We start from the raw sequence: 71516 nt of genomic DNA, 5'->3' as shown, positions 1-71516 counted from the left end.
AAAATTTTTTTTTTTAAATATAGATCTTATTAGCGAAGTTTTTATTGTCACTAGAGATATTTGTAATTTTAAACTTTGGTTATATAAGCGACGTTCTTATCGTCACTAGAGATCTAAAATATTTGAATTTTATATGTTTTTAGTGATGTTTCTATCGTCGAGAAAGGTTAAACGAATAAAAAAAATCGGTTAGTTGTGATCATGTTCCCACACTACATGAGTCGCAAGAGATTACTTTTTTCACTAATATCGATGCCGATTGTGCACTATTTGTATAATTATTCCCCCCCCCTGAAGTTAGTTCATGGAACTTCACTTTTTTTTTTTTGGTAGATTATACTCTTCGAAACAAAGTTTTTTTTTTTTTTTTTTGTAACCTTTGAATAAAAGATTTTTTTTTTTTTGTTTATTTCCACAGCATATAGAAGAAATATGATTTCTACATTGAAAGATAATCCTATGTGAACAACTTAGCCAAAAAAAGAAGACAAAGTACTTAACTAAAACTTATAGTAAAGCTTGTTTCCAAATTTCCAATTCAACGGGGATCGAACGAAAGTCTTCGTCTCTTCTTCGATCTCTGTTTAACTTAGTGCAACAATATCAATTACTTCGGATGTCCATTCTTCACTCACCACAGACTGCAATATCCTCGTTCAAACATTGTCATCAACCCTCTCAAGATAACAACAAAGCTATACACGTGGCACCTTTAACAGAATTCGCTTGAGTTATAGTTACTTCAAGAGTCTTTTTGTTGTCTTCAGTGGTGATATTATCAGAAAAGCTGATGTACAACAACTTCAGAGATGTTGGCATTGCCGTCTTGATTAATTATTTCTCTTCAAGAAATAAGGTTATCTGAGAGAGGTTATGCAATATAACAATGTCGGAAAAGTTGAACTTTTGGCAAAGTTTTTAAAATCGTCGGTAATAAAGCATTACTAGAACGTTTTTAGCGTCCATAAAGGTCTGAAAATTTTAGTTTTATTAGTGACGTTTTAATCATCGCAATAAGTCCAAAAAAAATTTTTTTAAAATATAGATCTTACTAGCGAAATTTTTATTGTCACTAGAGATATTTGTAATTTTAATCTTTGGTTATATAAGCGACGTTGTTATCATCGCTAAAGATCTAAAATCGTCGGTAATAAAGCATTACTAGAACGTTTTTAGTGTCGATAAAGGTCCGAAAATTTTAAAATTTTAGTGTTATTAGCGACGTTTTAATCATCGCAATAAATCCAAAAAGATTTTAAAATAAAATATAGATCTTATTACCGACGTTTTTATTGTCACTAGAGATATTAGTAATTTTAAACTTTGGTTATATAACGGACGTTGTTATTGTCGCTACAGATCTAAAATATTAGAATTTTATATGTTTTTAGTGATATTTCTATCGTTGAGAAAGGTAAAACGAATTTAAAAAATTAGTGTTATAAATGACGTTTTGATCGTAGCATGAATAAAAAAAATAAGTTAGTTGTGATTATATTCCCACACTATAAGTCGCAAAAGGCTATTTTTATCACTAATATCGTTGTCGATTATGCACTATTTATATAATTATTTCCCCACCTACGAGTTAATTCAAAGAACCTCATTTTTTTTTTTTTTTTTTTTGGTAGATTATACTCTTCGAAACAAAGTTTTTTTTTTTTTTTTTTTTTTTTTTTTTTTTTTGTAATCTTTGAATAAAAGATTTTTTTTTTTTTTTTATTTCTAGAGCATATAAAAGAAATATGATTTCTACATTTAAAGATAATCCTGTGTAAATAACTTAGCCAAATAAATAAGACAAAGTACTTAAATAAAACTTATAATATAGCTTGTTTCCAAATTTCCAATTCAACGGGCATCGAATGAAAGTCCTCGTCTCTTCTTCGATCTCTATTTAACCTAGTATTACAATATCAATTACTTCAGATGTTCATTCTTCACACACCGCAAACTGCATTATCCTCGTTCAAACATTGTCATCAGCCCTCTCAAGAAAACAACAAAGTGATACATGTGGCACTTTTGAGAAAATTCTCTTTAGTTATAGTTACTTCTAGTGTCTTTTTGTTGTCTTCAGTGGTGATATTAAAAGAAAAGCTGAAGTTTAAAAACTTCAGAGATGCTGGCATTGCCGTCTTGATTAATTAAGTCACTTCAAGAAATAAGGTTATCTGAGAGAGGTTAGGCAATGTAGTAATCTCGAAAAAGTTGAACTTTTGGAAAAGTTTTTAAAATCGCCTGTAATAAAGTATTACTAAAACGTTTTTAACGTCAATAAAGGTCTGAAAAGTTATAGTTACTTCGAGTGACTTTTTGTTGTCTTCAGTGGTGATATTATCAGAAAAGCTTATGTACAACAACTTCAGAGATGTTGGCATTGCTGTCTTGATTAATTATTTCACTTCAAGAAATAAGGTTCTCTGCGAGAGGTTAGGCAATGTAGTAATGTCGGAAAAGATGAACATCTGGTGAAGTTTTTAAAATCATCGGTAATAAAGCATTACTAGAACGTTTTTAACGCCGATAAAGGTCTGAAAATTTTAGTGTTATTAGCGAAATTTTAATTATCGCAATAAGTCCAAAAAAAAATTTTAAAACTTATATATCTTATTTGCGAAGATTTTATTGTCACTAGAGATATTAGTAATTTTAAACTTTAGTTATATAAGTGACGTTGTTATCGTCGCTAGGAGATCTAAAATATTTGAATTTTATATGTTTATAGTGATGTTTCTATCGTTGAGAAAGGTAAAACGAATTTAAAAAATTAGTGTTGAAAATGACATTTTGATCGTAGCATGAATAAAAAAAATCGGTTAGTTGTGATCATGTTCCCAAACTACATTAGTCGCAAAAGGTTATTTTTATCACTAATATCGATGCCGATTGTGCACTATTTGTATAATTATTCCCCCCCCCCCCCCCTGAGTTAATTCATGGAACTTCACTTTTTTTTCTTTTTTGGTTGATTATACTCTTCAAAAAAAGTTTTTTTTTTTTTTTTTTTTTTTAATCTTTGAATAAAAGATTTTTTTTTTAATTTCCAGTGAATATAAAAGAAATATTGAAAGATAATCATGTGTGAACAACTTAGCCAAATATATAAGTCAAAGTACTTAAATAAAACTTGTAGTAAAGCTTGTTTCCAAATTTCCAATTCAATGGGCATCGAATGAAAGTCCTAGTCTCTTCTTCGATTTCTGTTTAACTTAGTACTACAATATCAATTACTTCGGATGTCCATTCTTCACACACCGCAGACGGCAATATCCTCGTTCAAACATTGTCATCAGCCCTCTCAAGATAACAACAAAGTGATACACGTGGTACTTTTAAGAGAATTCTCTAGAGTTATAGTTACTTCGAGAGTCTTTTTGTTGTCTTTAGTGGTGATATTATCAGAAAAGCTGGTGTACAACAACTTCAGAGATGTTGGCATTGCCATCCTGATTAATTATTTCACTTCAAGAAATAAAGTTATCTGAGAGAGGTTATGCAATATAGTATTGTCGGAAAAGTTGAACTTTTGGCGAAGTTTTTAAAATCGTCGGTAATAAAGCATTACTAGAACGTTTTTACCGTCTATATAGGTCTGAAAATTTTGAAAATTTTAGTGTTATTAGCGACGTTTTAATCATCGCAATAATTCCAAAAAAAAATTAAAATAAAATATAGATCTTATTAGCGACGTTTTTATTGTCACTAGAGATATTAGTAATTTTGAAACTTTGGTTATATAACGGACGTTGTTATTATCGCTATAGATCTAAAATATTTGAATTTTATATGTTTTTAGTGATGTTTTTATCATTGAGAAAAGTAAAACGAATTTAAAAAATTAGTGTTATAAATAACGTTTTAGATCGTAGCATGAATAAAAAAAATCGGTTAGTTGTGATCATGTTCCCACACTACATAAGTCGCAAAAGGCTATTGTAATCACTTATTTCGTTGCCGATTGTGCACTATTTATATAATTATCCCCCCCCCCCTGAGTTAGTTCATGGAACTTCATTTTTATTTTTTTTTTTTTTTTTTTTGTAGATTATACTCTTCGAAACAAAGTTTTTTTTTTCTTTTTTTTTTCTAATCTTTGAATAATAAAAAAAATTATTTTATTTCCAGAGCATATAAAAGAAACATGATTTCTACATTGAAAGATAATCCTGTGTGAATAACTTAGCCAAATAAAGAAGACAAAGTACTTAAATAAAACTTATAGTAAAGCTTGTTTCCAAATTTCCAATTCAACGGGCATCGAATGAAAGTCCTCGTCTCTTCTTCTATATCTGTTTAACTTAGTACTATAATATCAATTACTTCATATGTCCATTCTTCACTCACCGCAGACTGCAATATCCTCGTTCAAACATTGTCATCAGCCCTCTCAAGATAACAACAAAGTGATACACGTGGCACTTTTGAGAAAATTCTCTTTAGTTATAGTTACTTCGAGAGTCTTTTGGTTGTCTTCAGTGGTGATATTATAAGAAAAACTTAAGTTTAACAACTTCAGAGATGCTGGCATTGCCGTCTTGATTAATTATGTCACTTCAAGAAATAAGGTTATCTGAGAGATGTTTGGCAATGTAGTAATGTCTAAAAAGATGAACTTTTGGAAAAGTTTTTAAAATCGTCTGTAATAAAGCATTACTAAAACGTTTTTAACGACGATAAAGGTCTAAAATTTTTGAAAATTATCGTGTTATTAGCAACGTTTTAATCTTCGCAATAAGTCCAAAAAAAATTTAAATAAAAATATAGATCTTATTTGCGACGTTTTTATTCTCAATAGAGATATTAGTAATTTTAAACTTTGGTTATATAAGCAACGTTGTTATCGTCGCTACAGATCTAAAATATTTGAATTTTATATGTTTTTTGTGATGTTTCTATCGTCGAGAAAGTTAAAACAAATTTAAAATATTAGTGTTATAAATGAAGTTTTAATCGTCAACGTTTTGATCGTAGTATGATTAAAAAAAAAATCGGTTACTTGTGATCATGTTCCCACACTACATGAGTCGCAAAAGGCTATTTTTATCACTAATATTGTTGTCGATTGTGCACTATTTGAAAAATTAATTCCTCCCCCAAAGTTAGTTCATGGAACTTCACTTTTTTTTTTTTTTTTTTTTTTTTTTTTTTTTTTGGAAGATTATACTCTTCGAAACAAAGTTTTTTTTTTTTTTTTTGTAATCTTTGAATAAAAGATTTTTATTTTTATTTTATTTTCATAGCATATGAAAGAAATATAATTTCTACATTGAAATATAATCCTGTGTGAACAACTTAGCTAAATAAATAAGACAAATTTCTTAAATAAAACTTATAGTAAAGCTTGTTTCCAAATTTCCAATTCAACGGGCATCGAATGAAAGTCCTCATCTCTTCTTCGATCTCTGTTTAATTTAGTACTACAATATCAATTACTTCGGATGTCCATTCTTCACACACCGCAGACTGCAATATCCTCGTTCAAACATTGTCATCAGCCCTCTCAAGATAACAACAAAGTGATACACGTGGCACTTTTGAGAGAATTCTCCTGAGTTATAGTTACTTCGAGAGTCTTTTTGTTGTCTTCAGTGGTGATATTATAAGAAAAGCTGAAGTACAACAACTTCAGAGATTATGGCATTGCCGTCTTGATTAATTATATCACTTCAAAAAATAAGGTTATCTGAGAGAGGTTAGGCAATGTAGTAATGTCGAAAAAGATGAACTTTTGGAAAAGTTTTTAAAATCGCCTGTAATAAAGCATTACTAAAACGTTTTTAACGTCGATAAAGGTCTGAAAATTTTAGTGTTATTTGCGACGTTTTAATCATCGCAATAAGTCCAAAAAATTTTGAAAAAAATATATAGATCTTATTAGCGACATTTTTATTGTCACTAGAGATATTAGTAATTTTAAACTTTGGTTATATAAGCGACGTTGTTATCGTCGCTATAGATCTAAATTATTTGAATTTTATATATTTTTAGTGATGTTTCTATCATAGAGAAAAGTAAAACGAATTTAAAAAATTAGTGTTATAAATAACGTTTTGATTGTCGACGTTTTGATCGTGGCATGAATAAATAAATCGGTTAGTTGTGATCATGTTCCCACACTACTTGAGTCTCAAAAGGCTATTTTTATCACTAATATCTATTCGATTGTGCACTATTTGCAAAATTATTGCCCCCCTCCCCCTAGTTAGTTGATGGAACTTCACTTTTTTTTTTTTTTTTTTTTTTTTTTTTTTTGGTATCATACTCTTGAAACAAAGTTTTTTTTTTTTTTTTTTTTTTTTTTGTAAACTTTGAATAAAATATATATTTTTTTATTTCCAGAGCATGTAAAATAAATATGATTTCTACATTGAAAGATAATCCTATGTGAACAACTTAGCCAAATAAAGAAGACAAGGTACTTAAATTAAATTTATAGTAAAGCTTGTTTCCAAATTTCCAATTCAACTGGGATCAAATGAAAGTCCTCATCTGTTCTTCGATCTCTGTTTAACTTTGTACTACAATATCAATTACTTCGGATGTCCATTCTTCCAACACCACAGACTGCAATATCCTCGTTCAAATATTGTCATCAGCCCTCTCAAGATAGCAACAAAGTATACACGTGGCACCTTTGAGAGAATTTCCTTGAGTTATAGTTACTTTGAGAGACTTTTTGTTGACTTTAATGGTGATATTAGAAGAAAAGTTTATGTACAAAAACATCAGAGATGCTGCCATTGCCGTCTTGATTAATTATTTCACTTCAAAAAATAAGGTTATCTGAGAGAGGTTAGGCAATGTAGTAATGTCGGAAAAGATGAACTTTTGGCGAAGTTTTTAAAATCGTCGGTAATAAAGCATTACTAGAACGTTTTTAACGTCGATAAAGGTCTGAAAATATAAATGTTATTAGCAACGTTTTAATCATCGCAATAAGTCAAAAAAAATTAAAATATATATCTTATTAGCGAAGTTTTTATTGTCACTAGAGATATTAGTAATTTTAAACTTTTGTTATATAAGCGACGTTGTTATCGTCGCTACAGATCTAAAATATTTGAATTTTATATGTTTTTAGTGATGTTTCTATCGTCGAGAAAGGTAAAACGAATTTAAAAAATTAGTGTTATAAATGACGTTTTGATTGTCGATGTTTTGATCGTAGCATGAATAAAAAAAATTAGTTAGTTGTGATCGTGTTCTCACACTACATGAGTCACAAAAGGCTATTTTTATCACTAATATCGCCCGATTATGTGCACACTATTTGTATAATTATTGCCCCCACGAAAGTTAGTTCATGGAGCTTCACTTTTTTTTTTTTTTTTGGTAGATTATACTCTTCAAACAAAGTTTTTTTAAGTGGAAATTTTATTGATAATCGATAAGGATTTTTACAAATAATTAGGACAAGCGTGCAACAAGCTGCGCCGCAAGTCCTTTCTGAATAGCAAATCCTATTCTTCTAAAAACAAACTCGTTAGAACCAAATTGTCATAACGTTATTGTCCATGACTTTCTCAAGTCTCTTGAGAAGCTCAAATGATCATTGTTCCAAGAAACCGAAAAGTGTCGAAACTAAACGGAATGAAACAATGCCGGGTTAGCCGTCGGCAAGCTTCCTCATGCTTCTCCATCTTCCCTCGCCGCTTCTTTTGTCGCTTCTCCCACCTCAAAGACTCCATTCCCCAGCCCTACCAACGGATAGGCTCCAGCTTATCAACACATGCATGTCTCCCCTCGCACTAATCAGATATATCGACATCCATGCAGCGAAGGCGTAGATCTTCCCTCATTCGGATCGGAGAAAATTCACGAGGAGCCTCCTTCTTTACTTGTACCCCAGCCCTCCAAAATGCATCACATAAAATATCTCCGACATGATCATGTCGGTATTTGAAACCTCGAAAATGCCTACAATGTGTCGCATGGTCCCCGGCGCGCCTAGTCTACTCTTCTTGCAAACAGGCATAGACCACCATCGTGAGTACAAAGGAATCATGAGACGGTACCGAGAATAGAACGATACTCCATCGACGACATATCTGTCCCAAATCCCTCCATTGGAATGGCAAGTAAAAATCCTTAGCGTGTTCTCGACCGCAAGCATCCAATGATTGCTTTCTCGACGAAAGCGATAACACAAACTCCCTCTCAAGACCAAAGAACAATCTTACTATAGAATGCTTCCGCCAAAACTTTTGTGGTTTTGAGGGGACGGTAGCATTCCCAAAATTTATAGAACCGAGGTCAAAATCGGGTGACAAAGACTCAATGCACTCTTAGCAACATCAAGAATCTCATCCAAAGGCACCGCCCACAACTCCTAAGAATGTGGTTTTGAAGCTCGAAGTCCGACAACGGAGGCCACAAAAGCAAAAGTAGAGACATCGGTGGCAATAATAAATACCTAACCCACCAAGACGTAATGGGAGTGTCGATAAACGCCACCGCAAATCACCGGGTTAGGACCATCGAAACCCACAATACCCTCGGAGAACATTGCATGGAGATGCCGATCAAAAGTCTTAGCCTCTCTAAAAGGGATGGTGGACAAGTACGAATCACAAATACCAACTTAGAGAGCCCAAAGACAAGCACGTAAGAGAGCTAACTCACACCGGGATCATCTAATATAGCTAAACGGTCCATCAAAGTCGCAACCTTTTCAACACGCCAGTGAGCAAGGCCCATGACAAAAGATGGATCGGCTTTGACCGCACCTCCAAGCAACCCGACTCCCGAGGGACGGGACAAATCTGAAGAAAGAGACCAGAGTGGAGCGGCGTGGATCCAATGATGGCCAAAATATCTCGGTTTAGCCACATTAAGAACCAGCCCGTAAGAAGGTCCTTCTTCCCCGAATCATACCCAAAAGTCGCCGCCACTGCTCAGATCTCCAATCGAGTCCCATCATCTAGATACCAAGCATGTAGCAACAATCGACAACCGGATTGATCCGCAGAATCGGGGATGCAACACCAAAGAATAGAAGGGGACCCAAAGGGTCGCCTTTGACGAACCCAAGATGCTTGCCACCATATGTAGCCATCCCCCATATATAACCTCGCAGGTTGACAATACAAGTACTCAACCCAAGGGGCAATAGTCAAGCAACGGATACGAACCTCTCTCAACATGGTAGTCCGATCAACCATGTTAAAAGCATTCCGAAATCTACAAGCAAAGATCGAAAGAGAGGTAATCACAACGTTAGCATACACTATGCGGTTGACAAATGATGCAAAAAGCACCGCACCACCGTAAACACCAACCCCATAATCGAAAATCCCGCAGGTATCCTACCACATCTTGGGAAACTCCTTTCATTGCAATCTTGAGACTAGACGACGCCAAACCATCCCTACAACTATAGGGCCGAATACCATTATCCGGCGAGAAGTGGAGTAAAGCGGAGCACTCGCGATGAATTCCGCTTAACGGTACCGGACATCGTCCCCTCAGAACCAAAGATTCACCACGTGGGTCAATGATCTAGCAAATCGACGATATAGTCGCCGCAGGCCCACTCATGGCATCCAACAAATGCCGAGCTCGAAGACCATCACGACCACAAGAAGTGCCTTTCGAAATGACCGAATACATGCTAATAGGGCTTACTCTCTCTACCACTAAAGGGGGCTCAAAGAAAAGGAAATGGTCTCATTGGTGGTTGTCGATCGGTGCTTCTCCTCTAATGCACATATAGTCTCTACAAAGATTGAGGCTACTCCCGATGATGATAACACTTTAACCGCCGCAAAAATGTCCATCGAACTTTCTCAGAAGCATCGACGCACATCTCCGAAAGTGGAAGCAGATTTCTGCTTGGTCGGATTGAAGGAGGCTCTATTACACACTCTAAGAGGCTTAAACATCCCACTGTGCTCATTCCATGTCATCAAGGCATGGAGAATCTGTTTCTTGAAGGTTTTTTCTAGTACCGTAACGACGCGTTCCCGACGATTCGTGGTTGAAAAACTTGCGAGTACAAATGCGTAAGGAGATCGAACCAAGGCATAACTCGATTCGTGATCGGTCGTAATATCCCAAAGAGCAAATTTCAATGCACCAAAAGCCAAACGACAAGCATCGGGTATACTTTTCACAAGATGCGAAAGGTATACCGGAATGCACTATCAAATAACGCCTCATCAAGTCACAAACATTACCAACCCGATTAGGGTATAACCGCCACCCCGTATTGTCGTGGAGTGTAAGATCCGTAGTGTTGGGCTTAGAGGGCGGCTGTGGTATGCCCACAATAACACATGCGGGTTCTCCACTCTCCATCAAAGCAGGCGGTTCTATGGTATCATCTGGATGACGACACGGTATCCCAAGAGCATGGATGCAAAGACAAATGCCGCAAACCCATTTGTCTAATGACCTTAAGGAGTTCTCCAGTGACAAATACAATTCACGATCATCCTTAATTTCATCTCGTACCCTATCGATACTCAACTGGCAATCCAAATGTTGTTTATCGAAATGCGTGAAAATATAGGGAACAGTAAACCCATTACCGTTTACTCCATTGGTGCATCCATGACGATCCCGGAAAGGACAATGGACACGCTTAGGGGCATGCACCGAAGAAAGTCAATGGCAAGACCTTTCTTCCTCTCATAGTCAAAACCCGCGACGGTCAACAAACCCCAAACCAAACAAATCCCAAACTATACATATCCCATACCCCAAACCCGTCCAAACAACACCACAAAAACCCAAAATGCACAAATCCACGGACAAAATCCCAAAACCGGTCCAACAACCAAATCCAAAACCAAATCTTGACAAAGAAATTCAACCATCGTCGAGGAATCGGGTATGAAGTCTTTGGTTGCAAAAACAGACAAGAACGAAACAAGATACCTACAATCGTTCTAGCAAACAAAAATTCTGAAAAACAAGAACCGGTGAGTGCACCTTTGTAATCGCTGTTCGACGGTGGTGAGTGAATGATGGTGGTCTTTGTCTTCAATGTAAGGTGGGAGGAGGAATCGTGGATTGGAGGTCGCCAGTGGGGGGTACGGTTGTAAGTGGAAATGCCGATGGTGGGAATGGTGAGCAAATCTGTTGGTGGTGGATGGGGATGGATGGTGAGGGCGATAATGGGGAGGTGCGATGGCGGTGATGGGGAGGTCGCGGCAGTGATGGGGTTTCTTCTTTCGGGGAAGAAGAAGCCGTTTTTTTTTTTTTTGGTGGTCGGCGACGATGGTGGTAGGGGCTGGGATATTATATGATGGAGGTGGTAATTGGTGTTGGTGACGGCAGATGGAAGAGGCGCATCACGAGTTGTGCAGCAAGGGCGTGGAAGAAGGTGGTGGTGGTGGTGCAACTAGGTTGGGTGTTTAGTGGAAGAAGGTCATGGCGGTGGATGGTGAAGGGGTGGCGGTGATGGGGGTGGATGGTGAAGGGGTGGTGGCGTGATGGTGGTGGGGGCTGGGCGTGTGTTGCACGAGAAGCAAAATTTTGGGAAGAAACCGGGGAAGTTTTTGGTAATCTTTGAATATACAGTTCAAACATTCGGAATAATTCATGATTATTTGCTTTGAAACGAATAATTCGGTTTTTGGCGTTAAAAAAATGAAAATTCAGTTGCACTTTTGTTATTTTTTTATGTATTTTATATCATCACTCTTACTTTAAGTGCCCCGCCCTTACATTCTTAGTAATACATTTATTCAAAAGTTTTGTTTTTATACTTTTAGGACAATATTTAAATTGTCATGTCATGGTGTGTATTTTGAAGTTTGAAATGTAATTTCAATCCAAAAACAAATAAATGAATGTACCTATGTAGACCGTTCAATTGGTTTCAATGTTTTCGTAACTAAATTGTTTGGATATGTTTGTTATATTGTAAAAAATGACAACTATTATTAATATTTACTAACATAATATCACAAATTTTTTACTTCCGAATTTTTGCAACAAAACGTTTAAAATGCGTATTAATTAAAACACCGCATAATTGCTGTATTGCAAAAAAATTACCGTGCCATTTTTTTGAGTCACTGAATAATTCTTATATTATTCCCGTACCGAATTTTTGTCGTATCCCAAATTGCTAACAAGGGTTATAACACTGTCAAATGGGGTTAGTATCTAACACTCTCAGTCTCTCTCACACACACTGACCTATTATAGTGTTCAATGTGGCAACTGAAGGGGATACTAGGCTAATAGTGCAGGTTTTGAGTTTAATCTCCCTACTCAAAAAACCGGTCTATTAAAACTCCCCGTATGCGAACAAACTCATGTAACCTCCCTCCTTTTCAAAACCCCAAATTATTAGCAGAAACATACGAAAATGCCTCAGATACCACTACCCTCTTTCTTTTTCATTTCTTACATTCTCTCCTTTTGTTATTTTCAAATATGAAATTATTATTTTCTTTCTCTCAATCAATTTATCCTGAAATTTGTTGTTCTCCAACCAAGCAAATCAAATTTGAGAAGCAATATCAAGATCTGATTTTTTTTTTCTTCCACTCAAAACCAGATCTGAGATTTGAAAATTCTTATGTAAATTTAAATTTGCATAGTGACATTGATATGTAAAAATCAATTTACATATGTAAAGTTAAATTTGCATAGTGACATTTGTATGTAAAAATCAATTTACATATGTAAAGTTAAATTTGCATAGTCATATTTATATAGAGTTACGGAATCTGCTAAGAAAAATCAATATGTAAAAATAAATTTGCATATTTAAATTTCTATGCAAAAACAAATTTACAGTCACAGGAACCCAATTTATTTAAATTAGAAAGAATAAAGAAAAATAAATAAAACAAACACAAAGATTTACAACAATCAATCGAAATGAGAAAGAGAGTGATTCTTCATTGTTTCTTCTTTATGAATCCATGTTTCTTCATTGTTGAAAAAGATTTCTTTTTTTCCAAACCTAATCTAACGATATCAAACTTGATTGAAGGAGAATCTAAAGAAATCGAAACAAGTTGAAAGAGAAAAGCAAAAAATGCAAATGGGGTTTTTCTTCAAAAGGTAAAAGAGAAAGAGAAAAATATCATAAAATGATAAACACACGTAATTTCTTTCCCAATCTCAAAAAACAGGGAGATTATGTTATAACGCATGGATAATACTATAGTCTGGAGGTTTTATTATATGGCGAAGAGAGGGATTTATATGAACCCGGATCTAAACTTGGGGATGAGGCCATTTCTTAATAGTGGGTAAGAATGAATAGGCAGTGCAGTGGTGACAAAGTTGGGCGTGTTTCCCTGCAACAGTGATCACATGCAGGCCACGCGAGTCAGTGGCAGAGATGCAATTGCAAAAGTGGTGCTGACTTTGGGTGGACCTAATAACTGTCGTTTTGTGAAAAACTGAAAACTCATAACTCATACATTAACTGGCTGGCTTAGGGTAGACCGCAGGTGTACAATACAACAGTTATGGTCTAAAACTTCACGTTGACTGACTGACTGACTGTTCAATTTCCACTTCGTATTTGTTGGATTCAATGTGCCACAGCTACATTTTCAGGGAGGTCAAAAACTCGAACAAAATATAGTAACAACTAAGAACATCATCAAATCTTGACTTGATTTGCAACAAGTTTAATCGGATAATTGGTTTCAAGTTTCAGCTTTCAAAATGGTGAGAGTGCGTGGGCTGGATCGGATATATTGACTCTCTGACGGGCCGAGAGACCACATTGGAGTGTGAGTGAGTTGGGTTTTGTACTTGTTGTCTTTGGGCTGTCAATCTGGCAGGGGGATAGAAGAAGAGAAAGTAGAAGTGGTCTGCTGTAGAGACGAGAAATCGGCTCATTTCTATTTCACGTTTCACAAACAGAGTAAAACACAAAACGCAGTAGGGGTGCATGTGCTATCTCTGACTCTGCCTGCCTGGGCCTGTAGCCTTCATGTGGATGGTACGACGCAATCCTAATTTTCTCCTGTCTCTTTTCTTGGACATTCCCTCTCAACCTCGATCGGCTTCTCAACCCCAAGCCAGGTTAAGCTTAGCCAACCATATATACTTATATAAGATTAGTAAAAATGAGGACGTGACTAACTAGGTACACACATTAATTTAGGGGTTGATTTCCATCATTTCATGGATATGATCTCCCATGATAATTTTCTAAAAACAGACACAGTAATTATAATCTGACCAACTCGCAGCTAATTGATCATTGTTATGTTGATTTGTTGTTTTGGTTAACTATAATTCGATATATACAAATGCATGTATTCCAAATTTCCAATGCAATTGAGTGTTATCCAATTTGGTAGTCAGGTGTTTGATCATTCTCCATTGCTGCCAAAGTTTTTCATTGTTCATTTTTTTTTTTTTTTAGTGTTTGACATTTCTTTTTCCATATACATAATAACAAACTTAATATCATAGTATAAAATATCGTGATATATTGTGATATGTATCGAGTTTTTAGAAAAATATATAATAATATCTAGGATATCAGTTTAATACATTTAAATTATTCAAAGTGCAATTATCGTTGAAATATTCTTAAATATCACAATATAATTATGATATTTTAATATTTTTAAAACATCACAATATTTCCAAAACTTTATTCCCAAAAGTTACTTGAAAACTCATCAAATTCTCTTCTTCATCAACATTTTCACCTCAAATGTTCAAAACTATAGACTTCATTTAGCTATCTTTCTCAAATCAAAATTTCATCATCTTTTATAGTTGGAGTTCGTGTTCAGTTTAATAAAAATAGGATTTAAGATTTGTAGATAATGATATAATATTTCATTTAACCCCATCTTTCTATTCTCATATTTCACCCCTCCCACCCCACACACACACACACACACACACCATTCTCTTTATATCTAGATCTAAGATTATTAGATTCAATATAATTTTTTCCTTTTTTCCTTTCTTTCAAAAAATTTGGATCAATCAGTTCACATAAACATTCAAAACTTTCTTTTTTTCTTCATTTTAGTTTTAGTTTTTCTTAATTTGAATTCCTTTGAATCAATCACTTACTTAAAAGTTAAAACGTATCTTTTTGTTTTTTAAATAAGTCCTGCTAAAGAAATTTTGAGATTCGTTGGATCTAATTGGTTTTTTGCATGCTGATATTTTAATGTGTAGCGACGATATATATGATATCATCGATACTTTGCAGTATATCGTGATATATTGTAGATTAATACAGATGCCGATATGTAAAATGATTTATAGACGATATATGGCGGATATTAACATATTTATGCTTCCCATAGGCCAAGTTCCCATCAACTAGCCACGACATGGAAGTTAAAGAGAAGCTCCTGGTGGTAGGGAAGACAGACAGAGAGATGAGAAAGCACGAGAAAATGCGACATGAAAAAGGCTTAAAAGATGACAAAGATGTTTGACCGATCTCCAAAAAGTCCAACCAAGCCGTTGTGCGAGTATGGTGGTAGCGACAGTGGTGATTTAGGATTTCATATTTTAAGAAAAGGAATCTGATTGATTTTGTAAATCCCTCCCCTCATAGCGCAATATATAGCTTAATTGGAGCCCCAGAGACGCCGCTCGATATGCCCCGTTTTATTTCTTTTCATCATTGTATTTTAGCATCATCAAGAACAGATTAGACATCCAAAAAGTAACAGACATTTCGGATTATCACTTATGTCTCCTAATTTATAATTGTTCACTCAAGCTAATTTTCCATTTTTAATTTCACTCCTCCTTTTATGTCTAAATTTCAGCCAATTTACGAATTTGAAAATTAAGAAGAAAGCCAAATGCCAAATTGTACACAGTATTTTTTTTTTAATCTACATTTAGGGGGTCAGTATTAGGGAGTCAGAGTAGAAGCGGTCCTTACTAAATTGATCACTAGAATAATCAAATATGACTTTTGGTGTAGAGTGCTGAATTTGCCAGTCAATCATGTGAAGATTTTGTTCATGGAAATGCGATTGGAGCATGGGAGAAGGAGAACCTAATGAAATGAATAAAATCCTTTAAAGGAGGTGAATCAAAATATTGGAAGTGGGAAGTAGGGGGCGTGTGCAGAAATTTAACCAAAATTATTTACTAGTGATAAATGAGTTGTAGGAGAATTTGGAAGTTTTGACAGAAAAAGAAAGAGAGCAGCTGGCTTTGGCCCACGAAACAGAGTGGATATCGCCCTACAGGTTTTCCAATTAGGAGAGTAATAAGATACACACACATGATGAGTACTTGTTGTAGTTGAGTTGAAAAAGGAGGGAAGAAGTAGAAGAAGAAAGAATAGAGACGGTCAAGTCAAAAGGTATCTTCCCAATTTCTCAAACTGTGAAGACAACAACAAGTGTCATAACATTCGCACAACACCACTAATATAGTAATGCAAAAATAAATAAATACAGCAAAGAGAGAGAGAGAAGGTTGAATACAGCGAAGCACAGAGGAGGAAGTGGTGAGATGGCCGATTAAAATCTGTCTCAATATTATTTTTTCATTGGACCATCTCTGTCTACAATTTAACGTGGGCACCCACTGCAGCTTTTGTCCTCAGTTTTTTTTTTTTTTCTCTCTCTCTTCCCTAGTTGTTATTTTTTTTTAAGAGGTCTTGATTATTTAAAGCTGTAGGGTGTTGTTTTGTATTCTCTTCCTTCCTCTTCTTCTGTGTTTTTTATTCAGTTATTCTTACACCCTCAGAGGGTCCTCACCTAGTAATGATTTTCTCGTTAAGGAGGGTATCATCGTTATTGAGGAATCTGAGGAGGGGAGGTGGTGGGTGTGCCAAAGTAGTAGTAATAATACAAGAAGAAGATAAACAACGTGTTTTGATCATGAGTGATCCTGCTGTTGGGGTTGACTGATTTTGATTCATCTATCTATCTCTTTCTTTCTTTCATTAATTATTAAACCTCGTTCCCAATCAACCGGCCTTCTTCTTCTACGCCCATCTCTTTCCTCAATATTGAAACGATCGTCAGTTTCTCATATATAGGATAATATAATAATAATAATAAATAATAATAATTAACTAGATGTCTCATCATCAGAGCAGGCAGTTTGGGATGGCGGGAGGAGGAAACAATGCTGGTGGACAGTTTGGTGACACGACGTATACCAAGATCTTTGTGGGCGGCTTGGCTTGGGAGACTCAGAGAGAAACCATGAGGCGTTATTTTGAGCAGTTTGGAGACATCCAGGAAGCAGTTGTGATTACGGACAAGAATACAGGAAGATCCAAGGGTTATGGCTTTGTAAGCAATCCCTCTTCCTAACGTACATGATTTCTCATGTGTGTGTTTTTGGTGATACCAATGTGTTGCTTTTGTGATTTTATCGTCTTCAGGTAACATTTAAGGATCCAGACGCAGCAACGAGAGCCTGTTATGATCCATCACCTGTGATCGATGGAAGAAGAGCAAACTGCAATCTTGCTTCTTTCGGTGCACAGAGGACCCGCCCATCCACTCCTCAGCAACATGGTTTGGTTCTGCCTGCCTTCCAACTTTTTTACATAGTATCAGCTTTCAAATGCCCTTGTATATTCCTTTTCTAATCTCCATTTTAGTATATCAACACCAATTTCGCATTATTTAACCTATTCAACCCCCCCAAAACACTTTTCCTTGGTTTTGTCATTGTTTTTGGCAAATTTGTGTGACCCCATACCTCAATCTACGTCTCTATTTCGTTTCTGAAAATTTTATTTCATTGAACCTTCACTGTCTCATATATTGATCACAACATCAGGATTAAGTGTCTTTGGACTCCTTTGGCTTGCAGGCATGGGGAGGCACAGAGCAGCTGCATCAGGGTTCGTGACCCCGCCGTCCTACCAGGGATCAACCTCCTCCGCATACTTCCATCAACCGGCTCAATACGCATATCCTTATTCAGCTTACGGGTAAAGACGATGGAAGAATAAATAAGACCTTTGGTCTGCTGTAATTCTAATTGTTTCTATTACATTCTTTTATATCATTGTCTTTTCCTCCTATGATTTCAGGTACTCTGGATACTCTCAAGACAACATGTACCCCATGGTTGGTTGCCTCCATCTTTCTTCCTCATTTACCTCTAAATTATAATGATTTAGGAAGTCCATTTGTATCCATTGTATCACAACCCTGAACTGAATGTATAGCAATTGATGCAGAATTATTACAATGTATATGGAGGCCAACAATTCTCTCCCTACTTCGCAGCAGCTTCAGCATCAGCACCACATGGTGTCTACCCTAGTGCTTATCCATTTTATGCTCAGTATGGACAAAGTAGCCAAACACAAGGTTATGGAATCCAATATCCACAAATGGTACAATACCCGTATCTCCCACCGCATTATAGCACAACAGGGATTCTATCACTTCCCAATTCAGGTGCCCCTGCATCCTCCAACACCGGTTCGAATTATGACAAACTTATGCTCTCATTCTCATTCAATTTGGAGGAAAAATTTCATGTTTATTTCCTTATAATGAAAGGTAGCATTTTAAAATGCAACAGGTGTTACGGCATCCGCTGGTGTTACGGCAGGTACAGGGTCCAGGAGTAATTCACAAACTGCTGCAGGAACTACTACAGAACATAGTCCATCACCAGCTTGATTCAAATCAAAGGAAAAATGTCGATTCCATTTAATACTAACACAATGGATATAAAGAAAAAAAAGTTGGGAAAAAATTAGAAGACAAAAATGAGTTAAGAACAAAACTGGCACTATATTACCAAGCAGAGAATGGTATTATTTTTCTCTTGGAATGGAGCATGACTGACCAGGTTGCAGTGTTCATTCACGTGGGGACGAGAGTTGAGTTGCGGTTCCACTGACTATCATCATTTGTCCTGTCCTAAAAGCTCATTGGCAACGTTGGACAATGTTGCGAACACGGTCATCATCGTTTGTCATCAGCATATGTTGTTGATTTGGTAGAATAGAGTTTTAGTTGATACAGATTCATAGATTCATGTCTCAGAATGTGTGGGCCTTCTGATGACACTCATTTGAGTATTTAACGCTTGGTAATCAGCTCCGTTGATTAGTTTTATATTACCGGATCAAATTGCCAGCATTGGTTAGTTAAGAAGAAAGATTGAGCTCGGATAGCTCAGTTACTAACTTGTAATTTTCTTTGGTTCATAGTCACTTTTCATTATCATATTCATAATATAATCATCTTCGTCCATGTCAATTTTTTAAAATAGAATTAGTTAAGGGAGATGGTGGCTATGGTGTCAATTAATTTCTCTCTTTTTGCAGCAGTCTTCTTTTCTCTAATCCATCCTTTTCAGTTAGCATTTTCAGTTCTCCTTTCTATATTATCAACTTTTTGGGGTCTGGATTGTGTCTGGAATCCAAGGGACGCCTAGAGAGTAGTGATGGGTATTGGGCTATTGGTTCACTTTTTCCATCTAAAGTGGGAGCATGCGGGTCTGCATCATTTGCCTGAACAATATTGGAATTTCATTAGAAGTTGGCATCCAAGGTTGCGACTTCAGAATGGTGGTAAAGGGGTTCCCACCATTACTCCATTAGAAGTTCCGCATCCAAGGGACATAGAGATCAGGCATCACATTATTATAATCTCGGTGGCAAGGAAAAGGGTGATCATATATCAATCTTTGTACTGTATTAGCAATTCAAAATCCAAAAAATACTACAATCTAATAATTACGAACCATTCATATATTATATAAGACATAGAATAGAATTAAGACAATTATAACAACAGTAATGATGATACTCATAAAAAATTCAATTGTACGGATGAGTTAGATGAAAAACACACACACACGTCATAGACTGTGGCCAAGTCTCAACTCTAAAAGCGTTAGTTTCCTTCTTTCGGAGTTGTGGGCTTGTGGCACTGTTGTACAGGTTTCATAAACGCACTTCAAAGATGCTTACCTAGCAAACACACTTTCGTTTTTGTTTATACATAAGCGTATGGGAATAGGGTGTCGAAATTTGTTTATACACTTAGATCCCTTGTCCAAATTATCACAATGACATTCAGTTGGTGTGGAAAAGTTTTGCTCACAAAATCAAACTCAAAGACAAATTCTCGCTCATGGGCCAACAAGAATCGAATTCCTCTCCTGTAAAAAGCCAATGTACATGTGCTCTGCCCCAAGTCACTGAACCTATTGGTTATCCCAAAAACACATAAAAGTCACTGAACCTAACTTGGCGCAGCTCTTCATATGGACAAAGATCGCAGCAAACTCATTTATGCTTCAACTATGAAGACTCTCTTGGGGTCATGTTTAAATGTGCTATTAAAAGAAATCTACAGCAGTAGTCGATTCTGAGTTGATGGAACTTGGTTTGGTTTTCATACCCATCCCACCCACTCCAGGGCCCGGTGCTACTTGCCTACTTCTTGATCTTTTCTATGCTACCCTACCAGAACTGACGGAGATGGAATCCATTTATCAGCCTTCAAAAGTATCATCTCTACACTTGTATGATGATAGCCGGGTTTTCAGGAAGCTCCACTATGGACTTATGGAGTAGTCAATTTGTGATTTCTCTATTTGCTCAATTTAAAAACACCTCCATTGCAAAAATTAGAACAAGCCCCCATTTATTAATAATTTATAAAAACCTCCCTAATGTCACTTCAATTTATATAACTATTTCCTATTTCCCTCGCTCAAATTAGAACAAGCCCTTTGTTATTAAAAAATTAGAAAAACCTCCCTAATGTCACTTAAATAACATACTTACCCCTATCTTTTTTATAAAAAATTTAGATAAATCTCCCCTATATAATTACATGAAACCATGCTAACTATCGATCTCAAAAAACAGATTTCAAGACTTTAGAAAATAAATCAATGTGTAGCACGGTTTGCATAATTGTGAATACAATTAAAAGGATTATCTACACCACCACCCGATCATGTTCTCATCTAAAGAGCTTATAACATTAAATATGTGAGTTTAAGTAGGTCAAAGAACATCTAAATTATCTATAAAAATGGTATACAGTGCAATAGCACCTTTCTATAATTTCTATTGATTACATAATCTAGCAAAGCGAAATTCAAGATACTGTAGTGAGATCTATGCCCTCGTTCTTTTTCACCTCTACCTACTTCCATGCATAATAGCCAAGCATGGAGATCATTCTTGATTAGCTGATTATAATACTAGGGGATAAGAAGATAGTAGTTCCCTATTGATTCAATATAAAAAGCATGCATACCCAATCAATTCCAGATTTAAAACCAAAAAGGGACATAAAGCCAGCTAAAAGCACAGATTGCAAGGCACCGTTCCCAAAGTAACGTAACTATGTTACTTCAGGAATGAGGTAAGCTACAACTTCTCTGGAATGCTATTGAGAAATCTTAAAGAGTTCAAAGCTTCCTCACAACCTGTGTTTTTGAAACATCCCTACATTGGATGTTCAATATGCTGCACAATAAATAACTTTTCAACGCCTCAAAGTTCCATCCAACTCTACTAGACTGAACAAAATACAATCCCTAATACTGAAGAACCCAGACTGATGCAACAAAAAGAAATAACTATCACTTAAATAGCCGGACAGGGAGTACCTTTAAAGATCTTTATATGTATGAACTATGAACATATATAGCCTATAACATAATAAGTTTGGGGGCCTATAAGTCTGTCACTCAGTGCATATGGGGGCGAGGAGCACGTGGCCGAACTGGTGTCTTTGACGGGCTGACCCTGTAGATACATTAAAGGTGATGGACATGTCAGCTAGGCCAAGTACCCTAAGCAACATATCTACATCAGGCTCAAGTATTAAACCAAAGTCTGAAAATCAATGAAATAAAATGTAAAACTTTTCATATTGACCTTATCGGCAATGATCCCAGTATCACGCCACTACAATTTAGCGCAGCTATTGCACTTTCAGCCTGCAATAGGAAAGTTTACAATGATAAAGCCATTTCTGCAGATTACAACAGCTAATTTGACAGTCAGATAGAATATTACAGATATGGTTCACAGTTTCCCTATCTTAAGAGAATATATTGGCAAATTTATACATTTAAAACCAAGTCACATTGACACGGATATGGAGTGTCTGACATGGCAACCTACATGAAGTGGGACATAGGGACACAACTAATTAAAAAGAAAACTAATACCATTCTTTAGTTACATAATTAATTATTGGGTTTATGACCTTTCAAAGCGCCCCCTTACAAAAATAACCTTGAAAGTGGGCATATCATGGCATTGTAACTATGTTTATAAATTTTTTTCTTAGTCTTTTAGCGTATAGAAGAAACCCTAGTTTGAAATTGTATGCACAACGTGTCCATGTGACCAACATAGATTTTATTTTTAAGAATATGAAGTGTCCAAATTCAAGAGTTTTTTTATTGGTTATATTTTCTACAGAATTCAATTACTTCACTGACGCAACCTAATGACTTTTTTTTGGTTATATTTTCTACAGAGAATTCAATTACTTCAGATCATTATTCCTGAAACCGACTTGACACGCTTGCACACAGGACATGCTGTACGCTTGGGCTTGGAGATCCCAAGCAAGCCTATTATTAGGGCAAGCAGTGCTAACTAGCAATCATTGAGTGAGCAATAATCAATTCACAATTACGTAGTAAGTGGAAGCAATAAGTAAGATGGCAACAATTCATAAGAAGGCATCAAAGTCATTTTCATTCATATAGACAACAGTACAATTATGTCAAGCGAAGGCAACTAGCTTTGGTTGTAAAAGATGCTTGGGTGAGAACTACATAATAAAAATGTACTTTGTCTATGCAATCCTTAACAATTTAATAACGGAAAGAAGACTGGTAATCTTTATGGTTCGCAAGCACAAAGCCACAAGGAACTAGGACAATTCTAATGCCAAATGCTGAAATGCTGCTACCCCACCTAAAAACAGTTCCTAGATCTAACTGCTCACAACCATCTCTTAGGGCCTAACCCAAATCATTGTTTTTATAAGTTGAAGCAAATTGATACTCAGACAGGTTCATATCTCTATAAAAAGGTTTGGTTTCTCTCAAGCAGGAGACTCCAACACAAAATGTGTCAAAGAAGCTTCCAGCCTATATTCCCAAATTGAGATAAGTTTACGTGCTTCTATTAGATTAGCAAGTCTTGAAAATCACCACGTCAAAGATAGGCATCCCCGAGATTATAACGTATTTCCATCATCAGTGGGAAAAGCTGGAGTTTTGATCTGAATTCAGCCTCAAGAGCACACCAGTGTCAAATGATTCCATTTTTATGTGGAGAAACAAATTTGACAAAGATTCCATTTTAACTTAACAAATCTTCCTAAGCGGGAAACTTCACCAAGCCCCCTTTTCTCCTGCATTTTAGGGAGTAATAGAGAGAGAACTGTGAAAGAGAATTACTTCCAAAACTATTTAACCTATTGTACATCGTAAAATTAGAATGGAAACTGTAAACATAACCAAAAATATTTACACCTAATTACACATTGTACATTTGTTAAAGAATAGGTTTTTGACATTTTTACTTGTGAATCGTAATTAAACGCAAACATAGGCACCAATGACTCCATGGGCAAAAGATAAGCCTATGGACAGTTTAGTAATTTGTGGCCCTTAGATGAAGTCCTTAAAAATTGTTAAAGGAATGGGAGGGCACTCTAGCAGTGATTACGAAGTCAACTTAAATGCAAATACGTTAGTGAAGTTAGAGTCAGTTACCAACCTAATTTAGAGTTGTAAATTTGTAATACAGTGCTTATAGTTTTGCGCTATATCACAATTTTCCCCTTTTCGCTCTTTCTGAAACCAACTCAGCATAACTATAATGTGATAATCAGCAGTAACAACTTTCAATTTCTTGGTTTCATATACAACGGATAGAAAGATTGAGGAGGACGTAACCTATAGTCATACAGACGAACAATTATGCGGTGATCTCATTGCATTCGAATTGAAATATATCATAGAACAATAATAAGGCCGAATATATTAGATGGGGCTTGTCGGTCAATTAAGAAAATAACACACTAACAATTTAGGACACTTATTGTAACAAATATAATGTTTAGATGGTAAGACGAAGAAGGTTATCATAAAAAGAATGATTTAAAAATTTATGGGAGTAGTTCGAATATCAAAGCCATTTTAGCTTCAAATAAATTTCAGCCATTTAGATGCTACCAACATAGTACAAAATATCGCAATATATAGTGATATTTGTCGATATATATCGAGATTTCAAAAAAAAAGATACATAAATATCACGATATGTTCATAGATAGATACGACAGCAAATATCGGCGATATTTTGACAATATTTGTGATATTTGGAGATATTTTGTGTATGTAACAATTTTATTTAATCTTTACCATTATATTTCCAATAAATATAAATAATGTATCATGATATATCAGGAAATATCCACAATATTTATCGATATTTTAGATATATCCACGATATTTGCATGTGAAACAATATCAAATATCCCCAAAGAGGAGAATATATCCACGATACGTATCGAGAAATTAAGTATCGATAAATACTCATATCCTGATATTTTGTACTATGGCTACCAAAGCCTCCAAGAGAATAGAAATTATACAAATATCTATCCCTAGAGATGTTGTAGTAGGGGTAGTAAACTGCACTTCCACATCACAAAATATAAAATTTTCCACAATTATGCCCCTCAACTACATACAAAGCATTTTAGACCACAAGCTCATTAAGGGGAAAAACACTAATGGCATCAAGGAGACACCATTAATAATCATGCAAACCATCATTGATCTTCAAAACAGTATGGTTAGTGGTAAGGGTGTTCATTTGGAACCGAAACCCGTAACCCGACATGAAAAACCAACCCACACCCGATAAAATCCGAACCCGAAACCTACCTGACATATAATAGGTTAGGGTTCGGTGGGGATTTGGTAACCGAGGGTACCCGAAACCGACCCTTACATTTAACCCGAAGCCCGACAAATTCCTTTCAAACTCATTAATGGCATAGACAGTAACATCTTCACCACAAAGACTCAAAAATCTCATCATTCTCTTGAACAACCATAAACAATATTCTAAAAGCTTTTGTAGGGAAGGTAGAATGGGAGAGGCTTCAAGACTACATAGAGAAACCAAGGATGCGGCTCCTAACCTGGTTGCATATACCCCTAATTGATGGATACTATAGAGTGAATGACCTCAAAAGCTTTGAGATTGTGTCAAGAAATGAAACTGAAGGGCTTGCTTCCAAGCATTGTTACATATAATTCCCTTCTTCGTAAATTATGAGAAGGAGGCTGAAGGACGCAAATAATATGTTGAATGAAATGAGTGATGAGAAGATTGAGCCGGATAATGTCACCTACAATACCTTTATAAATGCGTATTGTAAGATAGGACATATGGAAATTTGTTTCTCACTTCAGATCCAATTTCTACTCTATAAGCAAGCGAACATTATTTGGGCTCACAAGTTACAATCTCACTCCTAATTCTATCTAAGTTCCGCTCGAAATTGAGAACCTCATTTTCCACATATGTTAAGGTGCGAGTTCGAGCCACCATCTTCCCCCTCCTACTGTTACCAGAACTGGGTTTTGAAAAATCGAGTTACCCAAACCGAAAACCGAAACCGACATAATACCCAAAGTAGTCGGATATGGGGGTAGGTTTCGGTGGTTGTTTCCTCTTTCTATCGAACCCGAGCCCGAGCCCGAACCCGAAACCGAACCGAAATTGTCGGTTAGGTTTTCAGATTACCCGAACCTGAATGAACACCCCTAGTTAGTGGTAACTGTGTGGGAGGGGGAACTTTTCGTTTTTCTGAATAAGGTGGCCAAACATTTTTTTAATAGCTAAAAGAACGCTACACTTTAAAATAAGATATTCTAGAATCTTTCTTAGAAATAATGTTTGCTCAAATAAGCGGGCTCACATTCTAGATTCCCCGTATTTTATGAACATATCTATTTTTCATCATGATGGTTCAAATTGTCATACGGTATACTTCCAGTTAGAAAGACTACAGACCACTGTCACCACATAACAACATAGTATTTCACGTTCACGATGGGAAAAGAAAAGATGAAAAGAAAAGAAAAATAAAGAGAATGAGTGTGTGTGGGGTGGGGTGGGGTTGGGTTGGTTGTTGAAGTATTAAAAAAACATGTGACAAAAAAAGTTACTATGGGTATTTACCATTATGAACTCAACAAATGCAATACGGGTAGAATGATGATAGTCACCAAGCAGTCTCAAGCGATAAACCTGCAAAATACAAAATGACCCGAATGAAATTTCCTTCCTGAGATCAAAATCAATAGTTCAAGAAGAGAAACTGTCTTAGAATAGCAGCTACAAACCGCTCCACAGATTGACTCGAAAAAGAGTTTGACATCGGCTTGAGAAACCTACACCAGATGAACACAAGATTGAGATAAACACAACCGGCTCAAACTCTGGACCACTATACGAATCACAAAGAAACACCAACCCACCTTTTTGTCAATATTTGTACAATAAATAGTTCTTGCACACATTTCACGTTCATCTTCAGACTGAAAAGCATAATAACAATTACACATCAAAATCAATCATACTTTACCACACAAGTGAATGTTATTATCTGTTTTAATTTAAACTGTGAGAATTACAGTTCGTGTTTAAAATATTTGCAAGCATGAGTCATGGAGTTCAGTATTGTTGTATTGTGATTATACTCAAAAATGAAAACAAAGGTAATATGAGAATATTGGCAAACAAGACAAAGGTAGTGAAGAATTATTCAGAGGTTTCAACTATGCGGAAAAGTATTAATTGTCATCAAATAGGAAACAAGAGTTTCTCACCCTTGGCAAAAATGTTGGGTTAACCGGTGCAATCGCAGTTTTAGAGGGAAGCACCCTTACTGGATAGTATCCAAGCATTGTACCAGCCAAACTTAAGGAAGCCCTCGCACCTTCTGCATTTCGAAAACCCAAGAAGGCACACAAAGTCAAAGTCAAAGATAAGACCAGCTGCAATCACTGAAAGGTAAACCAGTTGACAAAATTATGTGAAATAGAAATTTACCCTCATCAGTAAACTCGATAAAGGCAAAACGCAGAACAGAGTTAGGGTCACCGCATATTCTACAATCAACAACCTTGAGCAAAAGATATTCGTTCAGAACACAATGACATCATAAATCTACAAAATTATGGGGGGATAAAGAAAATGAATTACTTGTCCACAGTTGACAAAGAGAGCTGCAAGCTGTTCTTCAGTAACCTAAATGGAAAACAGCAAACGTGTTTTAGCCACAGTAAAGCGGGTTGGTAGAAACAAACAGTAAGCAAGACCAAAATATTTAGTACCTGATGATCAATATCAGAGACATAGACAGTCCTCCTAATAACATCTTCTCGCTGAGCAATACTAGTGCGACTGTTGATTCTACGCTTCCCCTGATTATAGTTATTCTTCTTCTGCAAACAAAAATGTTTTTATAAATAAGATGAAAGGAAGTTTATATAATAGAAAACAAGAGTGAGTGTTACCCGTCTAGGAGGGCCGTGTCCGTTAGGGATGTCGAGGACGGCACCTGTTTCATGTATGTTATGGTGGTTAAACATGAGAAAATTGTTAGCATAAAAGGCTCCAGCAGATATATGATTGTTGTTGGTGAGGGAAGGAGGAACAAATTCTTCAGCCATTGGGTTCAATTTGGAGAGGAGCTCTTCCAGTTCCCTCATATCTCGTTTGAAACCATTGTTGTTGACGACCATCTCTCCTCCGCTTCTCTGTTGCTGCACATCGTGACTGTTGGATCGGTGGTGAAACCCAGAATTGGGATTCATGGTCATCTGAAAACCGTTGGGACTGTTGACATGAGGCATCATCATCATCATCATCTGCTGTTGCTGCATAATCTGAAAGTTTTGATCTGAGTGAGGCCTTAAGATTGGGTTCATGTTGTTCTGCTGCTGTAACTTAGGAGGAGGAGGAGGAGGAGGATTCAGCTGCTGTTTGGATTGATGATCGAGATCCTTATTGGAATCTGCTGACGTCTCTAAATTCCGATTTGATGACAATTCCGGAGCACCATTCTCAACTACAGCCATGATGACTGTTTCTACTCAAATGCAAATGCAAAATGCTTCCACAACTACTTGATCAAAACCTCTCTTTCTTTCTATCTATCTATCTATAATATATATATCTATACAAAATAAAAAAAAAAAAAATAAAAAAAACTATGACTGTGTGAGTGTTAGTGTGAGAGATCGATCAGATTGGGGTGTTTCGTAGGTCACCTATTCAATTCACGACCGATCGATTGGTTTTACCAGATATGGAAAAGTACAAGTTTTGATTTCCAAGTAAACACAAATACAGAACCTGGCACACTCTGACCAGACTCTGTGAAAAAGCAAATTAAATACCTACTTTTTTTTTTTTTCTTAAAGTAATCTCTACAACCTAACCTAATAATAAGAAAATCAATACTTAATTTTTGAAACGCAAGATCGCTCCCTTCCAAGGAAAATTCTCAAGATCTTCTGTTCTGAGCAGAGAGAAGATTTGATCAATTCCTTTTATTTATTTATTAACCCCTGGTCCGAAGAGAAGAAAATGCGCTTTATTTATTTATATATCGTCGGTTTTTCCTTTTCTGTGCAAACTTTGGACCTTCTTTCCAAGGAGATGAGGACTTGTTCTTTCTCTCTCTTCAATTCCACGCCCAACTTGTACGTGAACTCTTTTACTTTCACCACTGTAAAAAATCATTCTAACAGTAACACAGTAACACATAACATACATACGTGGCATCCAGCGCATAAAACAAAACATTTTGTGCACGTGGCCGGATCAACGGGGACTGCTCATGAGGGGGCGGATAAAAAAGCAAAAGTTGTTGGACACGTGTACATGACTGACAGAGCCAGCAGGAGTTCAGTTTCAGTCTCTCTCTCAGTTGAGCAATTTTATGTTATCCAGCCTTTACGTGTCTTGTCTTATTATATCCTTTTCAACTTTGCCAAAGATTTGCTTGCCATCTATCATATCTCGTGTTTTTCTAAATTGAGCACCCCTCTAATTTCATTGTTTCTAGATCCCTGGTCATTTGCTATCTGATAATGCACTTTAAGAATTGCAGCATCTGCTCACTAAACTAAGCACTCTTGTGGACTGGTCCTGAGATCTTAAATTTAATAATTATTTTGGTTCACTGGATATGGTATTTTGCTTATCATGTGTTGCCAAAGTCCAAATTACTGTGTGCCTAATGTTGCCAAAAATAAAACTTATATATGCATATATAAATTAAATATATTTCTTGTCCGAGGCTCTTAATAGTCTAAGCACTGCCCAAAGTCATGTCCATGTTTTGGTAATTTGGTATATAACAATCTTAAACAAGAAGAAGGGAAAGAATAAGAAGCTTTCATGTGACCCAATCTGGTTCCCTCATTATTATCACCGTGATCACTTAACTACTACTTAAAGTAGTGTTTATCCTCCCTTGAAAATTTGTCAAAAACTCCAAATACTGCATCTCCGTTAGAAATCAATCAATCATCAATCATGTGGTGGACCATTTCCTAGTAATTAGCAAACAAAAATATTGTTGTACAGGTGTTCTCTATGTGCTATTGGATTGGTGAGTTGCCGGGGTCAATGAATGCCAGGGTTGGTGACTGACCTAAAATCATGGTACACAGGGAATTATTATGGTCCTAACAGTAGGTAGTTATGTACATGGATCCTCTTGCTATTTTTTATGGGGAAAATGGTTAGGGATGAATATCCAACACTTGAAGGAGTTACTTGAGAGTTTAGTGACATTATTATCTTGGATAACGGTTTTTGATCCCAAGGTCTATCGTTGGAGTAAGTTTTGGAGGCATTTCTTTCTTATGAACTTGTTTAAGATGAGAGTTGTATGTTTTTTTTGTAATGTGCTGTAAAAAAAAGAGGAAAGGGGAGGGGAGGGGATTTGGGTTATCTCGACATACAACACGATTATTTGGGTAATTTTCCTATTTGCCTACCCAAACACAATTAATGAAACAAGTGGGTCTGAAAGTTATTTCTTTCGAAAGATATGGCCTGCAGTCAATAGTAATAGAATAGTGGCATTCCTAGTAGACAATTAACTATTAGAGCATAAACAATTGACTTCCCGATCAATTAAAAGCAAGAGGCCAGCAAGTAACACCGAGATATTTATATATCCTAATATGTTATGGTACAAGTTCTTTCTAAGCATGAAAATCCGTTAGAAAAATTGTTGAATGGTGTACTGTATTTTTCAGACGAATGGCGGAAGGAAGAAACGCAAGCCTAACTTTGAGTCACCTCTAGTTGAAACAGAGGAGATTGAATATGCCAAGGGGAGAACCACAAAGGAGCTAGAAAGTAAAATTGTTGGGTCACACAGAGAAGACTTCCCCAAAGGCAAGAGGAAAGCGCAAAAGCAATCGATTGGCACTGCAAGGAAGAGGAGTAAGAGAGGCCAGGAAGGGGCGAAAAGCAAATGCTGTTACGGATGATGATCTGGGCCTCTGGGGTCACTTTCCCATTCAAGTGACAATGATATCTTCAGTGAGGATAGTCGGGGTGCTAGTACACATCCGCGTGGCAGCGAAGCTTCTAGTAGTTCAGATGAAGCAGGATCCATGTAGGTTATGGAATTTTTTTGTTTTCTGTATGTTGTGAGCAGGTCTTCTTTAAGTAGCAGCTCATGCTAAAAATCAAGGCAACAGACTTTGAGTTAGATGCCAGTCCCATCCACTAGGATAAATATTTTGTAAAAAGGTCCATTCTTGAAGCTGTATCTGTTGTGCAGTTTCGTGATACATAGATGAACCTCAACCATCCGGTTGGCCCTTTGGATAGTTTGATCTTGAGTGGAGAAAACTTGGGGAGGACTGTAACAGTACAAGACAGGAGTTGTTGGTCCATAACTCTTGGTAGGATGAGACTCGGGAGGTGTAGCATTAGTGTAAATGTAAATTCTTTCCAGACCATATTTTGTTTGTGAAGCAGAACTAATGTAATCATGGCAGATCATAGAGAAATGATAATCATATCAGTCAATGTGTTAAATTCTCTTCTTCTGAGTAACTAGCAAAATGCAGCTATAAATCGAAGTGTCATTGCTGGAAAACTATTCAACGCAGCATTCAATCCAGCACATATTCATTAACCTATTCAGTGTTAACAAGATCTCATTTATATCATAATGTGATTGAACAGTTGCAAGGAAGACATGTAAACCACTTTTCAACTCAATCCAGCTGCAACCAGGCTCTTTTTTAATATGGTTGCTCTTCATCAAGTCCCTGATCTTCATCGTTTCATTCCAGTTGCACTCTGAAGCATATATATTTGATAACGAGACAAATTGGCTCAGGTTCTTTGAATCTAGTTCAAGAAGCTGGTCAGCAGCAATCTGGGCAAGCTCAATATTTCCATGCATCCTGCAGAAACCAAGGTAGGTACTCCAAACCCTGATACCAGGCTTCAAGGGCATTTGTTTGATGAAGCCAAAGGCCTCCAGCAAGTAGCCACTTCGACATAGAAGATCAACCATGCAGGAGTAATGCTCTTGCGAGACAGTAATCGAGCTATCTTCAGCCATCAACCGGAAATATTGACAACCATGGCCAACGAGGCTTCCATGACTGCAAGCTGACAGCACCACCAGGTAGGTGACCTCATCAGGCTTGATGTTCAATGTTCGCATTTGCTCAAACAATGCAAGAACCTCCTTCACCTTGCCATTTGTGCTCAAAGCAGAGATCATGGTTGTCCAAAGAAGCCTGTCCTTTGAAGGGCTTACATCAAAAACAAGCTTTGCAGAATCAATACAACCACATTTGCCGTACATATTTACCAGAGCATTCACAATGACCAAATCCGACTGAAACCCGTTCTTTAGAATGCAAGCATGGATCTGACTTCCCTGCTGCATTGAAGGCAAGCTGGCACATGCATCGGTGCAGATAGCATAGGAGAAATCATCTGGTTTTACCGCTTGAGAAGCCATCAATGCAAATAGTCTGAGAGTTTCATCTCCTTGGCCACACTGCAAATGGCCCGACATCATGTCATTCCACGCAATTATATTCCTCTTGTCCATTGCGGAGTCGAACAAATTCCGAGCATGTTCAATACAATGACACCTCAAATACATGTGAAGCAAACTATTTTGCACGACAGTATCAACGGGCAATGCACCTGAGGTTAGCACAAAGGCATGTATCTGTTGACCTTGTGAAAGAGCTTGAAGGCGAGAGCACGCAGTAAGAGCCCCAGAAAAAGAATAGCCGTTTGGGACGACAGAAGCAGCAATCATGGAACGTAATGCATCGAGGGAGTGTTTGTAGCGGTGGTGCTGCGTGTAACCCACAATCATAGAAGTCCATGAAACCACATCTCTGTCCGGCATATCGTCGAACACTTTTGTAGCTCCGTCCAAGTTGCCGCATTTGAGATTGAAATTCATCAACGCAGTCATCAAGATGGTGAATCGACAAAAGCCTAACTTAACGACGACAGCATGAATCTTTCGTCCATGTATGGATACGAGTGGCGCTGCCTTGAGTGCATTAGCAAGAGCATACTCATCTGGCCTGTCAAGTTTTCCTCCTCCAATAATACTAATAATTGAATTGGATATCAAAGAAGACATTTTTCTGAAATTAGACTTCTTTCAAATTTATTTATATATAATAAATAATAGACCTGGCCTCGTCTGGCAGTGCCCAGTAGTATGAAGTGGCCAAAGTTGGTGTCTCAGATCATCCGAGTCCAGAAGAACCCACTCCGTCTCTTCAATGAGGCCACTTCCAGGTACCCGAAATATGCCGCCTCTGGTCGATGAAAGACTTAATTCATCAGATGAAACGAGACTCTTGCCAGCTTAGAGACTCCATCTTCGTCACAACTATTACAACCTATGCCAAGTTTGGCTTGCTGGACGACACCGTTTCGCTCTTCAGAAATCAATTGGACTCACTCTTTCAACACCCTTTTTCAGATTATGGTCAGGGAGTCCGAGAATATACATGTGCTGTATTCAATGTTTTGGAGAATATCTCTGTAGTTTATAGGACCCTTTTAGAAGCTTTGTGTGATAATGGCCATCTGGAGGAGGCTGTACAACTTCTGGGTAAGGTTTTGAGGAAAGGAATGAAGACTCCCAAGCAGCGTCTTCAAGGTTTCACTCTAACCAGATTTCTAGAAATTGCAAACGTGGAAGGGATTAAAGGTTTGATCAGTGAAGCTCTCATAAAAGGCGCAGTTCCTAGTTTGATTAGTTATATAGTGCTATGGCTATTGATTTGTATTAATTCTCAAGGTAGAATTGACGATGTGAACCGAGTTTTTGATGAAATGCGGGACGAGGGTTCAGCCCGTCCGTTTCTATGTATGAAGCCAAGCTAGAGGCACTCTGTAGGGAAAGGAGAACGGATGCAGCTGTACAAGTGATTGGAGAGGAGATGCTGGACGATAATTGTGTTCCTACTGCTACCACTTATAAAATAATGGTGAAGGGCCTCTGTGATGAAGGGAAGTCTATGGCTGGGATTAGATACCTGGACAATAATGGTGAAAGTCGATTTGTTGAAGTTTGTAAAGTTTTTGAAAATATGTTGGGGCATAGATATTGGCCATCTGCTGCTGCCCTTTCAATAGGCTCATTGGAGGGTTGTGTTCCGAGGGTGGGAGTTATGAACCTGGTTGTGGTTGGAAGAGATGGCAAGCTAAGGTAACTGCCCATAGGTTTCTGTATGGAATTCATTGGTGCAAGTTGTGTGTTCTGAGTCAATTGAGTTCTATGCTTCTGCTGAGATGCTTCGACATCTTACTACTATTCATGAAGTTTGAGAGAATAGATGTATTATGTTCTAGTACATATTCAGGGGAAGCGGGACTAGAAGCCTGAGATAGGTTTGATGCGCCAAAAGTTGAAGATAAGGGAAGATAAAATAGGTTATGAAAATGGAGCAAGCCATTTCAGATGCAGTTCAAATTCCTACGATACAAATTCATTTATCAACAAAAACAATGTATAATTAGAAATCTTTATTAAAGGAGAAGCACTTCTAACTTTTGAAGGAGTTGAAGGCTTCAGTTTGTTCCAAAGGCCTGCAATGAGGCATTGAGATTTTTTTTTCCTGAAGGAGTTTAGTTGAGCCAATCAGGGCTTGTTCCTTGCAACAGTGATGAAGTCTCCAAAACTGCTGCTATAGTGCCCCATTGACTCTTTAGCTATGTTTCACTGTGCATAAAATGCATGATGCTTTTTTCTTTGTGTTTGTAGCTGCTAGCACAACTATCACCTTCTTAATTCTTAGTTAAAATATGCCTTAGTTTGCAGGTCGTGTAGGTTAAAAGAAATGCATGGACTGTGAAGTAGGATTTGGTACCTATATCGAATTTAGTTAATATTAGGGTACTTTGAAACACTCAATTTGTTAGTATATATGTCCAGCTAGCCATTGTCCTATTTTTAGTGTGTTAACAGGTTGGCGGAATTTTATTTTATTTTGTTTATATTGAGAAGTAGCATAGTTTGTGTGGTCAATTGGGATTGAACATGTCTGATGCAAGAGGAACGAAACCAAAAATTTAAAATAGAAAACAAATATAACCATTAATTTCTCAGTTTTATTTCCCACATTGGTGATCTCCATGTAGTCCAGGATCTCCTTGTGTTCTTTGCAGTTACCCATGTAGCCTTGACCAAGTTTATTTGTCTAGAATACAGTTTGCAGTAAGCTGTGCCAGCAAAGTACATGTAGTATATCCGATATATCGCCCGATATATCGTAACATGGTATTTTCGACCAAAATATAGAACCCTTTTTTATATATCCGATATATATCAAGTTTATTTTGTTTTGGTACAATATTATCGATATTTTCGACATATATCCACCAATATAGAACCCTTTTTTTTCGATATATATCGAATTTCCGATATAAACTTTATATATCCGATATTTCGATATAATCGATATATCGGTTGACTTTTTGACTATTTTAAAATATAAATCCGATATTTCCAATATATTTCCGATATATATCCGATATTTCCGATATTATATTTCGATATATCCGATATTTTCCGATATTTTAAATAGTTTGGACCGTTACCAAAAAATAGATATATCCGAATATCCGATATATCCGATATATATCGGTTTTTGGGTACACCGATATATTCATCGATATCGATATTTTGGGCCTTGGTCCGTAATGCCAGCGTCAAGTACCCGCAAAATTAGTTTTCTTGTGCAAAAGGGATAAATTTATACTGGAATGCTTGGTAAGAGCAATTGTGAGGTATGCATAACGAGGATATTGAAGTTTATAACGACTAATCGGAGTAGCAGAAATTGCATAAGGTAGATGATCGTATTATTTGACGGATTTGGAAGGCATGACCCGTGTATTAACTCATTATTATTAAAAAAAAAAAAAGAAAAAAAAAAGAAAAGAAAAATAGAAATAAAATTTTGTATATTTTAGAAAAGAAAAACTTGAATGGCGGGTAGGAATTGTATTTGGTTGAGTCAGAAGTTGTGCTCTCGGTAGGTGAAAAGACGGTATAGTACTTTTGGTATATCATTATAAATATATATAAAATAATAAAAATATCCTCTTCCTCCTCCGTCTCTCCGTTCGGGAGATCTATTGTTGTTGTTATTATTAATTAATTAATTAATTAATTAATATTGGATCGGGTGAATAATAATAATAATGACGATTGGGTGTGGGTCTGGTCTTTTGATGGAGAGCGAGTCGAGTTGCTTGCCCTGCACTCCCGACGAGGAAAACCAGATTATCTCCCAACTTAATAATGCCGACGCATCCACTAGTATCAAAGAAGGAGACTTGTTCTACGTTCTTTCCAACAGGTAACTCGATTATTTATATGTCTTTCCAATTAGGGCTCTATATCATCTTTTCTAGTTTTACAAATTTATTTTTGGGCAGGTGGTTTATCAAGTGGCAGAAATACACTGGCCAATACCTTGATGATCTCTCCATGGATGACCACATTACCGTTTCTCAACTTCTTCCTTCACCCCCCAGACCTGGCCAGATTGATAACCACCATCTACTTGTCAATACTCAAGGAGATGATTTCGAGCTCATAAGGACACTCGATGAAGGAACTGATTATGTTCTACTTTCTCAACAAGTTTGGAAAAAACTCCACGATTGGTACTACTATCTATCTTTATTGCTATTACTCACCGTGCTACATCAACTTCTTTATCATTATATTTTACCCATTTTGTTTGCAGGTATAAAGGTGGACCTGCACTACCTAGAAAAGTCATTTCCCAAGGTGATCTTAAAAACACTTTCGCTGTTGAAGTATATCCCCTTCGCCTTCAACTAATTGATGCTAGAGATGCCAGACAGTATCTTATCCGGATAAGTAAAAGGGTATTTCCTGCACTTAACTTTCTTTTTCTACATCGTTCAAACGTATTTTCTTTTATTAAATTACTTTACATCTGCAGCAGCTTAAAATTAAGCTTTCTAAAGAGTTGCCCTGCATTTACCAATTGATTCGAACCTTATTAAATGTTTCTAGCAAGATTTTAAAAGTTTGTCTTGCAGGCTTCTGTAGGCGAGCTCTACGACCAGGTCAAACTGCTTCTTGGGCTAGGAGAGGAAAGGGTATGCTTTGTTGGGTTACATTCTATCTTTCAGTACTACTGCAAACTTGTATGTGGTGTTTTTGACTGATTATGTAAACAAGGAAAAATTTAAATTTAAAAATGTTGTGTTTTCTTTGGTATTTTCTGCAGGTTTGTATTTGGGACTACTTTAATAAAAAGAAACATTTAGTTTTGGATGTTGAACACAAGGCCCTTGACGAAGCTCAGTTGCAGATGGACCAGGATGTAAGTTGTTGATGATAAAGAAAATAAATTCTTTTGTTTATATCTGTTCAAATGCTCCAGAGTTCGCGGATGAGTCAACTTCCATTAAAATTTTCCCCTGCTGAAGGAATTGTTCTACCTAAATAATCAAGCTCCCATTTCACCCCCACAATGTCGTGGCAAGCAAGTTGTTAAAAAGTATTTTTGGAATGCTTTGACCACTGAGCATTTCGAAAGAACGGCCATCTTTACTTCTTAGCTTGGCACATCTGGTGGAATTGCTCTTGCCCGTGTTTTCGAGTTTGTTTATGTCAGGGACATAATCTAACGCATAAAAACAAAATGTCAATGAAAAAGAGGTTTATCTTTGAAGGAATGTGTCTCAACTATCAACGCTTATGCTATGTCAGAAGATTTGAATTAAGTGTTTGATGACGTAATTTTGTCTCTTTCATCTCGCTTTTAATCTGCGTATTTATCTCGACCAGGATCGGTTCACAATTAGATGTTGGTTCTCTTGGTTTCCTGGTTGACGTAATTAAGGTTTAGAAATAGTTTAATAAGTTATTTGGCTAATAAACTCTTTTGTGTGGGCAGATACTTTTGGAGGTGCAAGGTTCGGTATTTTGGTCGTCTGGTTTAGGAATGGACTCAACTGGAAATGGTTTGGCTTTGGTACCAGTGGAACCTTCGAGGTCATCTGTTACAATTGCAGGAGGCCCTTCCATGTCAAATTATTCAACAGGATATCTCTCCAATTTCTATGAGGAAAATAGTTTATTTCCACAATTGAAAGATGTTGAGGGTGGATATAATTTGAGAAAAATGACCAAGGAAGATAAGGGAGGCTTGGCTGGACTGCAGAATCTAGGCAATACTTGCTTTATGAACAGTGCTATTCAATGTTTAGTTCATACACCCCCCCTGGTTGAGTATTTCTTGGACGACTATAGTGAAGAAATCAACAAGCAAAATCCTATAGGAATGCAGGTTTGTCTTTTTTTGTTCTCTTGGCCGACATCACTAGTTGAATATTTCTAAACATATTTTGATGCTCCATGGCCGTTTGTGGGTTTCTATTAAGCATTTGCTATGCAAAACTTTTAGTTTATTACCTTTTGATTGCTTTCAGGGTCAGCTTGCCATTTCATTTGGAGACTTGCTGAGGAACTTATGGTCCCCCGGACGAGCACCGATTGCACCACGTGGATTCAAGGCAAAGCTTGCTCGGTTTGCTCCCCAGTTCAGTGGTTATAACCAGCATGATTCTCATGTTAGTATTACAAACCTTTTATCCAATTAAATCCCATCTTCTATTCAGGCAATCTTGTATTTCAGCCATTTTAGGTTTTTGAGGAGAGTTGTAAGTAGGGGTGTGCACAGGTCGGTTTGGGTCGGGTTTGGGACTAAACTGACGACCGAACCGACCCTATTGGTTTATGTTTTTCTGGAACCAAACATAACTGGCTGGGTTATACTAACTAAACCAAACCGAACCAAAATAAATTTCAATTGAACCAATATCCGAACCGAACCGATTGGGTTATGGTTTAACTGATATTAACCGACCCAAACTGACCGGTTTTCATATATTTTAAATTAAATCAATTAAATATATATATTTTAGTATATATTATATATGGCGGGTCGGTTTGGGTCGGATTTGGGACTAAACCAACGACCGAACCGACCCTATCGGTTTTCATATATACTGACCCGAAATGAACCAAATAATAAACATAACCGACCTGAAACCGACTGGTTTGGTCGGTGTTGTCGGTTTGACCGGTTTTATGCACACCCTTAGTTGTAAGCCCTGAGCCCCATAGATAACAAGTCTAATTATTTATTTGTCTATTTTATTTATTTATTATTATTAAAATGTAATATTTAAAGAAGATATAAAACCATATAAATATCTACATGTCTACAACATGTCTGTATGTCTGACACAGGTGTTTGTGTGTCTAAAACGGATCTTTTTGAGAATATGAAGTGTCCATGTTACTTAGGTTGTTCCTATAGGCAAGATCTTTTTTTGATCAAGAGACGTTAGGTTTTAGAATGTTTACAGAAGGTTAAAATTGCAATAGAAACCACCCCTCCTTGCCTCACCGCCATTAAAAAACAAAAATAAAATAAAAATAAAACTTGCCTCACCTCTTTAAGGCAAAAGCCTTTCAACTTTTATGCCTCTAGGGAACTCCTTTTTGCAGCTTTTCGGTTTCAGGTACTGACTATCTAATATAAATTGCCTCTCCTGGAGTTTCTTTGATGCTTGAGAATCCGTTCTATGATGTTTGGATTTCAATGTGGTATTGGGTTGTTAAATATAGCTTGTCGTATTCTTTAAATTCGGAATTATAGCTTGCCATATCTTTTAAGGAATTATAATTTTGGTACCCTTATAAATTTATATTGTTTAGGAACTTCTCGCCTTTTTATTGGATGGACTGCATGAAGATTTGAATCGTGTCAAGTCAAAGCCCTACATTGAAATGAAGGATGCAAATGAACGCCCCGACGAGGAAGTTGCAAATGAATGCTGGGAAATTCACCAGGCTCGAAATGATTCTGTTATTGTGGATGTGTGCCAAGTAAGTCAGAGTATTATTTTAGTGCCCGGTTGCATCTATTATATTATGTCATATTTGACAGTATGGCTGAGTGGCCGTGTGGGTGTATTTTCTAACCACGTGGCATTAGCTGCCAATGACACTTATTTTGAATCATTGTTCTTTGTCACATACTTAAACACAGGGATGGGATTCATACACAACAGGGTTTTGTATAAAGATTTATACTAAGGGCACTTACAAGATGAATCAAGAGCTGGTTTTCGGCACAGATGAAATCTCCACCATAGAGATTATCAACCCCAAGAAATGAGCTCATTTGGACGTTTAACCGTAACTCTTAAAATGACTTGACTGTCCAAAATTGTTAAGTTTCAGATCCTCTTTTGACAAGGTTAGAAATGTCCAAATGAGTAATGAGTTTGAACATTTGTGAGGATGATCTCTATGGTGGGTACACCATATCCTCAAAAAAACCAGCATTTAAGCCATCTTTTACATAGAACCCATCACATATATATAATTTAGGATTTCGGGTTGGGCCTTCGGTCCTTTAGCCACCCTTGGGAAATGCCTCTGCGTCAGAAAAGAACTTTAACGATGACACTTGCACAGAGTCACCTTGTGCAAAAATTACTTTCCTTACGTTGGCATGTGTTTCACGTGCCCCAATTGCAAAACAACATTTTCTAATTTATTGGACGTGCTGGATAACTCATGTGCTGTTTCATTACAAAAATTTGATCATTGGTTGTTGTTTTAAAGGCCTTAGCAGATGCTTCTCACGGATACCAATTTGATTAAAAACTGGTTTCTGTTTCCAAAGTCATGTCATTTGATAAGAAGGGATGTATTTATTTGTGCATAGAAATTCTGACAATGCGATTTGTGCATTGTCTTATGTCTTATGGTGTATTTTGGAAACATAAGATGAACACCAATTGACCAAAATAAGTTGAGATAGTGCCCTTACTATTCTGTAATATAAAATGGCCAAATTTGAGGGCTTACACGTGCACTTTCATTGGCATTCTACCACATGCAATCCGTGTACCTTTTTATACAAGATGTGAATCTTGATCCACTTTTTTCTTTTTCTGATATTATATATGTCCAAATTTGTTGGGTGCTTTGGACATTCCTTGTAGATATAGATGTTAAACTTTAAAAGCTAAATCAACATCATAACGATGTGTATGTTTTCATTGCATATTCTAGTATTTGATTTCTAACAGAGTGGTATGATTGAGATATTATCAGGGTCAATACAAGTCAACACTGGTTTGCCCAGTTTGCAGCAAAGTTTCGGTAACTTTTGATCCTTTCATGTACTTGTCATTACCATTACCTTCCACAGCAACACGGTCCATGACGATCACTGTTTTTTATGGTGATGGAAGTGGTCTTCCCATGCCATACACAGTGACAATACTGAAACATGGCTGCAATAAAGATCTTCTCCAGGCCTTAGGTACTGCATGCTGCTTGAATACCGATGAAACTTTGTTGCTTGCAGAGGTGAGTGTATGGATTACAGCCTTTAATTCATCTTAGGCTTTCTTTGTTGTTCACATTCAGTATTGCTTCCCAGGTTTATGAACATAAGATATATCAATACTTGGAGAACCCTTTAGAACCACTGTCTTCGATCAAGGATTATGAGCATATTGTAGCTTATAGACTTCATAAAGAACAGGAGGGATCTATAAAGCTTGTTATTATTCATCGAAGCAAGGAAAAGTAAGTTTCTTTTACTTTTACCCATAGTTAAACGTTCATGAGGCTATGGAAGTAAGAACTTTCTAGTGTTTATTTTGTGCTTACTGTGAACATGTGGCTCTATTTTTAATGATTAATAGGTGAAAATTGAAGTTTCACAGTGATGGCATAATACTTAAATTTACGTGATGTATTTCCATTTGTGTACATATTCATGTCAATGTAACTTAGTTTAGAATGTAACTTAACAATAGTTTGAGCCTGGCACTTTCTTGGGGATATCTCAACCTTAACATCTTGGGGATATCTCAACCTTAACAACCAAGGCTACAAGAAAAATAGCTGATTTCAATCTTTAGCCGACGGACTACAAGTTGACTATCTGTCACTTAGTTTTGGGGCTGTCTTAAGCGATTGTTTTAAATGCTAAAGCACGTCCTTAGCCTCAGGTGCATGACATCTTTTTTAATTCGAAAAAAAAATTATTATGAATATAAAGCTCTAAGTTGTACAAATCAAAAGTAACTCAAAAAATATCAAGAAAGTGAAGTAAACAATGTGATTCGACATTATACACAACAATTTATTCATAAAGTTAAGATTTTTAATAGTTTCATACTTTCATGCAGTCAAGAGTTACACTCCATTTTGTACGACAATAAATTATACATTGATTATAATTAAGGAAGTTGAAAAGTTGAAGCACACAAAATGTAAAGAGATATATGGGTTAGTTTGGTACATCAGTACTACAGCTACCTAAAGTTTATGTCTACTCCAAACAAACAAAATATGGTGTAAGATTTTTGCGGTGGAGGCTTATGCTTCCCTACTGGAGCGTACCCTTCAATGACGCCTCACACACTGAAGTGTACGCTTCCAGTGCAAAAATGCGTCGCTCAATGCTTTTACAGTCTTTTAGCTACTAGGCGCCTTGGGGTGCGCCCCTCTAGGCGTACGTCTCAAACGCCTTTTAAAACATTAGTTTTAATGATGCATGGGCATGGAATAATTAGTACTTAGTTTATTTCATTAGTTCTATTTAGTTAGGTTCTACTTTTATTTATTAGGTTAATAGGAGTTTCCTATTAGGACTAGGAGTATGGTTTATTATAGAAAGGTTTAGAAGCCTCATTGTTATTCGATTGTTTTTGGATTATTGATTGATTGTTAAATTGAAGGAATTTCGTTTTCCCTTTAAAACCCTAGTTTTTTTGTGTTTATCAATTTTATTCATTAGTGTTATTGATTCGAAGTTGCTTCCCTTCGTAATACATCACTTAAGTGATAATTGATTCTTTTGCAACCTGACTTTCCAGGTTTCACACAGCGAATATGAGATAAAAATAAAAAATAAACAATTGATTCAAGTTTTATTTTGAAATGGTTTATACAACTGCTACTTGTGTTGTCGTTTCTTGTTGTCGAATGAAAATGAGTGTTTGTATGTTTTATTGTGATCATATTCAAACATGTCTATACTGTAAGGACGTTATGTGCCGTCAAATTTTAAATGTTGAAATTCATAACAGTTGTTTCAGGAAGCTTTTGGGAACACCACTGGTTACTTGTCTAGCAGAAGGACCACAAACTACTGCGGATGTTCAAAATGCGGTGCATAAGGTTCTCAATCCACTGTTGAAAACAAAAGCATGCCATCCTTCAAATTGGGCTCATACAAGCATGGAAGATGGGTCTGCATCTAGAACTAATGCTGATGGAGCAGTTGACAACGGCATTTCTGAGTTTGGACTAGGAACCGACTCTGTGGACAAGATGGAACTTGACCAATTGTTTAATGGTGTGGCTTCTTTTAATCTCTCTTTAACTGATGAGAAGGGCCTGAGTTGCAGTTTAATGGAAGATGATTTCCTCTTTCAACCAATGGACCGCTTGACGGTTTTACTGGATTGGTCCGACCGGGAACATGACGTGTATGATCTAAGCTACCTCGAGGATCTTCCTGATGTTCACAAGACAGGAAGCACAGCGAAGAAAACGCGGCAGGAAGCAATCTCATTGTTTTCATGCTTGGAGGCGTTTTTGAAGGAGGAGCCTTTAGGCCCTGATGACATGTGGTAGGGTATTCACATTTTTCATTGATGTGCTCGATTATGTCCGATAAAAGTTTGCTATCTAACCAAATCCATATATTATATTCGTATTTAATCTGGCTATGCAGGTATTGTCCTACCTGCAAGGAACACAGGCAAGCTATCAAGAAGCTAGACTTATGGAGGCTACCTGAGATTCTTGTTGTTCACTTGAAGCGATTCTCTTACAGCCGATACTTGAAGAACAAACTAGATACCTTTGTTAATTTCCCAACTTGCGACCTCAATTTGGAGAAATATGTAAAAAGCAAGGCTGCTGCTGCTGGGTCTCATGTATATAAACTATATGCTATCAGCAACCATTATGGTGGTCTTGGGGGTGGCCACTACTCAGCATACGCGAAGGTGAGATGAGTCAGAATTTTTATTTCTCTTGTATGAAGTATGAGAAGTGGTAGTAAATATTCTCTCTATTAGGTCGAATTGCATGCTTTGATTCCCTTTAGTGGTATAAGAGCCATAATGTGGCTTCTGAGGACTGAGGCAAATCCTTGGTTGTTAATCTCAGATTGACTAGTTTTTGGACTTTTTGCAGCACCTTGCTATACTTGAGACCTTGGTCGTATTTATGAAATTTTGTCCTTTTCTTTTTTGCCAACGCAGCTTATTGAGGAGAACAGATGGTATCATTTTGATGACAGCTATGTTTCCCCTATCAGTGAAGAGGAGATCAAGACCTCGGCAGCTTATGTGTTGTTTTATCAAAGGGTTCAAGAGAAGGGAGATGAATCATCTTGAGGAATCTTCTAGTATTTGAGCGCCTGCGGCTTCCTATTGAATTTAAGATTGCGGCCATACCAATGCAGAACATTTACACCAATGATTAGGTGCACGTTTTTTTGGTAATATATTTTGTAATGAATTAGATCTAGGTTGTATGAAAGTGCAAGATTAGTCAATTTTTTCTCTCTTTATTTCACTTTCATTTTTTCTAGGTGTTACCTGTACTTATATAGTTATATGATGACATTGGGGAGTGCAGCCAATTTTGTACTGATTTTACCTGATATTTACTTCGAAAGGCTTAGCAATTCAACGCTATATAGAAGTCATGCAAAACTATGATGGTCGACAACTACTTTTTAAATTTTATCATATATATATATATATACTATATATACGTGTCCTAAAAACAAACAAAACTTCATAACCCAAAAACAAGCAAAAATATTTTTTTTGCTTTACACAGTAAAAAAAAAATGAGTAAATCAGTGTGGCTCTAACCCTTGCTAATATCCTGACACATGTACGCATTGTTTTCTGTTTTTTGTGTTTTATTGTTTTTTGTTTGATCCTCGTGGTAGCCCAGATCTCTTTTTGAGTTTGTTTTCTTTTAATATGAGAAAAGAGAGAAAGACCGTACTTACGTGGGAACCACGTCGGTAGTATTATTTTATTATTCTTTTTAAACGGTGTGGGCGAGCTAGCCAAATTGGCTGTCGGTTCTAATAACCTATCAAATGGTTTTACTCCTATTCTAGTTCTTAAATTACATAGGAGAATCTGCTAAATATATCGTTGTAATAGTTATTATCGTTGTAAATAAAGATAAAATTTATTTTATTAATGTGTGGGCAAATTTATTGATTGAGTTGTTTCTTATATTTTAGGGCTAAAAAGTATTACACATTTTTTGTGCAAACTAATTGTGGGTCTGTGGCACAGACACGTAGATGTTGCTAGTTATATTAAAGTATGTTGTTCCGCCAATATTCCATCTTGTAACTTTTGAATTTCTTAAATCAAAACGACAATATTTATAAATGCACTGGACGACATTCCTTCTTTATAAATTCTGGTTGGCAAGCTTTTCTTTTGTCTGTAGCAGGATATGATCATGTGCGGTTTTAGATTTAGCACACTGTGTACACAATACACACTACACAGCATTGCCCTAGTTACTTAAGATAAATGGTTAGAACATCTTTAGAAATGATATCAATCAAATATCAAATTTTCAATAATTTGGTGTTTTTTTAACTTTAGGAGAGTCACATGTTGATGAAAATATTAAAAAAATACCAAACCAAACACTAAATCGGCTAATATTTGGTTTCAGGTTTGGTACTGTATCAAATCACTCACGTAGTTTTGCTAACACCGAGTGAGCTTGGGCTTCTAATTAGACTTATATGGCGCGATTTTATGAAAACTGTGACAGAGATTGGGAAAAAAAAAAAAAAAAAAACTATATGCGATATATAGCGCAGTTTTTCTCAAAACCGCGTGGGCTTAGGCCTGTCAGTTAAGTTTTAGTGGCGCGGTTTTGAAAAAACCGTATGGACTATATGGCGTGGTTTATCCAAAACCGCGTAATTTCAAAATTTTAGTGTGTTTTTGGTAGCTCTCCTAAAAATGCTCTTGGTCAGTGATAACTAATAACCTAAAGTGAAGTTCTATTTTTACATATAAAAGCATTACCGTTGGATCTTGGTGGTCAATATATACTATTACACTTACAATATTTACTATTGTTAATTGGGTCCGGTTGGCTCCTATGATGCCCTGGTTTGGGGGGTTGAATCTACATCGATTTTTCTTGGATCTGGCCATATTCGATCGTTCTACCACTTTTTGTGTTGATGCCATTTTAGAAAACCACTCATGAACAGGCGAACTTTTTGGGCTGGGCAGTGGTGGAGAGTCCAAGACGGCTCAATCTTAAGATTAGTGAGATTGTGACACCTGAATTAGGGGTTTTTTTTTTTTTTATTTAATTTGAATGCACATCATTTATCATTATATCAATATCTATTTCACAACTGTACTCAATTTATAGTTCTCTAGTTTTCTTTATAGGACATTATTCACATACCATTGTCATTCAAGTGGGATCCTCATAATGTATGTCAGTTAAAAAGTTGGACAATCAAATTTACTTGTCAACGTACCAGATTTCTGTGAGACAACTACACCATTTCTCTGCGTTTGGAGAGAGACGTTCATCAAACATGGACTTCAAAGATGCAAAGCAAGCCATCTGATTATTGTCCACCACGTCATTTTGCGTTATCTGATTATTGTCAATATATAAATAAATAAAACGGGAAAATAAAGTCCATTACACCAATGACCACCAATAGGCTTAAACAGTAAGTGTTACAATATTCCATCTTAAACTGGGGTCTTCGCTATTCATATAGCTGCATAATCAGCACCAATCTCCTTAAAACTAGATGAGAACCCCCTGCAGATTCAACAAAATGAGTTGATTTTTGGCTTCATCAGGATCAGTTCGAAGCAGATGTACAGGCAAAGAACATATTTTCACCTACTCTTTCCTGACCAACGAAACTCCCTCTCGCTCATCCTTTTCTGGGCAATTAAAAGCAGTATTCCCTTTGAAGCCATTGCCAGTTTTCACTGATTTTATGTTTCAATTTCACCAGATTATTAAATATGAACTCAGGAGTGCAATTAGCATAATTCCGAAGTATAACCAAGGTCCAGCATACCGCAATTCGCCCTGAAAGTGCAAGGAATAAGAGAAAAATAAACAAAAAATAACTTATGATCTGTAAATGAATGCTAAGGAGCAATGTAGCCTAACTCCGCCAAAATCAAACACCAAATATGCTCCGAGGAAAATAGTTTCCTTCTCATGAATTACAAATAGAAAATCAAGTCACACAGTTAAGGTCTTTATATCAATATCTAATATGCAGCTCTTTAAACACAAAATTTATAATTATTAAAGAAATGCACTAACATCTGGACAGTTTAATGTTAGGAGAGACTCTAATTTCCCATCTAGTGGGGGGAGAAATTCTAATATTCAGAGCATCCCGTGACACGCCATCTAAGCCACTCAAACGTAATTATAACATAAGCAAAATAGAGCTCCAACGGTTTAAGTAGATCCCAACTAATATCATATCACCATATGGCTAAAGACTTGCCGTACGGCAATGTTATGCCATGTATTTTTAAGGATAAAACTAAAACACATGGCCCAACACAAAAAAAAAAAAACTTTGCGAATTCAGTTGTGATTGGATGGTTGGAATAAAATAACAACCTCAAACTCTCTCCCCTCTCTCTAAACCAGCCAATCACAGCCAACTTTGGATGTGTTTTTTTATATACTGACTATATGTTGTAGTTCGCCCTCTATTTTTTTTAATGGCAATATAGTAAATAATGTAATAAATTTCAGTTGCACTCAGTCACCTAGTGGCAGAAAGACTTGCCGCACGATGAATAAAACTAGCAACGATGTCACATGTCATTTGTTTCTCCAAATTTAAAAAAACATAGCATTTCAATTATACAAGATAACGGGGATGCTCTAATGATCTAGGGAAAAATAACGGTAGCGTAGTCTATATGTGTACATATATGTGATGTTGATATACAATTTGCAATGATGTACATATATATGTGGCCAGTAATCAGATACGACTTTCTAATTGATGTTTATCGAAAAAATAAAAAAGAAGATAATAGAGAGATGGGTAAGAAAGCGATGAAGAAATTACCAAGGCTGAAGATATTGATAGGTACCCAGAGGACGAACTGTCCGGAGGAGCAGTAGATGTAGTATTGGTTTTGGAAGTAACTGGGCCACCTCCACCTCCACCTCCACCACCAATGGTCTTGTTTCCATCACCACTACTGACTCCAGGTAGCCCAAGCTGATACGAGGCCGTTCCGTCGGGCTTAAAAAGTCCGTAATTCCTTTCGGAAGTTGGCCCTTGCTTCATATTCTCATTAAACAGAGCAAACACATAGACGTCCAATTCAGAGTTGGGTCTCATAGGTGTCCCCTTTTTCTGCATAGCCAACTTCATGAGGTTCCCATTGTACTTTCTTGCATTGTCAGGACTCGCTCCGACTTCGTCTTCGTCCCCTTTGGATGGCCATCCCGTCTCGGATATCTGGACGGAAACTTTCTTGTACCCCAATGAGTTCATGGCGACGTAGACTGCATCGATCTGAGCGAACAACATGTTGTCGTAATGGAGATTGGAGGCTGGATCTAAAATCCCTTGGTTGGGCTGGAAAAGGACGTAGTCCAGAGACACTTGCTTAGGGCTACCCTTGTATGCAAAGAAAGGATAAGCATTTATGAGCAGAGGGGATCCGGTTTTGGTATGGAAATCCAAGATCTGGGCTACACAGCCTTTCAGATCTCTCCGAAAAGCGCCCGAGGAGGGCGGATACGAAGTCTCTAAGATGGCCAAGGAGTGAGCCGTGGTGACGGTCACTTGCTTGTCTAGTCCTAGAGTAACCAAGGCAGTGTGAACGCTCTGCATCGCTGGGAAGAGGCAGCCACTCAAAGAAGTGTCGTTGAAGGTTAAGACCTCGTTACCGACGGCGATACTTGTGATCTTGGTGGCGGGCAAGTAGCACTGAACGTTTGTCTTGACCCAAGCTTTGGCTGCTTCTGGATCTGTCATTTTGGATAAGTACTCGTTCCCAAGTCCAACTGCGAATTCGATACCGGTGTTGGCGAATGCGCGAAGAACGCGAGGATCTGCATCGTAGAGCTTCACTTTATTGGCACCAACTGACTTGAGGAGGGGAACAACTTTGTCCGGGGAAGGGAGATTGTTTGCGATCTGGCCGTAATTGATTCCAAGGGGGGCAACCAGAGCTGGAAACAGCAAACCTGACCAAGGCATTTCATGTTAACCCACAAAACAGTAAAGAAGATAATTTTTTAATGAATGGCGGCCAAATAAATTACAAGTAGTTGCTACCTGAGATTATAAAGCAGAGCAATGAATAGCGGCGGCGGCTGATGAACTCCATTACTCCTCCCTCCTATGCAACAACTGATCAAAACAATGAAAGTGAAGGTAACTGAATTAAGTAGGCAAGGATAGCAGCAGCTGAGTCTGAGTCAAGGTTACCGTCCTGTCGACTGCTGCTGCTGCTGCTGCATTCACACTATAAGTGAGGTTGAGTGACTGACTGACTGACTGACTGGGTGTAATGAGCAGGCAAGAAAAAGAGTCCGAGTTCTGTAAGCAACAGCGATTTTAAAGCGTGCAAATGGACGGTCGGGACCAAGTTTGTTATTCGAGTGTGCTACTGGAACCCCAAAAAGCCTGAAGAGAATTGGGATTAGGTTGATGTACGTGTTTGGTTGTGCCAAATCCCAAGTGCACCAAAAATTTATTATGTTGGGTGAACACTACATTGACTGCGGAACGAAACCTGCATACTTAACCTCATTTTTATTTACTTTCCTCGTTCCCCTTGAGATGTACCGGGAGTTGGGATGCACATACATTCCTAACACCAAAAGGCCAAAAAGCTCGCCTCCTTATCACAACACCGACATTGTCATATAAAGGTTGGGGATAATGCTGCTTTATTGCGTGAGCCAATGGTTAGGTGGCCATGCAGCTTTGCTGAGTTCCGGTCCTACTCTCTTTCACGTGGTTGCCAATTCGCCATTCTCTACAAGTTTTACCTTTTAGTATTAATATATCACAGTATTTGGAATCACCTAAACTAAAGGTCATCCTACCCAACGAATATTTTTGACTTTTGATGGAAAAAATGAATTTATAGGCATCCAATTCACACTATGGGCAGTATGGGGCTCTAGACAATTAACTTTTTAATTGTAACAAAATAAAATGTGAGCATCCAACATTTCGATTGGAACAATCAGGGGCAGCTCTAAGATTTATAGGAAACAGGGTCCTCGACCATGAAAGCAAAATTTTTTTTGACAGTGTGATACATTGATACAATAGTAAATCAATATATACATATTTGCAAGAGCAACACTTGAAGAATTAAGCAACACCAATACAATATATCATTGAAATATTGTTCTTCTCGTAGTTTTAGTAGCAAAATAATCTATTAAGCCATGTAATATAATGTATAAATATGGGAAAATTATTAAATTAAAAAAAAATACTTAAATTTTTTAGATTTATCCAACAAGCTAACAAAATTATTGAGAGTGTAGAAGTAGAAAATTTGATAGAATGAGAAAATGTGAAAATTGAAAATTAGAGAGAGTGAAATTGTGTGGAAGAATAGTAAAAAACTATCAGTCTTCTTTATTTATTTTTACCACTTTCTTGGTTTTCTTGTTTTAGCTGGTTGTCTAACTTAATTGAATGGAGAATTAAAGTTTTATTTTGGAAACATAATTTAATTAGTTAGACAAATATTTCAATTTCTATTTTAATGGAGAGAATATGAGAATTTTTTTTAATAAAAAGAATTTATGTGAGAATTTTGGATTAATTTGATTTATTTTAGAATCAAGAAATTGGGCTAGATAGTCTCATTTAAAAAAAGAAACAACTCAAAAGCCCAACCAATATTTTTTTTTTTGTTTTTTTATAAAAAATCTTTAAAATCTAAGATATTTACTCGAAGCAAACCCCGTCACTTGTTATTTTTTAATATAATTTATTCTATTTTTCACCCTTCCAAAATAACTACTCGTAGATAAGATAACTACCAAAATAAAGATCGAATAAGATAACTACATGTAGATAAGATAACTACGAGAACAAGAAGAGTTGATTTTGCATTTGAATAGAATTTAGATTTATAAAGAGTAAAACTAGTGTGCAGGAGAGAGAGTGGTGTATTGAATCTAGATCACTCATAACAGCAAAAGGTGTTGGTGTTGCTCCACAAAATACTGTCCAAGGGCTTACAATATGAGAGGCATAGCAATTTTTAAGTTTTTACACCATATACATTTTAAAATGTAAAATATGTTATTATAAGTAAATTCTCTCGACTATTTATTTAAAAATGTTAAGTTCAAATAATTTAATTATCGAGTTAAAATACATTAAATCAAGTGCATTTTAATATTTATAAAATTTTAAGAGATTATGGAAGAAGAAATATCGTTATTTCCAGTAGTTGCAAATAAATAAATAGGGTATTCTTGTCCATCTACTATCTATATACTAAAACAGAGACCTTTAAAAGAGAATTTTCTCTCTCCTATGTGGCACTCTAATATGAGAGTTGACATTTTTTCTATCATATGCGACACTCTAATATGAAAGATAGTATTTTTTTAATAGTCTACAATCCCACGTACATGGAACATCTTTGGAGAGTTTGAGTGTATTTCTAATTCCTATATTTGGAGAGTTTGAGTGTGTTTTCAATTTTTATATATTTGATCAAATAAAAAAAATTGCTAAAAAATAGGTGATTTGTATAAACTAATTTTTTATTACAAATCATACAATTTTAGTATCTATGATAAAACACCGACTTATTTCGAATATATCCTTAATATGGCCTCAAAACATAGTTAAAAACAATTATACAAAATATATAATAGAAAATAAAAATAAATAAAAGAAAGCAATAATAATGAAATATTTTTAAAATATATATAATAATTGAATGAAACTAACGACAAAAACAATTAATGGGGAACGGAAAACTGGATGCAAATGCATCGAACTAACCTCAAATAATATTTAACGGAAAATCGGAAACTGAATGTAAATGCAAGCATTAAACTAATCTTAAAAAGTCATTAATAGAAAATCGGAATATAGATACAACTGTATTAAACTAACATCAAAGAATAATTAACGGAAAATCAAAACTTGAATACAAATACATCAAAAAATTATTGTCGAAAAATCAGAAACTGGATGCAAATGCATTAAGCTAACCATCAAAGATTAAATTAACGGGAAATCGGAAACTTGATGCAACTGCATTGAACTAACCTCAAAGAAAAATTAATTATAAATTGGGAACATAATGCAAATGCGTGGAACTAATCTTAAAAACTAATTAACGGGAAATCGGAAACCGGATGCAACTGCATTGAATTAATCTCAAAAAATATATTGGATGCAAAACCTCAATAAATAATTAACGGAAAATCGGAAACTGGATGCAAACTCATTGAACTAACCTCAAACAATAATTAACGGGAAATCGAAAACTAGATGAAAATGCTACTTTATCAAATAATAAATACGAGAAATCGGAAACTGGATGCAAATGTATTAAACTAATCTAACATAATAATTAACGGGAAATCAGAAACTGGATGCAAATGCATTGAACTGACCTCAAAGAACAATTAATAGAAAATTGGGAATTTGATGCAAATGTATTGAACTAACCGAAAAGAATAATTATCGGAAAATCAGAAACTAGATGCAACTGCATTGAACTGATCTCAAAAAATAAATAACGGGAATTGAAAATTGGATGCAACTACATTGAACTAACCTTAAAATATAAATAACGAAAAATCATAAACTAGATGCAAATGCATTAAAGTAACCTCAAAACATAGTTGGGTTATATGTTATGGGAATGTCTCGATAAGTATAGTTTTGCATTTAAAATGATGTTTATCTTATCTCTCAAGTAGCTTCAATATATATGAACTTCGCCTTATTATACAATCTTACAAAACTTCAATCAAATTTCTATTATTAAACAAAAAAAATGAAGTTGAAGGATTTTATCAAAGGTGAGTTATTTTTTTTTAATGGAGAGTGAGGTTTTCATGTTATAAGAAATTTGGTTGAGTGATCAATATAATATTAATATATAATAGTTATGCATATTTGCAAATATTCAACACCCCTTCATAGATAATCTTTGAAGATTCCACATAGTGAGTCATGCATAATTTAAAGAATAATTATCGAGAAATCAGAAACTGGATAATTTTCAATGATCCCACATAGTAAATTAAGCATAATTTACTTTTTATGTCATGTTTGCAAGGACACTACAAATGGATCAGTAGAAGTTGGTATTACACACCACATTGGATAATTATAAGGAAATCGGAAACTGGATTCAAATACATAACTGAGCTCAAGGAGTAATTAACGGGAAATCATAAATTTTATGCAAATTGCATTAAACTAACGACAGATAGTAACTAACGGAAAATTAGAAATTGAATGCAAATCCTTAAAAAATATTTAACGGAAAATCGGAAACGGTATACAAATACATCAAACAAACCTCAAATAATAATTAATGGAAAACTGGAAACTGGATACAAATGCATTGAACTTAACTCAAAAAATAATTAACATAAAATCAAAAACCGAATGCAACTGCATTGAACTAACCTCATAGAATAATTGGTGGGAAATCGAAAACTAATTGCAAATGCATTGAAATAACCTCAAAGAATAGTTAACGGGAAATCAGAAACCAGATATAATTATATCAAACTAACCTCAAAGCATAAATAATCAGAAACTAGATGCAGATGTATTAAACTAACCTTAAAAAATTATTAACGGGAAATCGGAAACTGGATCCAAATGCAATGAACTAATCTCAAAGACTAATTAATGAAACATTAAAAAATGGATGAAACTACACTGAACTAACCTAAATGAATAATTAACGGGAAATTATAAATTTGATGTAACTGCATTGAACTAACCTCAAAAAATAATTAACGGGAAATCAAAAACTTGATGCAAATGCATTGAACTAACCTCAAAGAACAATTAACATAAAATCGAAAATTATATGCAACTGCATTGAACTAACCTCAAAGAATAATTAACGGAAAACCAAAAACTTGATGCAATTGCATTAAACTAAAATCAGATATTAACTAACGGGAAATCAGAAATTGGATGCAAATGCATTGAAATAACATCAAAAAATGGTTAACTAGAAATCGGAAGTCAGATGTATGTGCATCGCACTGACCTCAAAACATAAATATCCACTTTTTTAGCCTTCTCATATGAGTAATTACAAGTAATTAAGAACCCAAAACGAAAGTGAGTTTATACAAACAAACTCTTATATGTATACAAACTGTATAGAAATTGTAAACTATCGAACTAGCCTAAAAAAACAATTAACGGAAAATAAAAAACTGGATGCAAATATATTGAACTAACCTCAAAGAGTAATTAACGGGAGATTGGAATCTGGATGCAAATGCAATGAACTAATCTCAAAGACTAATTAACAAAACATCGAAAATTGGATGCAACTATACGTACTGAATTAACGGGAAATCATAAAGTGGATGTAATCGTACTGAACTAACCTCAAATAATAATTAACGGGAAATCGAAAACTTGATGAAACTGCATTGTACTAACCTCAAGAATAATTAATGATAAATTGGAAACGGGATGCAACGTACTACATTAAACTAACCTCAAAGAATAATTAATGGAAAATCAGAAACTTGATGCAAATGCATTGAACTAATAACTCGAAAATATATTTGTATTTTATGTATGGGGAATAAATGTCTCGACAAATATAGTTTTGCATTTTAAGTAGTGTTTATTATAATTTTTTTTATTGTGATTGGGAATACCTTGCTATTCAAGTAACTTCAATATTATCTTCGCCACATTGGGCATTCTCACAAAACTTCAATCAAACTTCTATTAGTAAACCTAACAATAAAAAAAAAAGTCGATTAGTTTTATCAAGGTTTGGTGCTTCCTTTTTATAAAGAGTGGTGCAAGAAATTTAAATGAGTAATTAATATAATTTTCATATCTCATAACTATGCATAGTTGCTAATATTTTTTAGAATAATTTAATATAACGACACCCGTTCGTAGGACACGTGCATATGATAAATTTTTTCAAGTGGGAGTAGTGTATTCTTTGAGGATATAGAAACAATCAATCTGTTTTAGTGATTTGTACACATTAGTACGTAAGCCGAACGGTGATGATTTACCGCTAAATCACCATAAATCTAATAAAACTATTATATAAGCTAGATCGAGTTTAAAATAATTCCATTTAAAAATTACAGATTAATATTCTAAACCACAAAGTGAATAGGCTATCTCAATTTGATCCCTTAGTTTCCAAGTACTTATGCACCATAATCACGCTCATTAACGATATTTGGTTTATTTTCAATAAAATATATTCTGATTTAAAAATTGGTCGCTAAATCACCATAAATCTAAGAAAACTATTATACAAGCTAGATCGAGTTTAATATAATTCTATTTGAAAACTATTGATTAATATCCTAAACCACAAAGTGAATGGGCTATCTCAATTTGATCAATTAGTTTCCAAGTACTTATGCACCATAATCGCTGCTCATTAACGTATTTCGGTTTATTTTTAATAAAAATATATTCTGATTCGAAAATTTGCCGCTAAATCACCATAAATATAATAAAACTATTATATAAGCTAGATCGAGTTTAAGATAATTCTATTTGAAAATTACGGATTAATATCCTAAACCACAAAGTGAAGAGGCTATCCCAATTTGATTCCTTAATTAGTTTCCAAGTACTTATGTACTAGGGGTGGGCAATGGGCCGGGTCGAGCTAGCCCGACCCTAAACATTTAAAGCCCTTCAAATATTAGGGCCGGGTTGGGCCGGGTCACAAGTCTAAACCTCAAGCCCTTACCCTACCCTAAGCCCTCTTTAAAGGCTTTTAGGGCCTATATATTTTTTTTTTTTTACTACATCGGTTTTAAAACTCATTTATATTCTGAGAAATGTACAATAATCTACAAACTCAAAGTCCAACCAATCTAGTAATAATCTTGTATAAGTCCAAAATTTAAAATGCATATCCAAAATCTAATGAACTCAAAGTCACATGAGAGTTCGAATTTGTTCTTCCTTGTACTCTCAAACCTCACTAAAATTACATTTTAAATTGAAATATACATAGACAAATAATTATATTATCATTTTAAAGGAAAGAAGTAATAGATATAAAGAAGAAACATAATAGTTTTGGTTAAATTAAGTGGAAGTTGTTAAACTATTTGTAATATTATAAATTATTTCTATAATAGATTTAAACAAATATAATATTACCTTTCTTCTAATTTAAAAGTGATTCAAGCTTTGTATATGGAAATGAAAATATTGGCTTTTGAACAAGTGATGGAGAAAGGTTTGAGATTACAAATGTCATTTTTCTGACAAAGATTATTTTTTGGTTTCTATGTTACAAATGTCTGCTCTGTATTTTCCTTTAATGGTGTAGAAGGAAATCTTTAGTTTTAGACTTGGCTTGGATGTGAATAAAAATATAATTTATAAGAAATAAGTGAGAAAAGAAATTGAGAATAATAAGTTATGGACTTTGACTTGATGATCAAAGGAATAAAGTCTTATTTTTTATTAGGCTAGTGCTCATTGTTCTTCATAGGTACATTAAGTTGACAAGTTTTTGTTATATAAGACAAGTTATTGGAAGTACCCTTGGGTGTAAGTGATAAATTACAAAAAGGACAATGTTATTTTAATTGAAAATATTTAACAAAGAGTTGGACAATTATGGTATGTGTATTTATAGTGAAAGTGTGAAAACAGGGCGGTTAGGGCTTGGTTAGGTCGGGCCTATGTTTTAGAATCTTAGCCCTAGCCACTACTAAGAAGGCATTAGGGCGGGCGGGCCCGGGCCCTAAACTCTGTGAGGAGGGCTTTAGTTGTGAGGGCTTTATAGGGATTAGGGTCGGGTCGGTCAGGGCCGGGTTAGGGTCGTTAGGGCCAAATTCCCACCCCCTATTATGTAGTTATGTACCATAATCGTTGGTTATTAACGTATTTTGGTTTATTTTCAATAGAAATATATTCTGATTCGAAAATTTGTGTGAGACATTTTGTAAAGCATTTTTAGCACACAAAATATTTAATAGATCCGGGGCGTATGTCCAGGTCCAAAATCTAGTAACTTCTAAAAGTGGGTTGACATGTGTCGAACTCTGGTTTCGGTCAAACTTGGATGTAAAAACTAAAAATATTATGCCTCTGGTTTTGGAATCCAAACAATTCTCAATAGACTCCCTTAAACCAATTTTCTGATTTTGGAATCAACACGTTATAGGTAATTTTGGGACCCTCAAGATTCAAGGCCCTTTGTGGTCACACTCCATGCACATGCTCAGTGCCACCCCTGGGAACAATAGAGATCTTTTGTCTATTTGCCCTGAGCATCTTTAGGTGAAATACTATCCTAGCATCAAACACCAATTTTTCAATAATTTAGTGTTTTTTCATCTTCAGGAGATTAGGTGAGATACTATCCTAGCATCAAACACCAAATTTTCAATAATTTAGTGTTTTTTCATCTTCAGGAGAGTGTTGATGAAAACACAAAAAAAAACACCAACCAACACCAAATCGGCCAAATTTTGGTGTTTGCTTTGGTGCTATATCAAATCTCTCTCGCGGTTCATGCATGGACTTGGGCTAGACAGTGGGCTTCTATGACACTGTTTGCAAAAACCGCACGGGCTTGGACTTCTATGGCACGGTTTATCTAAAACTGCGTGCGTGATATGAATAAAAATGATAAAAATTATGAACTGTGCAATTGTATCTAATAAGAATGATCCAAAATTATAAGAATGATCCAAAATGATAAAAATGATCTAAAACCTATGATTATGTATCTAATAAGAATGAATTGTGCAATTGTTTGAGAATGAAAATGATACTAGGAATTAATTATACTCCGCTCATGTTATTCTTATACATCTCATATTCATAAAATTTATTTAGCTCTCTTCTTACGCCCCTTACCACTCAATAACTATTCTCTTTCTATTTGGATGTTTCGAAGATGCTTCTCTAAGTTCTTAACCTGAGAACCAAGATCTTCTCTGTCTGCACGAAAGTTAACTACTTCAGCCTGAAGTTCTTCATATTCCTGATGTTGTTGTGTTGAATATCTTCATATTTAGCAAGTTTGAAATTTTTGGGATTTTTTTATTATTTGTGACAATGTTTAGAATAGTTAGGAGATCATATCTACAAAATATTAATATAATCCAAAACTTATAAATGCCCTAATGATTTTAAGTTTGTTTACGTGTCAAAATAAAATATGTCCCTATAACCCCTCCCATCTCCTAAATGTCTTTTTGTTGTGGTCCATTGCATTTACCTTTGATAGTAAAAATAATATGTGTCTTCATCTTGATCGTCCGAATATAAAAAAAATAATAAATAAATAAAATAATGGTTCTCACTTATCTTCTATATCTTCACCACCGCTATGAATCTCATTAAATACTAAAAAAAACACTCAAATTACAAAAGTAACATCATGGAGTTAGATTAGCAAGAAGAAGAAAAAATAAACATAATATGTGGTTACAATTAATGTTATGGGGATGATTTTTTTTAGAAAATGAAGATAAAACTTTGTAGTTTGTTGTCCGCGGGGGTGATTTTGTGGGATTTTTATTTTGTTATTATTATTATTATTATTATTATTTAATTTGATGTTAGAGAATTGGTGGAAAAATAATATAAATATAGATACATACAATGAAAAGTTTAACAAAAATAATTGGGGTTGGAGACAGTGGAAAGGTGGTGGTGGTTAGAAGTATAGTACGTGGAGGTAGAGGAAGGACGGCAGTGGTCCACGTGTATAATTTTAGTGTGTTTTTTTTAGTGGTCCACCGGTGTAATTGAGCGTCCACATGAACTTATATTAACTATTTAAGAAATTGGGCTAGAGAGTCTCATTTAAAAAAAACAACTCAAAAGCCCGACCAATAATTTTTTTGGGTTTTAATACCCCTATATTGTTTTTATCCGGGTAAGTGTTTTTTTTATAGAAAATCTTTAGAATATAAGCTTTTGACTTGAGACCAGTCCGCCACATGTTAGTTTTTAATATAATTTATTCTCTTTTTCACCCTTCCAAGATAATTACCTGTAGATAAGGTAACTACCAGAATAAAATGGACTAAGATAACTACATGTAGATAAAATAACTACCGAAATAAGAAGAATGGATTTAAAATGTTGGAGTACGACCAATACAAAAGATTTGAGTTTGTATTTCTAAATTTGGAATACGACGGGATTTTACATATTAAAATGTTGAATAATGATTTCACATTTTAAAATGTTGGCATACGTTTCGGAATTGATGTTTTTCTCATTTTGTATTCAGTAATGCTAGACGGACACACTTATTTGACTTACTATTTAGACCTATTGATGTGTTAAAAGTCATAATCATTGATTTACATAGAGATACGTGTCCGTGTGTATTGAAATGCAAACCAACGTTATCCAAATAGTGAGTCACAATAGTAAGTCTAAAAAGTAGGTCTGTGCAGGTGATCTTGGACATACCCATAAAAATACTCCCGTACCCCATAACTAACTCAGCTTTTGTCATACCCCAATAACCGCTTCAATCCAATAATATCTTCCAAATTAATTTGAGATATTTCTAATAAGGATAAAGAAAGAGAAAAAACAAAAAGACCGAGAGACTCATTCCAAAAGGAAACAACAAATAAAAAAAATTGAAAATAATACTTTGGACCTTGAAGAATCTTTGTGTTACTACAACACACTACACAATAAGAGAACTTCTAATAAAGGTAAAAGAATGCCCAAAAAACAGATTGTTTTTTTTCTCTTCTAGAAGTTGCTTCAAATTTGATTTTTTTTTTCTTATTGCAATTACTTCTTCTTCATCATTGTAGAAGGGTTAAAGGAGTTTAGTAGAAATATATCAAATTGAAAATTTCTCAAGCGGAAAATGAAAAAGACAACAAGGAGCTGCAATGAGGAAAAAATACATTAATGGCTGATGAGTGAGAGGAGGAGGAAAACTAAATTCTACAATTTTATCTCTTTCTAATTCCTTTCGTAAATGAGAAAAAAAATGACAGAAAAAAAGGAAAATAAGTGCGAAGGGTTTGTGTTTGGTGGAAGGATAAATACTTATTTTGTTTTGTCTTTGATATACTTAATAAAAGAAAGGATAATTTAGGAACCTAAATGTGTCTTAAACAATTTTATTTATTTATTTCAAAGTTGGGGTACGGGAGTGTTTTTATGGGTATGTCCAAGATCACCCCTTTTTTATCCCTGATAATAAGCAAGAGAATACAGCAGTTCAGAAAAACAGTAAAACAGCAGAAAGAGTCCACGTCAGCTTGAGTTAGTTAGGCAGTTGTAACAAACATTTCTCTCTTTGTAATAAGTTTAGTTTTCATTGTTAAGTGTTTAGTATAAATAGACAATGTATACAGACAGAATGAATCAAGAAATCTAATTTTCAGTTTTGAGACAAAGTCTTTTTTTTTCATTTGTCTTTATGGTATCAGAGCATTCGCTCATAAGAGATCTAAATCGATTCAAACCCTAAATTTTTAATTTCATTGTTGATCATCAAATTGACAACAAATCTTTCAATTCAATTCATCCAAATTCTTGATTCAATACAAAATTCATCAAATTTATTCAATTTTTCATCTTTGATCATTCACAAATTAACTGAGTTCATCAGTATCAATCTCAAATTGAGAATTTTGTTCTTCAAATGGCTCCAAGAATTGTTCAATCAGCTATACCTTCTACATCAGCACAGAATCCGAATCAAGGAACATCTTCACCATCAACAGATCATACTCAGAATCATAATCAAAATCAGCGTCAACATCAATCAAATATACCTACTAGCAATCAGTTCAACAACATTCCAATGAATTTCCATGATCACACAATGGCAGAACCACTTTCATTAGTAAGTTTGTTTCAGAATCTTTCCTTTCAGAATATTGGAAATCTTGTTCCTTTAAAGTTAGATAAAGAGAATTATATCATGTGGAAGAATGTCTTTATGCCTATTTTATGTAATTCTAATATGCTAAACATTGTTCTTGGACGAAAAACCCGTCCCGATCGGTTTTAAGAGATGTTAGAGGAAATTTCACAAATCGATTAATCCCTGGTTATATTGAATGGATCGCGGGAGAGACCAAACGCGTTACTCATATGGCTAAATGCCACAATGTCTCTAGAAGTGTTACCATATGTTATTGGAATGAATTCATCTCATGAATTATGGATGACTCTGGAAAAACGATTTTGCAACTATTACTCTTTGCTCATGTTATGCAATTAAAGGGAAAGCTTCAAGATATGAAGAAAGGGAATCTCTATAGCTCAAGATATCTTCACAATATTAAGCAAGTCACGGATTCTTTAGTTTGGCTGAAATACTTTTATTAAGGATGAAGATATAGTATTTCATACATTGAGAGGATTGACAAATGATTACAAACCCTTTGTTACTTCTATAAGAACAAGGCAACAATCAGTAACTCTGATGAGCTCCATGGTTTTTATGAGTGAGGAGTTGTCACTTGAAGATATGAACAATGTCTCGCCTCATGACAACTCCGTGCCTTTTACACAACAAGGGGGTTTCACAATGGAAATTTTCAATACAATAAAGGTTCATTTCGAGGTGGTTATCAACCTAACAGAGGTAATTACAGAGGGTGCAGTTACGGATATCAAAACAATTATCATAGTGGAAATAATTTCGGAGGAGGTAACAATAGTTACTACAATAGTGGTCAATGAGGGCAAATTTGTTCCTACAAGAGGAGGTTTTCAAAGATATAATCCAAGTTTTCAAGGTGGAGCTTCTTCTTCACATCAAGGAAATTATAACACTCAAGGTGGAGCTTCTTACGCTCATCAAGGAAATCGACCCAAGATGTCAAGTTTGTGGCAAAAAACAGGGACATCTTGCAATAGATTGTCATCATAGAATGAGTCATGCTTATGCTGGCAAGATTCCTCCAGCCAAATTGGCAATGCTAGCAAGCATCAGTGACAATGCATCTTCATCACAATACCCTACTGAAGACATTTCTTTTACTGATTTCAATGATTATAATGCTTATGAAGATGTCAATTCTTTTGCTTCTCAGAACTACTGTGATGGATCAGATTTTCAGAACTATGGCTCAGAGTTTCATAACAATAGCTCAGATTTTCAATCTAGTTCAGAGTTCTCTCCTCAAGTCAATTATGCTGCCTATTATGCTACACATGCTCCTTAGCGATTTAGCAAATCTTCTCCATAAGGGGTATCTGAGAACCGACGGGAGGTCTTCAACATCATATCACTCTTCTTTTAGCAAATATTGGATCTTATTCTTCCTATAAGGGAAAGGAGAAAGTTCGAGTAGGCAAATATTGGATCTTATTCTTCCTATAAATCCTAAATATTTTTTATCTGGGTATTAGGACTACTAAGTATTCTTAACTAACCCCTCTAGATGGGAGGCATACATTATTGTTACAAATCAACATGTTGAATGCCCATATTGTTACCCAAAACAAAAAGGTTGGATTACGGTTTTTATCCCAAAAAAAGAATTTGAACTATGGTTGGATGCCCACAAATTACCACAATTAATCATCTCGACATCTTTATTTTGCATCTTTGGGATAAAGCCAACCATCGAGCCAAAACGATGCCCATCCAAAGATAATGATATGAGCTAACTGACAAAACAAAGAGCAATTCCTCCTCCTATTATGTGTAAACAGACTGAAAAGTTTCCTACGTGGGTTGGCATTTGTATATAAACCATGGTGATCTAGTTCTCCATGTTCCTTGAGAGTTGAGCTGCCATGGTGGAGTTCTTTAAAAAAGAAAACAGAAAAAGAGAAATAGATGTATGCTTTTTTTGAGGTCAATTGGTCAAACTTTAAACATAGAGTTCGTTGATAGAAGTCACCATTGGTTTAATTGAAGACCTCTCTTTGTCGATAGACTTGGCTGGTTAACGAAAATAAGAACATTGCAGTTTTTTCTTGATTTGGAGGTTTCTTTTATCTTTATATACATAAGATATTGTTTTGTCTAGCGACTACGATCTAAAATAGTATAGTATAAATTCATGCCGGGAACATTCGGTGTTTAGCTCACAGACAATCTAGTTACTCGAGATGGCCCGGATGAGCTTGAAGCTACAGTAGTGCAAAGTCGAACCGGCTGGGTAAGCCAATTGTTAACAAATGAGACAACTTTCACTGGAATTCTTATTAGCCCATAGAGGGTTGAAACTTCTAAAGAAGCGGTTTCAACTTGAAACCCAACCTAACACCTACTCAACATTAAGCATCACACACTTATTGCCAACGAAAAATATTTGTTTGTCGATGTTGTCGCCAATATTCAATAAGTCAATCAGAACATACAGTATGAAAACATGAGAAGGCGTTGCTGGGGAAAGAGAAAAGGGGGTGGCGCGTGTGTTTGTGTGTGTGTGGGTGGGGTGGTTACAGGAGGCTCTAAACAGAACCGGCCAGAGCTACTGGGATGGAAATTAGAGATGCTGGTCTTCATGTAGCAGAACTTTTTCAGGCTCCGGAATCTGCCCAAAGCATCACTAAGGTAACGGATGGCTTAGTTTGAGGTCCGTTATTGTCCTGTAATCAGGCCAAGCATGTTTTCATTTCTTACGGTATGCTACTACAGTACTACAAACTTCCTCTAGAAAATCCTAAATTTGGGTTTTTGGGGAAAAAAAATATAATTATCTCCAAAAAATAGTAACATTTCAAGACACACAATATCTCAGGCATTATGTTAATACAAGGGAAAATATGGTCATTGCTGCTTATACATGAAACGAGTTCATCAAATAAGTGAAGGTAGGGAAGGGTCACATTGTTAATGCCGTCAAGGAGTAGAAAATGAAAATCTTTTTCTTTCCAACATCAAGTACTTTCAACAATAAAAATGTCATGTATGTCAACTCTTTATTGTCTGTTATCAATTTCCAAACCAAATCTTGTTTTTTCTGAATCAAAATATACACGATATAAAACAAATCACAAAGCAGAAGTGGTGGTGGTTGAACCGTTGAAGTGCAGTGCTGAGAATCCAACACATTAAGGTCAAAATAAAATCAGAAAACTAGTGAACCAAGCTCTGCAAAGCTATTTCAGAACCTCCAATGACATTATGACAGTATTATCTAGATAACTCTATCTAGGCATGAACGACAAGATGAACATGAAAATGTTGAGTAACCAAAAAAGAATAGCAAAGAAACCTTGTCTGATGTCGAAAACAGTCCCACTCATAAATAACTCAAGATATGGGAAGATGAACATGAAAATGTTAGAGTAACCAAAAAAGAATAGCAAAGAAACCTTGTCTGCTGTCCAAAACAGTCCCACCGATGAACCATTCCCACTTATAAATAGCTCAAGATAGGGAATCAATTCGACTACCAAAACCCACAGTCCTATGTGCTGTGATCAAATGGATTTGGAAGCAAAATGAAATGTTCAAAGTAGTGCATACAAACTAAGACAAAAATGGCTTAGAACTACTTGCCATGGTTCGGGGTGACGATATAAGAAAACAGGTTATGAGAACACATTGTTGAAACGATATAAGAAAACAGATAGACGTTTAATAATGGGAGAGGTTGAATAAGAAAGTAACAAATGAGTAGAGCACATTAGTCATCTCTTTTGAGGGTTGAGATGAAGAGTAACCCGTGATTAAATAATCAAATTCAAAAAAAAAAAAAAAAAAAAAAAAAATTTTTGTATGACAAACAAACAAACAAATGGAATGCCGCTCCTTACACAAAGGGGTTTGGGTTGAAGGGTCATTCGCTCAGGTGTGGTCTCAGTTCATCTGTGGGCAGTGACGAGGGTCTCAATGAATCTCAATCCATCAAACCTGGGCTCGAATTTGTCCTTCTCAAAAGACGACTTGGACGATGAATAGCAACAACCACCAGAGCTGCAGTCTTTATTCTGCTGGGGGAGAAAAAAAAAATGAAATCGACGTCCATAAATAAATATATTGTGAAATTAAATCTGATTTCGAGAAAATAATAGAAAAAACCTGCTGCAGATTGGAGGAGGTAAGAGCGAGGGTAGATGCGGCAGCGGCTATTACAGAGGCAACCACGCTACTACTTGCACTTCCCAAAGACCCCTTCATCATCATCAGCATCGTCTTACTCGACCGTTGACTTTCTACGGACGAGAATATCCGACGAAGAATTTCTTCCTCCGCCGGATCTCGACCCCCTCTTATTTCTCTCTGCCCCTTCTTTCTTTTTTACAAAACAACAACTGAAATTTCGCCAAATAAATTAAAACAAAGCGGCCAACTTATACGATTCGTCGTTCTGGGCAACCAACCGTTACTGCACACGTGTATGACTATTTTTTTTTTTTGGGCAACTCATTCCCAACCGTATATTTTCAGCATCATTTAGACCATTCCTAATCCACTCACGTTGAGAGAAAATAACAACTCATCATTCTTGTTGAGCCAAAAACAATAACGCAATGCAAGAGTGACAATGAGAGTAGTTTTTCACTAATTTACAATGAGAGTAGCACTTGTTACTAAGATAATTTTTTTTTTTTTTTTTTTTTTTTTTTTGTCCGGACGGATATTTTATTCCATCTCGAGTGTTTTTTCAATTTTTTTTTTCTATTTCTCTTCCAGATGTGATATTTTATTCCGTCCGAATCTTTTTTTTTTTTTTACATTTAGACGGAATGAAACATCCCGTCCAAAGTTTAAAATCACATCTGCATTGCACAACTCCTAACAACTTCTCATCAAGAAGATAAGAATGACGATAAATAGTCTTATGTGGATGTAACAAGTTGTTGCTTGCATTGGGAATGCTCTCCAATATATGCAGGTGACTTTGAGGGGAAAAACAACGGTCCAAGTGACTATCAAGATAGCTCTTCACTAGGTAACAATCAGGGTAGCACTTGCTACCTTAATAGTTACTGAGTTGTGAAGTTCCGACATAACCTTTTATTCCGTATTTTTTTGTTTTTTTATTTCATATGGGATAAAACATTCGATTCGCAAGTTTTAAAGTCACATTTGCATTGGGCAACTCCTGTCTCCTGATAGTTTTTCACCAACAATATAACCTGTGGACATCCAACAATGTGGGGTTTTGACTCCGAATAGCTACTTCCCAGGAGGTTACCCATCATTAGATTACTCCCGTTGAAACTTGCTTAACTATGGAGTTCCTACGGAATCCGTAGCCAAACATTACGGAAAAAGCCTCGACATTAGGATTTAGCATATCAATTACTTAAGCCCCATATCTCGAACAGATCCCCAAGTAGTATAATGTATATCTGGCACAATCGTCACCCCACGGGCTAGGCGTCTTTCCAGATATCTGATGCAATCTCTCCCCATGAGATAGGCGCATTTTCAATATACCCCCACGGGGTATTACAAACAAAGTAACTATGAGGGAAAATAGTCCTATGTGGAGGTAACAAGTTGTTGTTTGCATTGGTAATGCCCATTTTCGCTTCCTCATTGTTTTGCAAATAGAGATACATGAGACTGCAAATATCAGTGACATTTCGATGATTTCAACGATATTTGGAGATATTTAGTGATATTTGAGGATATGTAACAATTTTATTTAATATGTACCATTATATTTTAAATAAATACTAAAAATATATTGTGATATATCAAGAAATATCCATAATATCTATAATATTTGTCGATTTTTAGATATATCTACGATATTTGCATGTGAAATATTGTAAAATATCCCAAAAAAAAAAAAAGATATATCTACAATACATATAAAAAATACTCATTTCCCGATATTTTGTACTATGGTTTCCACCATATTTAAAACTGCACAGTTGTTAGATATATATATATTTTTTTTGGGTGAAGTTTTCATATCTGAAATAAAGAAAGGTGGGTGAAAATGAGGGATTGGCTAATCGACTGACGGACGGGGGAGATTAAACTTAAAGCATGCCCAACGACGTCATACAATTTTTTTTCGACTTATTTCTATGGGCTTGAGGAGTGGCTTGACTTTATTTATCCGTATTTGGAGGTGTGGGCTCGACTGCCTCGAATCCCCCTATCTGATTCAGAGTTAAAACTGTCCAACCAAAACAAAAGTTCCTCCCTAGTTGGTCATGGCCATGGCGACTGCTGCTCAGTTGAACTTGTCTTCGCCCAGCTTCCGCTGTAATAGCAACAATAACATTAAGGAACGCTTCTTATCTTCTGTCAGCTTCCCTCAACCAGCATTTTCTTGCTCTTCCATCTCCCACGAATCCCCTCCTCCTGCTCCTTGTCTGATTTCCAATACATTTAATAGACCTACTACTACAAATGGGGCTTTCAGAGTGTTTGCAGTCGCTGAAGAGCAACCCTTGTCCGCGTCTTCTCAAGAGGAGAATGGTTCACCCAAGCCCCCGCAAGTGATACCGTATCAACTCTATGTCTGCAATCTTCCCAGGAGTTGTGACATATCACAGCTTCTAGACATGTTCAAGCCTTATGGCGCTGTTCAATCGGTCGAGGTGCTTACTCTTTTCTCTTCCATATTTTATTTTTACAAAGTAATCGCGGCATGCTTTCTTATTTAGAAATGATAGGAATGTGTTGGTTTCAGATTTCCCGGAATACTGAGACCGGGATAAGCAAAGGATGTGGTTACGTCACAATGGCTTCAATCGATGAAACTATTGCCGCTGTCACTGCTCTCGATGGATCTGTAAGCTGCTGATTCACTCACTCACTAGCCTTCCACCCAGTGCCCACCCACACTGCTTCTATTTACTTCCCATTATTATTGCAATGATGATTGTTCATTTGGTTGTTGTTAATTCTAGGATGTTCTTGGGCGTGAAATGCGTGTTAGACTGTCCACCGATATGACTAGGCATAAGAACATTCAAATCCTTGATTCCGAAACCAACAAGACTTTGATCTTTGAAACCCCTCACAAAATATATGTTGGCAATCTTGCATGGTCTGTCAAGCCTGACTTTTTGAGAGAATTTTTTACTCAATTTGGAACCGTGGTCAGCGTCAGAGTTCTATACGACCGCAAGGTAGGCAAGAACCGCGTTTACGCCTTTCTTTCCTTCTCTTCAGCTCAAGAGTTTGAGGCTGCCATGACCTCTGATGGAAAGGTGAAATTGTGATCTACCTTACCTACTTTTCTTTTTTCTATTAAATGCTGCATGTGTTGCACTTTATACTTACTCTTAACTTCATTTGCAGGAGATTCTCGGTCGCAAAATGTTGGTCAGGAAAGCCCTAAAAAGTAGTGAGTCCTGATGGGAATTTTGTTCTGCATGTTTGGTCTTCTTTTATAACTTAGAAACAAAGTAGCTTGCTTTGTTCTCCTGCAGCTGAATTTCAGGAGCAGAGTAACAGGTATTATTGTACTTGACTCTTGCTTCTTGTTATCATTGGCCTGGCTCGTCGTACTTGATTTTTTCACAACCTGCCATTAAATGGAATCTTCTTGATAAATTTTGTCAAAGGTTTATGCTTGAGAAACATGTACATTGTTATATTTCTTATTCTTGATGGTGTGCCCTCTATTTGCTATTTTTTCATAATATTGTTTTCCATTGGGAGTTCGTAGAGACTCTCTCTTTTTAGTTCTCTTACTAGTTGTGAAAGTAGAATTTTCTTGCTATCAATATCAATATATCTTTTGCGTTGAAAAGTGGTAGTACACTGAGGGAATTTAGTATGTAATCATATTGAAGAAAAGTCGAAACCAATGAAGAAATTTAGACCAGAAAAGAGAATACATTAATACTTCATATGATTCTATTGAAAATCACTTTTTATTATCACTTCGGAATATGAGAAGGGGCCCCAATCACAATTCGACATGTCTTTTCTTTGTATAGTCCAACATGGCAATAAGAGAAATTGGCTGGAAGCTTAGTTTGACGTAATCCCTAATCAAAGGTCTTTGGAGGATCTCATCACTGCTTTGAGGATGAGAAATGGATTGTTGCTTTGTGATGGAATGTCCACTTTCTTCTGTAATGGTATGTGGGTACTGGATAAGTAAAACCGCACTGAAAAACTTACTAGCAGCAATCTATGCAATTGCAAGGAAAGCTCGAAGTATTGATTATGTGGTGAGACTTGAGAGGAAGAGAGAACATCACTTTAGATGTTTCCTTTAGACGTACATTTGGAGGTGGATGAGCTATTTATCCTCATAAAAGCCATCAACCAAGCTGGGATCTATTATGGGGTGAAGTAGAGAGCAGAAATTGATATGCCTCTCAGCGATCAAATTAACAATGTAGGAAGTCTTTCTATTAAGGGCTCAAGTTAGACTAATGTAGATGGTGCTCTTTCATTGCATGGTACTTTGCTTCCTGTTCATCGCAAAATTGGAAGGCCTCTATTCTTTAGAGGTTAGCTTTCATATGCTAGTATGCTACAGATAATAGTAGGGGTGTGCATAAAACCGGCCGAACTGACTGAACCGATCGGTTTTGGGTCGGTTATGCTTATTAGTTGGGTCAGTTCGGTCATCAGTTTAGTTCCAAATCTGAACCGAACCAACCCGCTTATATATATATATATATATATATATCGGTTTGGCTAGGGTGACATCCTAACTGTGATATCCTTATTGTACATCCTATCAAAAAGTGCATTTCAACAATGAACTAGTATATGATTTTTTGTAGATATAATCTACTCTTCATGGATTATATCTCTACAAAAAATTAGCTCAATCCAATATGTGGAACTTTGTCATCTTCCAGTGTTTAAGTTTGCAATTTTATCTAACGGTCTAGAAATAATTTTAAGTTTGACAAGGCTAGAAATATTGGATTGAGCTAATTTTTTGTAGAGATATAATCCATGAAGAATAGATTATATCTACAAAAAATCATACATTAATTCATTGTTGAAATGCACTTTTTGATAGGATGTACAATAAGGATGTCACAGTTAAGATGTCACCCTAGCCGCATAATATATATATATATATATATATATATATATATATATATAATTTGATTTAATTTAAAAATGTGAAAACGGGTCAATATATATATATATATATATATATATATATATATATATATATATATATATATATATATATAATTTGATTTAATTTAAAAATGTGAAAACGGGTCGGTTTGGGTTGGTTAATTTCGGTTAAACCGTGACCCAGTCGATTTGGTTTGGCTAGAAATTGGTTCGGTTCGGTTATTGTAAAGAATAAACTAATAGGGTTGGTTCGGTCATCAATTTAGTCCCAAATGCAACTCGAACCAACCCGTGCGCATAGGAGTGTTAATACTAGCCCGTCCCTTAAACCATAAAAGCCCTTATGATTGAGGGCCGAGCCATCTCGCCCTTATTTTGTATTGAGGGTCGGGTCGAGTAGGGTCATAATATGAAAACTCAAGTCCTTAAGCCGCCCCTCGACCCTAATTTTTTAGGGCCAAATGAGGGTTAGGTCGGGCCCAGTCGAATTATACTTTACTAGTTTACTTTTTTTTGGTGATTTTTATTTATTCTTATCATAGGTTTATTATGTATATCAATTTTAATTACGTATACAAAACTAATTCTTATGACTTTAGAAAAAGAAAGATGGAGATGATGGAAGAGATGATACTCTTAAAACATTTACATTTTTCATACTTAATTATGTTGTTAGGTTGGATTTGCTTTTATGTATGACTTATATATCTATCATTCAATCAATTACAAAAAACATATATGTTATGTTCTAATCTATTTTCGATTGAAAACTAATTTAGTGAAAAAAACTTGATACAATTTAGATAATTAAAATATAATACATAAATGTAATGTAAAATAACAAAAAAACGTATGGGGCTAAGTGAGGGCTTAATGAGGGCCGGGTTCATGTTTCAGAACCTAGGCCCTATCTTGCCCCTTATAGGCATGAGGACCGGGCCGGCCCGCCCCTCAAATAGTCAATTTGTGAGGGCCAACTTTTGAAGGCTTGAACATGCAATTTTGAAGGGCGGGGTTGAGGGCCTGAGGGCCAAATTATCGCCCCTACGCGCACACCCCTAGATAATATTAACAGTTATAAGTTACAATTAAGTGGGTCTACATGATTTTGACCTATATTTCATAAAATGAAAATAGTTTATATCTACGAATTTTAGTATATAAAATTGTACAAACAAACATATAAACGAATGTTTACCATACAACGGTCCGAATGTTTTGAAATTGAAATCGAATAATTTTCCGAATAATTTTCGTAATTATATATGATTTTGACCTATATTTCATAAAATGAAAATGGTTTATATCTACGAATTTTAGTATAAAATTTTTTACTAACAAAGTCAACAAACATGTAAACGAATGTTTACCATACAACGGATATATGATTGAATTTTTCTCCGAATGTTTCGAAATTGAAATCGAATTGTACTGATGGATTCATGTTCCGAATAATTTTGCGTCTCCAAATTTACTAACTAGGGGTGTTATACAGTTGCTCAAAATATTGAATAAACAAATGAAACTCTCTTGAAAAAAATTCGAAATCTTTTTTTTTTTTTTTTTTAAACGTTGTGTTCAAAATAGATAACAATTGTGAAATTGTCCAAATGATTTATATTTAACATTCAGAGCCAGGTTATTTTGACAGAAAAACAAATATGTGTTTTCATAGTTCAACAATCATTATTCA

At 35.7% G+C, this 71516-nt stretch overlaps 5 protein-coding genes and 2 pseudogenes across 9 annotated transcripts; 4 read left to right on the top strand and 3 right to left on the bottom strand.

Moving 5' to 3' along the window:
- The first annotated feature begins 16508 nt into the window (after positions 1-16508).
- On the top strand, positions 16509-19154 carry LOC147473514 (RNA-binding (RRM/RBD/RNP motifs) family protein). Of its 2 annotated transcripts, none has more exons than XM_086587355.1 (6): positions 16509-17222; positions 17315-17450; positions 17752-17872; positions 17975-18011; positions 18125-18371; positions 18475-19154. In XM_086587355.1, the coding sequence occupies exons 1-6, from the start codon at positions 17004-17006 to the stop codon at positions 18573-18575; spliced, it is 861 nt and encodes a 286-aa protein (XP_086443481.1). In that variant the 5' UTR covers positions 16509-17003; the 3' UTR covers positions 18576-19154. The 2 variants fall into 2 exon arrangements, with proteins under 2 accessions (XP_086443481.1, XP_086443482.1); XM_086587356.1 differs by having other exon boundaries at positions 16781-17222; positions 18125-18347.
- Positions 19155-21176: 2022 nt separating this feature from the next.
- LOC147473513 (polyadenylate-binding protein-interacting protein 12-like) lies at positions 21177-28699 on the bottom strand. Of its 2 annotated transcripts, XM_086587353.1 has the most exons (10): positions 27493-28699; positions 27310-27420; positions 27179-27223; positions 27026-27098; positions 26803-26915; positions 26452-26511; positions 26317-26364; positions 26153-26221; positions 21806-21867; positions 21177-21673 (listed from the first exon to the last, which is right to left on the bottom strand). In XM_086587353.1, the coding sequence occupies exons 1-10, from the start codon at positions 28054-28056 to the stop codon at positions 21616-21618; spliced, it is 1203 nt and encodes a 400-aa protein (XP_086443479.1). In that variant the 5' UTR covers positions 28057-28699; the 3' UTR covers positions 21177-21615. The 2 variants fall into 2 exon arrangements, with proteins under 2 accessions (XP_086443479.1, XP_086443480.1); XM_086587354.1 differs by lacking the exons at positions 21177-21673; positions 21806-21867 and adding an exon at positions 22617-23303 and having other exon boundaries at positions 27493-28557.
- A 2321-nt stretch (positions 28700-31020) lies between these two features.
- On the bottom strand, positions 31021-33726 carry LOC147473512 (pentatricopeptide repeat-containing protein At2g13600 pseudogene; annotated as a pseudogene). Its single transcript, XR_015210409.1, has one exon. The product of XR_015210409.1 is annotated as a pentatricopeptide repeat-containing protein At2g13600 pseudogene (transcript).
- Positions 32715-34308, top strand: LOC147473511 (pentatricopeptide repeat-containing protein At1g05600-like; annotated as a pseudogene).
- A 1191-nt stretch (positions 34309-35499) lies between these two features.
- LOC147473510 (ubiquitin carboxyl-terminal hydrolase 9-like) lies at positions 35500-44317 on the top strand. 2 transcript variants are annotated; one of them, XM_086587350.1, is made up of 13 exons: positions 35500-35868; positions 35948-36178; positions 36262-36406; positions 36584-36643; positions 36775-36870; positions 37447-37839; positions 37982-38122; positions 39276-39446; positions 40686-40943; positions 41017-41165; positions 42677-43222; positions 43327-43603; positions 43862-44317. In XM_086587350.1, exons 1-13 carry the CDS (start codon positions 35711-35713, stop codon positions 43994-43996), a joined length of 2760 nt encoding a protein of 919 aa, XP_086443476.1. In that variant the 5' UTR covers positions 35500-35710; the 3' UTR covers positions 43997-44317. The 2 variants fall into 2 exon arrangements, with proteins under 2 accessions (XP_086443476.1, XP_086443477.1); XM_086587351.1 differs by having other exon boundaries at positions 35606-35868; positions 42686-43222.
- Positions 44318-46221: 1904 nt separating this feature from the next.
- Positions 46222-49529, bottom strand: LOC147473509 (glucan endo-1,3-beta-glucosidase 11-like). The gene is made up of 3 exons (XM_086587357.1): positions 48961-49529; positions 47737-48869; positions 46222-46724 (listed from the first exon to the last, which is right to left on the bottom strand). Exons 1-3 carry the CDS (start codon positions 49010-49012, stop codon positions 46641-46643), a joined length of 1269 nt encoding a protein of 422 aa, XP_086443483.1. The 5' UTR covers positions 49013-49529; the 3' UTR covers positions 46222-46640.
- Positions 49530-66914: 17385 nt separating this feature from the next.
- On the top strand, positions 66915-68409 carry LOC147473508 (28 kDa ribonucleoprotein, chloroplastic-like). The gene is made up of 4 exons (XM_086587362.1): positions 66915-67359; positions 67452-67553; positions 67672-67974; positions 68066-68409. The coding sequence occupies exons 1-4, from the start codon at positions 66970-66972 to the stop codon at positions 68120-68122; spliced, it is 852 nt and encodes a 283-aa protein (XP_086443488.1). The 5' UTR covers positions 66915-66969; the 3' UTR covers positions 68123-68409.
- Positions 68410-71516: the final 3107 nt, after the last annotated feature.

Source organism: Coptis chinensis, unplaced genomic scaffold (assembly GCF_015680905.1).
Source record: "Coptis chinensis isolate HL-2020 unplaced genomic scaffold, ASM1568090v1 utg2345_pilon_pilon, whole genome shotgun sequence".
NCBI classification, from domain to species: Eukaryota; Viridiplantae; Streptophyta; class Magnoliopsida; order Ranunculales; family Ranunculaceae; genus Coptis; species Coptis chinensis.
This window is presented reverse-complemented; position numbering and strand designations above follow the sequence as displayed.

Coding starts and splice junctions, on each gene's coding strand:
- LOC147473514 (XM_086587355.1), top strand. CDS start 17,004: ATGTCTCATCATCAGAGCAGGCAGTTTGGGATGGCGGGAGGAGGAAAC. Junction 17,451..17,751: donor ATCCACTCCTCAGCAACATG/GTTTGGTTCTGC, acceptor TTTGGCTTGCAG/GCATGGGGAGGCACAGAGCA. Junction 18,372..18,474: donor CCCTGCATCCTCCAACACCG/GTTCGAATTATG, acceptor AAAATGCAACAG/GTGTTACGGCATCCGCTGGT.
- LOC147473513 (XM_086587353.1), bottom strand. CDS start 28,056: ATGGCTGTAGTTGAGAATGGTGCTCCGGAATTGTCATCAAATCGGAAT. Junction 26,512..26,802: donor ACCCAACATTTTTGCCAAGG/GTGAGAAACTCT, acceptor TATGCTTTTCAG/TCTGAAGATGAACGTGAAAT. Junction 26,222..26,316: donor TCGAGTCAATCTGTGGAGCG/GTTTGTAGCTGC, acceptor TGTATTTTGCAG/GTTTATCGCTTGAGACTGCT.
- LOC147473510 (XM_086587350.1), top strand. CDS start 35,711: ATGACGATTGGGTGTGGGTCTGGTCTTTTGATGGAGAGCGAGTCGAGT. Junction 36,179..36,261: donor TGGAAAAAACTCCACGATTG/GTACTACTATCT, acceptor TTTTGTTTGCAG/GTATAAAGGTGGACCTGCAC. Junction 40,944..41,016: donor AAACTTTGTTGCTTGCAGAG/GTGAGTGTATGG, acceptor ATTGCTTCCCAG/GTTTATGAACATAAGATATA.
- LOC147473509 (XM_086587357.1), bottom strand. CDS start 49,012: ATGGAGTTCATCAGCCGCCGCCGCTATTCATTGCTCTGCTTTATAATC. Junction 48,870..48,960: donor GCTCTGCTTTATAATCTCAG/GTAGCAACTACT, acceptor TGCCTTGGTCAG/GTTTGCTGTTTCCAGCTCTG. Junction 46,725..47,736: donor TATCAATATCTTCAGCCTTG/GTAATTTCTTCA, acceptor TTGCACTTTCAG/GGCGAATTGCGGTATGCTGG.
- LOC147473508 (XM_086587362.1), top strand. CDS start 66,970: ATGGCCATGGCGACTGCTGCTCAGTTGAACTTGTCTTCGCCCAGCTTC. Junction 67,554..67,671: donor TCACTGCTCTCGATGGATCT/GTAAGCTGCTGA, acceptor TGTTAATTCTAG/GATGTTCTTGGGCGTGAAAT. Junction 67,975..68,065: donor CCATGACCTCTGATGGAAAG/GTGAAATTGTGA, acceptor CTTCATTTGCAG/GAGATTCTCGGTCGCAAAAT.